This window comes from Prunus avium, chromosome 5 (assembly GCF_965620075.1).
Source record: "Prunus avium chromosome 5, drPruAviu1.hap1.1, whole genome shotgun sequence".
In the NCBI taxonomy this organism is placed as follows: domain Eukaryota; kingdom Viridiplantae; phylum Streptophyta; class Magnoliopsida; order Rosales; family Rosaceae; genus Prunus; species Prunus avium.
The window spans coordinates 15,939,076-16,010,625 of NC_142288.1; the positions used below are offsets into that span (position 1 = coordinate 15,939,076).

A 71,550-nucleotide genomic window follows, 5' to 3' on the forward strand; every position below is an offset into this window, starting at 1 on the left:
ATTGTGTCCACAATGGTGGTTAATCTAAAATGCATAAAAACATATACAATCCTAAAGGTTGACCAAACCACAAAGCTATCTGAAAGATACCTAACAAACCATAAGCCACATGCATGTTTATCAATTATTAATTCCAACAACGCCATGTATGTATAGTTAAAACTTGTCGTTAATCAAAATAGCTATATTGTTGATCGATCAACACTGAATTCAATAAAAAGAGCAAGCAACACTTATTATCCCCTAGGCTAGGAAGGGCTCCAACATGGGCTTGGATGGGCACTCAACTTGAAGAGTTTAGGAGAAATAATAATTTATTAATGTCAATTAATAATTAATAATCAACCTAAAAGATATAATTTTTATACCTTCAGATGAGCTTGATAGTCCAAGCTATTGAGAAACCTCATGTTGCATTTAGTGCACTCATTGAAAAAGTTGTAGAGTGCCTTTTGATGAGATTGCAATCGATGTAGGGTGGGGTAAATCCTTGGACACATGAAGCACTTGATCACCTCAACAGTAAACATGAGTTGTTTTTTCACTTATGCTCTAGTAAGATTCTTCTTCTTCATGTCATCAACCTCAACCTTCTTCTCATGATCAGTTAATGGGTCTTGGTCTACTGGTTTCACTAGGGTTAAAAGAGAGATGTGAAGAAAATATATCAACAAATCAAATCAAATCTAAATGTGTACCATATTTCATGTTAGTTCTTACAAAACCAGTACCTACCAGCACTTGGAGGATTGGGATTGATGGGTCTCATCGTTGCAAGTTGAAGTGCAAGAGAAAGTACAAAATCCTCTTTCATCTACTCTATCTCCTCATAAGTGAGTTGTATGACTTTGAATTTTATGTTCTTAACAATTAAAATCTTTTGGCGTTCTACATTTGACTCTATTAGATTGATGCATGCAAAATAAATTTTATTCATAGCAAAAGAATACATTGATTATATGTTTGTTTCACATAGATACACATATATATATTTGGGTTCACAAATAACTCATTTTTTTCTTTTCTAATTATTATATACGCACATGTGTTAAAGTAGTATTACCATATTTTGGGCTAAATGTAAGAGGTTTATGTATGTACCTTCATGTACCTATATAAACTTGTATATATATTTACACTATTTCACTCTCCACCCTTTTATTGCAATATTTTCCTTAAAGAAATATTATGACAATTGTGAGTAGATATTCTTAGTAAATCAGAATAATGTTTGCCATAGGATTTATCTGATAGAGATCGAAAGATGACAGGTCATATTGTTAATTATAATATTTTGGTATATGGTAACCAATGTTTTTGGGATGGATCAAAGTTGGATGTTCATACCCAATAGATTGAATAAGGATTACATAGCTGGCGTTAATTCATTCATTGATGCTACCAAGAAACATTTGGATACCGACAATCAAGCACGTTGTCTAGGTCGTGATTGTCAAAATGAAAGTTTCCATAGACAGAAGTTATTTGGCATCATCTAGTGAGATATGGGATTGCACATCATTATCATATATGAATATTACATGGAGAAATTGTTGATAATGAGTCAAGTGTCGGAACAGAGGAGGATAATGATAGTGATAACGAGGATGACAATGAAATTGACATGTTTGGTATTTTAAATGATATACAAGGGCCTATAAATATGGATGCCAACATTGAGGGTATAAAAGGTGATGACCATAGTTCTCATTCTAACAAATATAATCAATGTTTGAGGAAGCTGATCGAGAATTATCCTGGTTGTACGACGTTTTCTCTCTTGACTTTTGTTATAAGATTGATGCGTATTAAGGTGCTTGGTCGTTTGAGTAATAAACATTTCAATATGTTGCTGGAAGTGCTAAAACTTTCTCATCCAAAAGAGGCAATTATCCCGACATCACTTTATGATGCAAAGAAGATGTTACGAGAAGTAGGTTTGGGCTAGGGATCAATTCACACTTGCATACATGATTGTGCCTTGTTTTGGAAACAAAATGATAAACTTGATAAATGTCCCGTTTGTGATGAGCCAAGATACAAGCCAATTGATAATAAGCGCAAGCTTATACAACAAAAGGTATTGCGTTATTTTCCATTAAAGTCAAGGTTGTAAAGGTTTTATGGGTCTAGACATATTGCAATTGACATGAAATAGCATAAAGACAAGTAGCTTAGTGAAGAAGGTATACTTAGGCATCTTGCAGATTCTGAGCAGTAGAAGGACTTTGATAGGAAATACCCATGGTTTGCACAAGACTCTCGAAATGTTAGGCTAGGACTTGCTACTGATGATTTTAATCCATTTGGTAATATGAGCAATAATTATAGTATGTGGCCAGTCAGACTTATGCCATACAATTTGCAACATTGGAAATGTATGAAGGAAATGTTTTCAATGATGGCTTTGCTAATTCCTGGACCAAAAGCACCTGGGAGGAATATTGATGTGTATCTTCGTCTATTAGTGGATGAGTTAAAAGACTTGTGGGAGCATCGTGTTCATACTTTTGATGTCTCCACCGAGGAAAGTTTCTGTATGCATGTATGTGTTTTGTGGACTATAAACGATTTTCCTGCTTATAAGAATTTATTGAATTATAGGACACAAGGATACTTGGCATGTCCTATTTGTGATAAAGATGTTACTTCAAATAAGTTTTGTTTTTTTTTTTGGTCAAAGGAATGAACATGTCATTACCATAGAGTTTTACATAAAGGCCCAATACAAAAGTGAGAAATATAAAACAAGGGCCCAACTAAACAAAATAAAAGCCCAATCCAATATACAAAAATCCCAAAACAACCAAAAAACCCCAAAATACAAAAACCCTAGAATCAAACCCTAGAAACACCAAGCAGCCGCCGCCTAATCTACCATCGCCGCCGCCGTCGCAGCCAGAAGAACAAGAAGGTTCAGGGGAACCAACAAAGGGGATCTCATATATGAGGTTGGTTTGTAGGGGAGAAACAACAGTAGCAGCAAACAAGTAGACGACCAAGAAAATTCTAGGGAGAGAGGAGGCTTTTAGGGTTTGAGTTTTCCTAGGAAGGGGAGAGAAATGGACCGATGGGGGGTGAGTGTATGAAAGGGAAAAAGGGTGTGAGAGGTGAAATGGCTGAAGAGTAGTGAGGGAGGAGATGTGGAGGAGATCTGGGCCTACATTTGGAAAAACATGAGAGGAAGGGCAAACCAAAACAAAATGAAAAAAAAAAAAAGGGAAAGGAAAGCCACACCAAAGGATGGCAGAGAAGCCACACAAGAGGTGGCGGAGGAGCCGCCCCGAAGGGCGGTGGCACAGACACCAGCAGCTCAAAAGAGGGCAGTAGGAAAGGAGAGAAGTTCTAGAGAAAAGGGGGAGCCTCTCTCTCTAAAGCTCTCTCTTACTTCAAATAAGTTGATACACAAAATATGTTACATGGGTCATCGCCGATTTCTTCCTCATAATCATGCTTGGAGAAAGAGTATTGAATATAATAGGACGATTGATGGAACACATGTACCAGTTGTTGTGCCTAAAGAAAGGCAAGTACCTTATATTGGTAGAAAAGGCATCACTACCCAAAATATCATGGTTGTATGTGATTTTAATATGTGCTTTACATTTGCTTGGGTTGGATAGGAGGATGCTGCTCACGATGCACATGTATTCATGGAGGCCTTAAGAATACTAGCATTGAAATTTCCACATCCACCAACTGGTTAGTAATCAAAATGGCATCAAGTTCAATATTTTCCTTTACTATTTCATGTTGGATATGTTTCTTATATCAAATATGGCATACTAATATTGTTATTAATTCACATGTATATGTAAATATTATTTGGTTGATACTGGTTATCCATGAATGAAAGGATGTTGAGGCCCTTATAGGGGTGAGTGATATCACCTTCCTAATTTTCGACGAGGAAGCCAACCAAGAGGGAAAAAAAGAAATCTTCAATCATAGACATTCATCTCTAAGATACACGATTGAAAGAACTTTTGGTGTTTGGAAAAACCAATGGGTATGTCAAATTCATAACTTCCTTTGGAAAAACAAGTACAAGTCGTTGTCGCTTCAATGGCTGTTCATAACTGCATTAAAATTCATTCAATGATGATGAAGAGTTACTTCCTCAAGCAGATGAGGGAGGGACTAGTACGGAAGAGAGAGAATCGCAAATCTTCTTATGTCTAGTTAATATTTGTGTCGCTTAACAATACATTTTCTCATCCTAAAAAAATATTTTTTCATATTTTTTTTCAAGAAGTATGATTTGAAGCTATACATCTTCAATTTTCATTTAAGAATGCCCAATATTTAATATTATATGATTGATTATCAATTTTAAAATGTTTGATTATAAAAATACCAAAAATAAAAAAGAACTGTGAAAATAAAAACACATTTTTCTTTACGAAGCCAAATGAATAACCACAAAATCACTTTTTTATAGGATAAAAGCACTTCTATGTTGGTAACCAAAGGATAAACTGATTTTGTGCAAAAGCCTACTAATATAAAGTGATTATGCTAAAATCATGAATGAGTAAAATTGTTTCTACAGAATCACTCCAAATCAGTCCTAATTCAACTATTGAACAACAATTGTGTATCATCTTAAAGAAAAAAAAAACAATAAAAATTTGCTAATTAGCTAAAATAAAAAGCGCCAAGCTGCCTCCTCTTCCTACGAGCCAGCCACCATTCTCACAGTAATTTTCTCCCGAAATAACAACCGCCGATAAACGCCGAAAATCCGACGTCATTTTCAACCATTTCACCCGTCCGTTTCCAACAAAGTCGCCGACCGACCTTCAATCGCTCCAAAGTAGTTGGCACGTATGATATGTAAATATCGACTGATGTGTAGATTTTTCTTTTTTTCACTTGAAACGGTGAGTTCCGGTGATAATGTCCTTTGCTTGTTGAATAATTTAGTTGTTAGTTCAATTGCAACTACTAGCTTCTTTTTGTTTTGGCTGGAATTGAAACTACCACATTTGAAACTTTTTGTCACTGTTGTTTGTTGAATGTGCAGATCAAGAGATCCCACATACGCTCATCATCTTTTTGTGCTGGTATGGTGATTCTTATGAAGTTTAAGAGGAGCTGATGGTCACTACAAAGAGCAAAATCTTAAAATTGTGAGAGGAAATTTCTGTTCCATCCTCATTTCTTTTTTCATGCTTGTTCCTTTTCATTTGTAGTTTTCGATTTGGTTGCATTTGAGAAATGCACTTATAATCATGTCTGAACTTTATGGAGTCAATGAGGTTGAGCAAAAATGTTGTTTTAAATTCCCAATCTTATCCCCTTTCAGATTTCACGATGGGCGCTACCTCACCTCTTGCTTTTGCGTTCTCTAACTTCATATCCATCAACTGGATTTCTCTCTCCCTCTCACACCTCGATTTCTCTCTCTCTCTCTCTCTCTCTCTCTCTCTCTCTCTCTCTCTCTCTCTCTCTCTTCTATCGTGAAGGAGTGAGCGGGCATTAAAAATCATAGGCAGATTCTTAAAATTTTAACTTCTTGAAACCTAATTAAACTCATCCTCTCATTTCTCCTCTCTTCTTTTCACTCAGTTCATCCTCACTGTTCACGCATCTTCCGCAAATACATCAACCGAGAGAAGAGGGAAGGCACGCACGCACGCAAAAAAGAACGACAGAAGGAGAAGAGCACACCTTTCACCATCGGGAGCTCAGCTTGCGAGATTCCTATAGCAATCAGGTATGGGTATCGATGGCTATGGTTATTTTTTTTCTCTCTTTTCTTTTCTCCATTGGGTTGTGGTTTTCGATTTTGGGTTCTAAGTTTTGAATCTGGGTTTGAAGATTTCTAAGCAAGCGGTTGAGATTACATCTTATTTCTAGTGGGTTTGTTGATTTCGGGTATCATATATATATGCTTTCCTCTCTCTCTTTTTCTTCCGCCTAAACCCTAATCTTAAGGGGGTGTATTCAATTAAGATTTTAAAAGAGTTTAAAAGAGTTTAAAAGTTTGGGTGTATTCAATTCAAATTTTAAAAGAGTTTGTAAAAGTTTGGGTGTATTCAATTCAGATTTCAATTGATATTAAAAAAATACATCGAAATCTAGGTGTATTCAATTATGACTTTTTAAAAGTCAAATAAAATTTGGGTGTATTCAAAAAGTAATTTATTTTGAAGGAATTAATAAGTTGCCCAATTTCGTTAGAAAATAAAGTGGTAAGTATAAATACAAAAGGCTTTAACAAATCTTATGTGAACCCTAGAAACTTTGAACGTACTCTACGCTTTCTAGTCCTTGAACGCGTGTGCTTGTCAAGTGGAGGTAAAAAATCTCTTCTTTTTTCTATGCTTTCTAGTGCTTGAATAATTGATGTTGCTATATATCATCATATATCCAAGCAATTACTATTGCTTGTATTCGATGCACATCATGTATGAATAGTTGAATAGTTATTGTTGCCGTCATATATTAGGCTGCTGTTTCACGAGTTGCCTGCCTATACTTACACATCATATATATTAGGCTGTTGTTTCACCAAGCAATTGCTTGGATATATGAAACAGGGTTTGCACGTCTGCCTTATTACCAAGCAATTGCTGTTTCTACTTTTCCTTCTTTTTTTTTTTTTTTGCTGCTGTTTTTTTTTCTTGAATGGTTTTTTGGTTGCTGTTTTTTTTCTTGAATAGTTTTTTTCTTGTGTTACAATGTTATATGTGCACTTCAGATTTTTTTTGTTATTAATGGAGATGGAAGAAGTAGATGAAGTACTATGGAATGAAGAAATCGAGGAAGAAAAAGAAGAAGAGGAAATGGACGATGAAGAATTAGAGAAACATGATTCTGAAACCATTAAGATATTGTTGATGGCAACAGAAGCAATAGCTCAAGTGCTCAATGCTTTAATGGCCCTCATACATGATGGTCATATTGAACGTTCGTTAGCTCAACTCCCAATTTCTACAATTGGGTACAATTATATAAATAAGGTACTGAATAAGGATCCTCAACACTTTCGACAGCTATATAGGATGTACCCTGATGTGTTTCTGAAGCTATGTGGTATCATTAGAGAGAAAACACATTTGCATGATATAAGATTTATTTGTATTGAAGAAATGCTTGCAACATTTTTACTCACTGTTGGTCAAAATTCTCGATATTGTCAAACTCGTGACACATTTGAGTGATCACATTTCACAACAAGCAAAAATTTCAACAAAGTTTTGAAGGCCTTAAACACAATAGCCCCAGAGATGATGGTTAAACCTGGATCCACAGTGCCAGCTAAAATAAGAGAAAGTACAAGGTTTTACCCTTATTTTAAGTTAAGTAATGACTACTTCATTCGTTATAGGATGAATTTCCTATTGAAGAAAACAACGAGCATTCAGCATCGTCATCATCACCAGAAAATGAGGGAAATAATTATGACCAAGTTTTTCAAACCCAAGAACGACAACGCGAGAATGCTAACCAATGGAGGGTTGAGATATCTTCATATATGTGGAGAGATGCTATGAATGACGGGAGTCAAAGATGAGCAATGAAGCAGATACTTATTCGTTTTTATGCATTTAGAATTATAGTTTACTTATTATTTTTTTGTCATGAAATTACTTTTATGTTTTTACTTTTGCGCATTTTTCATAAACATGTAGACATAAATCCTTATTTGGTTGCACATTTGAACAAATTAGATGCACTTTTTTCTAAATTTTCATTGGATGTATTGATTTGGAAGTTCAATAGCTCAAATGTTTTTGTAAAGGTACTTTTCTCTTTTGAAAATCTAGAAAAACGATAAACAACCCAAAAAAAAAGAAAATATATATATTTTAAAACTCTAATCAACCCTTTTAAAATCTACGATAAAACTCTAACAAACACCATCAAAATCAATCTAGGAATTCAATCAAACTCTATATGGAGTTGATAGAAATCAATTGAACTACATTGAACTCTACAAACTTTATAACTCCATTTAACTCTTTTAAAATCTTAATTGAATACACCCCTCTTAAACTCCTAGCCTTACAAGAAATTTCTTTCAACTCCTTCTTCCCCCTTTTCCATTACCAAAACACCATTATCTGCTCTCCTCTCAAGTAAAATTTCTTTTTCAGTTTTTAATTTCTTTTCATCTTGGTTGGTGATATACGAATATGGTCTGGTTATCTGGGTTTTTCCCAATTAATATTATTCCTTTTGATTTTGAGCATGGAATTTGTTGTTTATGGTTCAATTTATGACTGAGTCTCGAGTTTGGTTGGTGATTTGGCTTTGATATTGTGGGTGAAATTTGTTATATATGGTTTCTCTGATTTTGAACCCTTTTTTTAATCTCAGTTAAGTGCTGCAACAAGTTTCTATTCAAGAACAAAGAAAGGTATTCTGTATTTTATTATTATTTTTTATAAATTTCTTGTTTGAAACTAACTGCCCTCCCTGGAATCTGTTTTGCTTTGTTTTAAGGGATTATTTCCCTTTCTTAGTGTTGAACAAACTATTCTATAAGGTTGTTTGATAATTGCTTGAACAACAACAGAAGTGTTCTATAACTGCTTCCATTGGAACCTGCAGTTTTACATCTAGGTTACTTCACAAAAAATTCATTGAAAAATGTTACACGAGTAACCGATGTAAAACGAAATATTGATAATGGAATATATATTAAATATCAGGGTATTGAAATTTTGCTAAGTAGTTCAAATTGTTGTCTCGGTAAACGCTTGCAAAAGTATTTGGATAATCTAATATGTCACGCTTAGAGGATTACCATAGTTGGGTTTGTGGTTCAGTTTGTATCTTGGAAGTGCCTATACTTTATGTTTCCTAGTTCATTTGTATCTTTTCAACAGGTTCTATAAATTTGGGAGTCAAAGGAACAAAGCAGACTCTAGTGAAATTTTGACAAATTTTTTTTTTACGGAAAGAATAATTTGAGTTTGGAGGTTCAGCCCACCCCCATTTTGCAATCCTGGCTCTGTCTCTGATTATTACCGACAGCATAAGCTTCCATGGAGATTTCCTCAAACAACACAAACGTCTTCTGCAACTTCTGCACGCATGCTCAAGGGTTCGTTCCCTTAGAGCAACAAAGCAACTTCATGCTCTCAACATCACAATGGGTCTGTCTCCAACCCAACCCACTTTTGTCTACAACAGTATCATGTCTCAATATTCGTCACTTGGGGAATTGTCAGTTGCTCGTTACTTGTTTGACAAAATGCCTCATAGAAACGTTGTGTCATATAATATCATAATTAGTGCTTATAGTAGATGTGGGTATGTAGGGGAAGCTTGGAAAATATTTTCTGTGATGAGAGTTTGTGGGTTTGAGCCAACTCAGTATGCGGTTGGTGGGTTTTTGACATGTAGGTCATTGGATGTTTATCAAGGGGTTCAATTGCATTCTTTGGTAATAAAGAATGGACTGTTTGATGCAGATGCTTTTGTGGGGACTTGTTTGTTGGGATTTTACGGAAGGCATGGGTTGTTAGAGGAAGCAGTTTGGGCATTTGAGGATATGCCTTGTAAGAGCTTGGTAACATGGAATTCACTGATATATTTGCTTGGAAATCACGGTTTTGCTGAAAATTGTGTGTTTTTATTTCGGGAACTAGTGAGGATGCATTGTACTTTGTCTGAAGGTTCTTTTGTGGGTGTTTTTTCAGCATTGTCATGCCAGCAAGACTTTGAATTTGGGGAACAACTGCATGCTTTAGTCATAAAAAATGGGTTTAAGTGTGAAGTTCCAGTGGTGAACTCTCTTATAAGTATGTATATGAAGTGCACTGGCATATGCTTGGCTGAGAAAATTATTGAAGAGGTGACTTTTCTGGATGTTGTATCATGGAATACTATGATTGGTGCGGTAGCAAAAACTGATAGACCTCAAAAAGCATTAGAATTCTTTACTAAAATGTCCATGGATGGAGTTTTGCCTACTGAGACCACATTTGTTAGCCTTATAAACTGTTGTACGCATTTGGAGATTCCATTCTATGGAGAGTCCTTTCATGTTAAGATAATCCAGCATGGTTTGGAATCTAATGTTTTTGTAGGTAGTGCATTGGTTGATTTTTATGCTAAATGTGATAACTTGGAAAGTGCCCAACGCTGTTTTAATGAGATCTATGTGAAAAATGTGGTTTGCTGGAATGCTTTGATTTTGGGTTACTCTAATAATTATTCCCCTGCATCCATACTCTTACTGCAAGAAATGCTTCATTTAGGTTACCGACCTAACGAATTCTCATTTTCAGCTGCGCTTAAGTCATCATTGGCATTAGAGCTCCAGCAGCTGCATTGCTTAATTGTAAGAATGGGATTTCAGAAACACGAGTATGTGTTGAGCTCTCTTATAACCTCATATGCCAAAAATGGTCTCATATCTCATGTCCTGGTCTTTCTCACAGATTCTGATGGTCTTCTTGCTGCAGTTCCTTCTAATGTCATTGCTGGAATTTATAACAGAATTGGGAGATATAATGAAACTCTAAAATTGCTTTCTCTACATGAAAAACATGACATTGTATCCTGGAACATTGTGATTGCAGCTTGTGCCCGCAGCGGTTATTATGAAGAGGTATTTGAGCTTTACAAACAGATGCATTTGATTCAAGTCCTCCCCGACAATTATACGTTTGTCAGCCTTCTAAGTGTGTGCACAAAACTTTGCAATTTTTCTTTGGGCAGTTCTCTTCACGGTTATATCATTAAGATAGATTTCAGTTCTTGTGACACATTTGCATGCAACGTTTTAATTGACATGTATGGGAAATGTGGTAGCATGGACAGCTCAGTGAAAATCTTTGAAGAAATAAAAGAAAAAAATTTAATCACATGGACAGCTCTAATTTCTGCACTTGGACTTAATGGTTATGTTCATGAGTCATTAGAACGATTCAGAGAAATGATACTCTTGGGCTTTAAGCCTGATGGAGTAGCTTTTACCGCAGTTCTTACAGCTTGCAGGCATGGCGGCTTAGTGAGAGATGGGATGGAGTTATTTGGGAAAATGAAAATGGATTATGGTGTTGAACCAGAAATGGATCATTACCATTGCATGGTTGACTTGTTGGCTAAATGTGGACATGTTACGGAAGCAGAGACTGTGATTTCCAACATGCCCTTCCCACCAAATGTCATTATATGGCGTAGTTTCCTTGAAGGCTGCAAGACTCATGGAGCTGCAATGGACCAAGCAGCAGGACATCTTTAATAGTGAGTCAGACTAGAGGAATTCCTTGTAACGTCTAAGCATTGGTGGTGCTTCTTTGAGTACGTCTGTTACAAGTCCTACCTTCCAGTTTTGATGCTTCTTTGAACAGGTCCTGTACGAGTGTACCTTCTTGGGTGGATTTATAATTTGGGTAGGTAAGGCTACTCTGAGCTTTAAACAGAGGAAACTAAGAAGAGTTGAGGCAATGAAGCATTGCCTTTTCCTTTTTTTTTTGGCTTGATTTCAGGTGAAAATACTTCTCATGCGAATTGTGGACCCTATAATTCCATTACCATTTCAGCCCCTCCCCCTCCTTCCTACTTGATTGCAATGCTGTCCATTGCACAAATTTCAGGTCACCATTGTCCTATTGGATATGTATGTATTTTGAGGATGTCATGTCAGATGTGCTTGCATTTCAAAGACATCTGCACGAGTACAGAAACAAGATTCAAGTATTGTCAACTAAAGGGTAAGAACAAGAGTTTTTTTACATTTATAATAAAGCATTCTTGTTTAGAGCACGGTTAAACAAGTTTTTTTGGGTGATTTTTATTACAAACTTCTTAAATGGTGTTTTGAAAAAAAATCCAAGCACCATTCTGATATCTAATTCAGCGATCAAAAAATGGTCAGTTTCACTTCTCAGTGCTTCCCTACAGCCCCGCCGCTGCCGCCCGGCCCGCTCCCCTCTCTAGGAAGCCATTCCCCACTTCATCTCCTCTCTCGTCTACCACCAAGCACCCATCACCACAGACCTCTCACAACCATCGTCAATTGACTCTTCTCAAATTCATGGTCGCAGCACCCTTAATCTTCGATTCTTCGCCATTGATTTTTCCTTTCAAAATATCTGGGTTTTTTTTTCTAGTCTAACCAAATTACCCAAAATTGGTCAGAAGTGGGGAACCTTAACCCCAAATTACACACAACATTTATCGGATTTTTGTCTCTCTTACTTTACTCTTGATCTGATTCTTTGATTTATTTCAGTGAACAAAGGGCCTTTCCAATGCAATGTGTTGTTTAGCAGGGTATGATAAGTGTTTTAGTGGTTCCTTTCCAAGAGGTTGGCTGAACAGGGTACGGTTTCTATCAATATACCTATATGTATTATATACATATGCAATTGTTCTCCTGCCAATCAATCCTGCATGTCATGGTATCAGCTTGTCAGTTTGGACTTTTTAGTAGGTGGATTCTTGTTTGAATGTATAGTTCACACTCAAGATTGAGTCTGAAAACATAGCATGCTAATATTTGGCAAGAGAAAATTTGTATATAAATATGTCTTTGTGTTTGTTCTTATCTCTATTTGGGTTTTTCATCTGGGAGGAGTAGTCAACATTTGGGTAAATTTGTGAGATTAGTGGAAAACCTATTTTGGTTAGAATTTCCCTTTATCATTTAGGGAAAAAGAGTCAAACTCATATATATTGGAAAGTTAAATTTGATAGGTTTGTGGGATATGCACAACGTATGAGATGAGACTTTTATATGTAAATATTGACTAATGTGTAGATTTTCTTGAAAAGGGTTATGAATTATGAACTAAAGTTTGGATAACAGATTGTGTACTGAAAAGTTTAGAAAAAGAAAAAGGAAGCATGAGAGAGCTTTTATCTTTCCGAACTTCGGCGTTGGCCTAAGAAGCGTCCAAGGAAAGTTTAAAACAATCTGTTTTTTTTTCTTTACCAAGCACTTGGCATGGTAAATTGGTTTGGGGAAGGTCTTCCTGTTTAATTGATGTGTTTCCTGCACTATTGTGCTGAATGAATAGTACGATATACTAAATATCTGCCATAAACTACTCGGTTTTTTTGTTGCTGGCATTGAAACTGCTAGTTCTATAGTTGTAGAGAAATTTTCAAGGTAAAGCTAATGACAGTAATTTATTTTGTGGAAGGTGGGTATTGACATGCTTGTAGTGTGGATAGAGGTTGCTATAATCTCTTCTTCAACATTAGCATGTGGCATGCAATGTTTTTGTAATGATCATAGGATCTACTCATCAGGTTTGATGCAATTTTAATACTGATATCGGTTGTGTGTTCATGGTATGCCATTCCGAAACAAAAAGAATTCATGTTCTTGAGTTTTACATTTATTATTTATTATCTTTTTCTATATGAACCGAGTGATGTATTGTTTCGAGCAATCTCATTTTTAAGGCGCCTTTATTTTGTCTGTCTACTTGTTGAGTATAATTTCTCATCATAGTTAGTATTTTGAATTATCTAATGTTTTCATAGCAAGTTGAAAACCGTGTTGCATCATTCAATGTTGGAACCAGTTCCCTTCTTTAACTTGAAATCCAACTTTGGTTCCTTTAATAGGGATTGTTGTTTGTTAAATGTGCAGATCCGGAGAACCCACATAGGCGTGCCATTCTTTATGTACTGGTATGCTGATTCTTCTGAAGTTGTAAAGGAGATGGTGGTCACTACAAAAAGCAGAATCCTAAAACTGTGAGATGAAATTTCTCTCTTATCTCCTTCCTTGTTCCTTTAAAATTACTGTAGTTTTTTATTTGTATGAGTTTGAGAAATGGATTTATAGTCCTAGCTGTAGTTTTTATGGTGTCAGTGACGGGTCAACGAAAATGCTTGTTTAAATTCTCTATCCTAAGGATTAAATGAACTTGATAATATAGATTTTGTTTCTATAATGCCCATTGGTTAACTTTGTGTACTAATACTCTTTCATTGTCTTTCTTCTCTGTGTGTTTTCATTCTGGTTATCTCTTTTGTTCAATTTGCTCAACTTCTTTCCTGTTCAGTTTTTCAGAATAAATAAGTTGCTACATGTATTTTTCTTTCTACAGGTCCACATTTATGTGAAAGAAAATTTGGTTGGTATTCAATTTTCTCAACCGGGGGGTTTGTCTAATTTTGTAGATCAGAAGAGCTACAGGTCCACATGCATGTTGGTGTTATTAGTGGTTTCTTGAGTGATTTTTCTTAAAGATTAATCTGTTTGCTGGGTTTTACAGTGAATTAGTTTGACGGGCCTAGAGTTTAGAAACCCACAAACAACTTATCTTTGGGTTTTCACCTGAAAGGTATATATGCTCTTCCCTTTAAGACTTTCTGTTTATTTGTCTTTTAATTGGTTAGGTATGATTGTTGGGCTTATGTCCTCCATTTTGAAGGATTCTGAGAAGACATATTTAGGTTGCACCGTGTTTATCAAATTTACCCCGTATATTAACTGTTTGATCCAAAGGGAACCTTTCATTTGATTAGATTCAGACAAAAGAAAACCCTACCATGTTTGATAGGGAGGATTAGATTGGACTAGCTTGACTAGTAAAATGCTTAGATTTCATGTGCAATCAAGGAAGAATGTGGGTGTTGTCTTGTAACTTGGAGGATTAAGGTGAACAATTCATTTGAGATTGATTGATGTCTAAAACTTATCCCCACTAATCCCCTTGAAGTGGGATTAGTAGGGATAAGTTTAGGCATGAACCTCTCATGAATAGTCCATCATAATCCTCCAAGTTAGAAAACAACACCCATACTATTCCTTGATGGCACATGAAATCTAAGCATTTTGCTAGTCCAAGTTAGTCCAATCTAATCCTCCCTATCAAACATGGCCTAGTTATTAGAAAACAAAACGGCAAAACAGTGACAGAAGGATCTGGCTTCTCCTTTTCTCTGTCTTTTCTTCATTTCGTGGCTCCTTCAGATAGAAAACTCAAAACGTTCTGGTCTGAAACACAAACTAGGTGGTTTATTATTAGAAGTCACATCTCATCTCACAATAGCAACTCAGACCCTCTTACACTCAACATCCACTCCATATATCAATCTAATAACCATGCATCATCTGCTGTACTTAGGTGTTTATCTCCGATATTAGCGATATAGCACGTAAACCTAGATCCGGGTTCTTACAATGGAGCTATTAAGTTTGGTTTTGAGTATCCCTGTTCTGTTTTGTTTCTACTTTGAGTTTGGACCTTGCTGGTTTGCAAGGCATGTATTTCATTTGGCTCAAAGGTCTACGTGCATGCTTTTCTTAATGGTCTACATTTTTCTGTTGTCTCTGAATTGCAGCGTGTCATTAGAACCTTCCTTTCTATTTGGATTAAATACTCCTTTATTTATTGAAAGCTCAAAGGAAAAGCCTCATACTCGAAGAAATAGATGTGGTACGACAGAGTGGGCTAAACTTTTCAGCATTTGTGCAAGAGTGTAGAATAAGTTTAACTTTAGCAAACTGTTGGGAATTTTTATGTATGTACTTCTAACTAGGAAAATGTATTCTTTAATTGCAATTTTGTAGTTCGGACAACAATGTATTCCAAATGACTCATTGCATATAGTTATTTCAAGTGTATTACATCTAATTATTTCAAATATATTCAATCTATTAGTGTCTTTTTTATATATATATAACAAATTTTGCTTTATTGTCAAATCCAAATTCAATAACCCCGAGTCTATTTGGATGGAGTGATTTCAAATCTAGGATTTATAGTTAAACGGTTTATTGAGACTACTATAATACATGTATGCAAAGATTTAAATAAGATGGGGAATGAAGAAAACATTTAGTCTTTTTAAATTCATCCCAAATGTACTACATCTTGTAATTTCAAATAAATAAAATTAAATCTCTCCAAAAAAAAAAAAATCTAGTTATTTCAAATACATACATAAAATCAAATGTTTTCTAGTTTTCTTTAGTAAATTTAGCTTTGTTGTCCAATCCAAATACTTTCTTTCAAACACCTTCATCTATTCTCAATTGAATCAAAACACAATGACCTCCGAAAACTATAAAAAAAAAATATTCAAAATATTTAAAAAATTAAAAAAATCAATTAACTATTCCCTAACAAAGGACCATGGTATTCAGAAGGGGAAAAAAAAAGCAGCATGGTATTGGTGGGGAGTTGAGAGATTTACCAAAAAGCAACTAGGGCATTGGTGTGCTTCGGAAAAGTTTTTTTCTTTCTAAGTTATGCAAGTTGTTGTAGACTTGAAAGAGACATAATAATAATATAATTAAAAAGAGATATTTAGTTAAATACCCATTCTTAGCACCAATAATATAAATAAACCCTATACTATTTAATTTCTATAAACAAACCCAAAAAATGACAGCTTTAATTTTGATTATTAAATTACTTCGATGTCCTATTGAGTGTTTTGGGCTTTTTTATGAGATTTTGGGGTTGAGTTTGTTTTAAGGAATCAATGGCAATTTTGTAATTTAAAAGAAGTTAAAAGCTTTTTTATTATGTTGTAAATGGATTTTGGGTGTGTTTCTAAAATCCATTTCATATAGGTTTTTTTTTTATAATTAGGGCTCCTATATTGGTTATAATAGTGAATCTCCCAATTAAAAATTGTAAAGATGTGAATCTCTCATTAACTATAAAGTATTGCCAATGCAGAAAAACTTGGACAGAGACTTTTCTATGTCACGTGACAGAGTGATAACATGTGTTACAGAATCAGAATCAAATGAAAATTTTGTAACACATATTATGTTTTTAAAATATCAGTATTTGCGGTCAACGGAGTCTAACCGAGTGGGAAATTGCCTTTACTTGCAGACCAAAGGTCTTAGATTCGAATTCCCACGACATCATAGTTGTGTGTGTATCGTTTATACTCCCAAAAAAATATCAGTATTTGCGACTCGTCAAATACTTGCTACATGACAAAGAGTCCCCACTCAAAGTATTACTCTGAAAATTAGGTGCTATGAAATGAAGCTTTCAGACTATTATTAAATCAATATGCAGGAATGTGACCCCTCCAAGTTGTGCTCCATGAGCGACAGTTTCTTTCAGACTGGAATGTGACCCCATAAAACAAGGGGTGTGTGGGGTTGAAGATGGTTTGCATCACACATTTTAACTGCTTTGACATATCCAAGAGTCACTTAACGTCATGCTGTAGCAGCAAAGCAACTCGCTAGCAGAGTTCTTATCCTCTTTGTTCTTCCTCTGTTTGTTGATTTTAATGGGCCCACCCCATTCCACCCACACCTGCTGCTTGGCCCATGGATTAATTCAGTTCAAACTCCAACTTTCCATTTTTATAGTATTTTCTTTTTCCTTTTTCTTTTCCTTTCTAGATGGGGGAGAAATTTAAACAAGAAGATATAGATTGTAGATATTCAGTTGCTTGGAGCATTATTTTGTATTATATGCTCTCTTTGGGATTGGAATATCAGATGCCAAAATGGAGCATCCTTATCCTTTCACTTTTACACGGCATATTTTGGACTATTTCCCTATCTTCATCCTAGCTACTAAGGTTTAATAGAATGTTATTGTGATCACAAATTAGAGTGATTATAATGTGGTGTTGAGTACGTCTACGTGTTATGACTTGTCTATGTGTTATAATATGAGTAGATATATACATTTTTTTATATTACTCCCTAAATGTGGGAAATAGCAACTGTATCGTTCATTTATGTAATAACACATGAATAGGTTATACCATGTGAATCAATTATGTCACGTAAATAGGTTATTCTAACAATTTAGGAAGAAAACTTGATCGTAGACCCTTGTTTCTTCGTTTGCATCCTTTCTAAAAACACACTTGCACACCCAAAACAAGAATTGATGAACATGCCATAAATAATTTCTTGCACAGATTTGTTTAGACAAACTCTGCTCTTGAACCTCTCTTGCAATTAAACGGTTTGAAGTGGTGGCCAAGACATTAAAGATATGGTGGAAAATCTCTTGATGAAAATGATTTCTAGAAGAAGTAACCATTCAATCCGAAAAGATCAGGTAATGCTGGTGACCTGACACAACATTAGCCAATCCAAGCTAAGCATTTGAGCTGCTAATGGCCCACAATTAAGGAAAAAATTAATCAGAAATTAGATCATCAGCACGGTTTTGGTGTGATTCAGGCTCATTTGCTTTATCTATCATCAGATAAGATCTGGTAAACCACTTGCATCATGGCTTAGGCAACTTGATTAGAGTGGGGCCCATATTTGCATATAGGTCAAAAAAAAAACATTAGGGTTTGTGGTGATCATCAAGATCCAAAACGCATGGCTTTATTGCATGGTAGAGAATCACATTGATTTCATGTATAATGTGTTCTCATGTATGATATAATCATGGATTTGTATATAATATAAAGTTGGGATTGGGAACCTTTTGATTATTTTGGGGAAAAAAGAAGAGGGTGTGATGAGCTTGGCATCAAAAGGAAGAAGCAAAATCAACTCATGAAGAGAAAAGTAGAGATAGTGGAGAGAGATTCATATCCATCCACCCAACTCTTTTTAGTCTTTAGTCTTTTCTTGTGTGCTCCTCCTACATGGCCACCACCAACATGAAAAAAAATTATGCTGCGTTTTAAATTCATTTCCTCCTTACCTTTTAGCCAATTTTATGTTGATGAGATCGAAATGTGATCCACCAATTAATCACCATTTCTAGTTTTTGATGAGATCAAAATGTCATTCAACGCCAATGGGTTCCCACCACAGTGGTGGTGGATTCCCCCTTCCCCCCATGGCACCCAGGATCGAACCCCAGTGGGGTTTCTTTCCTCCAATGTAACCAAAAAAAAAAATGTCATTCAACACTAAATCCAGAAAATTTTTATTAAAAAATGAGATTCACCAAGGGCCATTCCTAGTTATGTTTGTCGGTCACATTTACGGGTTGTTTAGGCCAAAATCAGTCGTTTACTAGGTCAAAACATAGTTTTAATAATGTGGTGAGCATTATATACTTTCTTGTGTTAGAACGAACGTGACCATCTAACTCAAAAATAATTGGTGGAGAGGCTCAAGATCTTTTATGCTATTTATGTTAGACTTCCATCTCCAATGTTAGATATTCTCAACACTCCCCCTCATGTGTAGAGTATTTTTACGCATAATATAAATGTAGGAGCACATGGGAGAATATAAACATTCTACCTAAAAACTAATTGACCATAAATGAAGAGATTCTCTCAGCATTATGAAGAAATGCCATTAATAATACTATACTAAAATGTTTTTTTTTTTTTGTTAATAAATATTTGCACTCCAGATGAGAATAGATTCCGAAAAGAAATTCTAGTAGCACAGAGAACATGTGAATTATAATTATTTTGGGTCATAAAATAGCAGGGATGATGGATTATGCGAGAAATAAATATGCTAAAAAAAAATTTATTAAGTAAATAGGGCTCGTGTTTTATGTGAAGAAAAGCAACGCACGTGTGGGTTTAGTGTGTTTAGTCGGCACGTGGCCTTTCGTGAGCTGCCAAGTTGTAGCAAAAACAATGCAAGTCCACTAATTGCTTGTGTTTGTGGAAAAAATTAAATAAAAAAACAAAAACAGAGACCCTTTTTTATTGTACAAACTAACAAAAGAACCTTAAACTATGGGGTCATGTTTAAATTCACACAGTGACATACTCAAATTCCCGAAAAACTTACAATTGCCTCACTATTAGCCGAACCGTTAACAAATCTTTTAAACGTTGATGTCGAAGATGTGGACCTCACTTTTTTAGTTTGGGGGATCTTTTGTAGTTCGTCTTTTTATTTTTTTTTGGCTAGAAAATAAAATAAAACTTTGAAGTGGATGCACAAAAGCAAGTTTGCTTCATCCACACCTTTATAATTTTTCCCGTGCTACTATACTTTGTCAAGCTTTGATTTTTCAGATTAACTTGGTCATTGGGATTTATTAGTCTCATTATTATATCTAGAATGTTTTAGCAGTCAAACAAATACTTTAGTTTATTGTTGTTGGCTGTTGGGTTTGTTGAATTATATGTGGTGCCATTACAAAACCCAGAAAAGATTCTCATCAAAATTGGTAGGAGGTCACGTGCAATGCTGTCTACAGTCGTTGGTTACTAGAGCATCACTTGAGGTCGGAATAGAAAATGATGCTGAAATAAAAGGTAGGGATTACCGACATCCACTGTTTCCCCTCAGCATCATTGAAAATGTCGTTGTTATTATCATGAATTACCCTGATTATATCAACACTTGAATTAACTTGTGACTTTGGAAACACATGGAATCTCCGAAGTGGGTTCGATTTAATCCATGAACTATGCAACCGAGCCACTCTCCTAAAGTAGCGTTGTCATCATAATTCCAATCTTTAGGGTTTCGATTCCCTATTATCCCCTTTTAATATGGCTCTAATTGAGTGATTTGAGTAAAGATGGGCTCCACTCTACAAACTTGAATATATATATATATTTTTAATCAAAAAAATAAAATCAGAGATTTGGGGTGGATTTGGAAAGTAGCCCCTTAATGGGTACAGGAAAAAGGATGGAGATTCCCCGAAAATTCTTATACAGTATGGTGGCAGGGATTGGAGTGAGAACGGGGACGGTATTGGCATACCCGGCCGGTCCCAAAACCAGCCTGCCATCCCTATATTCAAGTCAGGACCCCCCCCTAGTTGCCTAGCAAATGGTAGGCAACAACAGTAGAAAGTTGAGACCGATCTGGGACCCACCACACTACCATCAAAGCTTTTTCTTTCCCAGTTTAGGCTTTTGAAGTCTACATGAATGTTCCTTCCCGCGGCTCTCGTCTTGACAGACTATTAAGAAAGAAATAGAAAGTTGCTGGAACTTTCACTGCCACGTGGCAGCGTACATTTCACCCAATGTGAGAGAGGATGATACGGGCACATGAGTCACATTCCACCTTGCAGCAACAAAAAAAAAATGCAACGTGTCAATCTCTGCTGCACTTCGACAAATGAAAAATATCATATACCGAAAAAGTCGGTTTGACAGCCACGTGTCACCTCTTGCGTTGTCCGCTGCTTCTTCCAGCCTTCTACTTTTTTTTTTCTTTTTTTTTTTCCTTTTTTTTTCAAAGATGTTTACTGAAAAATCGAAAGTTGTTCTTTTTGGACAGAAGAATTGAAAACACAAAAAAGTTAGGCTTGAAAAAATCTGGTTAACAAATTATGTAAGCTCCAATATGAAAGGTGTACCAATGCCACGCGTACACATCATCAATCACACATTAAATTATGTTTTTCTTTTCTTATTAGAATGGTTTCCTGCTTCTTCACTTGGACATGTTCGACTTGGATTGAGTGACAGTATGAGTTACAAGTTTGTTTTTATTTACAATCCAAAATCGATAGTATATGTTATGTTTTAACTTGACAGTTTTTATCAGTTTTTGTTTTAATCTTTGTCAATTCAGCGAAAACTATTGAAATTAGTAGAAGAGTTTGGCACAAATTGAGTCTACATTGATCGTTTCAACTTTGTGAAGTTCAACCTGAATAACAACTCAACCCGTCCACACCTGAATTGTATGAAATTGTGCATTAGAAAGACAAAATTATACATTTAGAAAAGAAAAAAGAAAAACTAAAAAAACATAGGAGAGGACAAAAGAGATTTAAGAAGACCAACGATTGATCCAAAAAAAAAAGGGCAGTATGCAGAATAAGGTTAGGGTACTCAGGCTATGGTACACGTGGTGCACATAGTTTTTTCCTTTCTATCCATGAGCAGAGAGAGACACCTTTTATGGTCATTGATTATCAAATACCTGTACATCTACTATGTATATAGACTGGTGCAATAGTACCTTAACTTATGCCCGAGTTGTATTTTGGTCCTTAGAGTCTTAAACTCGATAATTGGCTCGTGTAGAACTTCGATTTTACGTCGTTGCGTATCATTGGTCTTGTTATGATATTTGTTACATTTTTTGTCTAATTTAAAGGCAAAATGATCATTTCATTTTGTTTCATGGATTTTTGTATGGTTTAGGCGGCCTTTTATTTTATTCAAACAATAATGACCAACAGGGTAAAATTTTACTTCGTTTATTTTTAATTCGTTAAACTTAAACCTAACCAAAACAATATGGGGAAGGTATCTAAACAGATATGCTTTCTGGTTAAATGACCAGTAGGTCCTTCTTGTCCCCCAAAAAAAATAAAAAATAAAAACCAATAGGTCTCCAAGCAGGTGAAATATTTACTTTTTTATTCTAGTCTAGGATGTAATAATTTTTAGGTCTGAGAAACACGTGAGAAATATCCAAAGCGAGTCAGAGAAAATTTAGAGCAACTTTATTGATTGTATGCATATGGGGATGCATACTAAATTTAGATCCAAATTTATCGGAAAATGCTTCAATGGGTAGATGTAAAAGATGCATAATCACCGGAAGTTACAAAAAAAATATATATATATATATAAAAAAATAATTGCACAATTGCATCTGATTTTACATTCCAACTTGTGGACCCCACCTAGTGATGCAAAAGTAAAAAGGGCGGAGCAGTTAATAAAAGATGGGCAATTGCAACCCTTCGGAATGATTATCTCCTCCCATTCGAGGAAAAACCACATTTACATTCCCGGATATGTAAAAGGGTTATAAATGTGACTTTACATTTCCAAATTTACATACAACATCCAAGATGTTTCTCGATTTATATAAATCTTTCTTGAATCATCATAATTACACGATCAAATCAATGTCGCTTGCGTAAATTTCAAATATCTAAAATCACCAAGCATGCCAAAATGAGAGAGAGATGGGCAAAGTTGGCATTCGTCCTCGAACATCAAACCACAAAGGTGGTGTAGTTTTTGATCAATTATATACAATGTTCATGTTTTATGGTATAAACACATTGACAACCATCCACAATAATTCACTCCAACTATAAGCTAAAAAGATATTCACAAAAGCATTTCCTGTCTTTGTTACGGGCCCCACCATGATTGCCCATAAGTGACCCATCAAGCCAACATCACCGTGCACGCTCGATCCTACGGCCACATTTCACTGCACGGATGGGCCCACAAGTTCCGTAAACCAATTTGCTAAAGGAACCGCCTTTCTGAACTTTCTGACCAAAATATTTTATATATATATATACATGATAAAAACGGAGGGCGGCTGAGGACTCTTTATGATTCCGAGGATCAAGACCACCATTGCTTTCCCACCCCCAATCCGCGTCGTACACGTGTTCAGTCTGTGACAGAAAGCCCCGTCATCATAACCCAACCCACACGAGGCGGCCGGCTTGGGACCCACTTCTCTTTGGTATTTTCTTTTTACAAGCGCTGGTCAAAAACTTCTAAAAGCGGAAATAATAATAAAAACACTGCAAAAAAATTACAAATTATAAAATCTATTATTTCACTTTCCATATACAGACATCCCCATACCATCAAAGGAGTACATTGACTTTTCCTACCTCCCTAAACCCTCTATAAATAAAAACCCACTATTTACATCTTCATCCAAAACTTATGTATAATCACAAACCCTAGCAACCATCCTATATTTTCCAAAGACTTGTAAAATAGTAATAAAAAAAAAAAAGACTTATTTTTTCCCTTCTTTTTGCATCTTCGTCCTCCTCTGACTGTCCACCGTCCAGTTTCCCAGTCCTTCACCTTTGCTTTTGTCTTATTGTCCAACTTTCCCAGCATTTGCACTTCTTTTTCCTATATTGGCTCGGCTTCTATGTACAATACTAGAAAGCTAAGTGGGGCGGTTTTTTTTTTTTTTTTGGGCTCCAAACAAGGCCTTTTGGTGAAAAAGCTCTGGTAATTGGAGGGGCATTGTGAAAACTACTTTGTATAAGTGGGGCCTTAGGGTAATAAACTACAAATACAGGGCTTAATCTTAATATTCTATAATTAGTCCTCCCATGGGTGCTCTGTGGGGAATGCCCTTCCTCCTCTTGGCCGTTCTGTAATTAACAGAAGTTGGGGGTGGTGTTGAGGGTGTGAAGCTCTGGATCTTGTTGCTGCTTTTGGACCTTCCATGGCTGCTGCTGCTGTACGAGTCCTCTGAATCAGAAGACCCCATTGCCTTTGAATGCTTCATCTTCTGGGGATTGTTCGATGTCCCCACAATCTGAGATTGATCATTGCAAAGAATTATTAGTACTTGTTGTAGCAAATTACACCTAACAGAAGGAATTAAAAACCAAATTGGATTTCCATGGCTGATTTTAAAAATGTAGGGCTGACCCAATGACCCAGATTCCCAATTCAGCTTGTTCACACTTACGGATTGTTTGGTTGGTAAGAAAATGGAAGGAAAAGTAAATAAAACGGTAAGGATTTCAAAGTGTGACATCAACTCTCTATGATTGTAGTCTATGGACTACAAGGGCAATGGAAAAGTCAAACTCAGACTAACCAACCAAATGAATGACATTTACTAAGAGCTGATTGGGTTTGATTGCTTGGAGACAAAAACAAGGGGCAAGAGGGCTCTTTCCCTCTGAAATTTTCTCTGGTTTTCAGAGCAACCAAACAGTGCAAAGGGAAAACAAAATCGGGGATTGGGACATTGTATTATTTACCTTGCAACCAAGAGAGCAGAATCTGAAGGAATCTAGGAGGCTGCGTTCACAGACTTCACAGGTATTTGTGACTCCTTTGCCAGGCCTAGGCTGAGGCCTCTCATTCAGAAAAACAACTTTTGCACTGTTGATAATGTAGGTTTGGACTCCATTGATGTCCAGATGCTTCTGAATCTCATTGACCCTAATCACATCATGGTATGAGGACCTCCTTATCTGTCATTCAAATCAACAAATTGAGCAAAACCCATTAGAAATCTATGATTTATAGCTGTAATGAAGCAAAAACTGAGCAAGCCCATGTGAAATTCATGACCCAAAATTGGGATTCAGACAATATGCGTGACAAAATTTGTACCCAAAACAAACAGTTCATCATCAAAACAAAATTTTCCCTTTGGCTTAATTTCTGGTCCCAAAACAAAACTTGGGAAAGTGAGATTTTTATCAGAAAAAGGCAAAAAAGGAAGAACTTTAATGGGAATGATTGAGAGAACAAGAACCCCAATGTGACCCAGATGCCCAATTTGGTAAGCACAAGATTCTAAGAATTGGTGGACTCTGTTTAGCTGTTGAAAATTACCTGAATAGCACGGTGGTCTTTGTGGTAGGAGAGGCACAGAGAGCAGAGAGGACCGTTCATGCAATCCAAACAGTACATGTTGCATTCACTCTTGTGAGAATCGGCATGTTGCTTGCATTGAACAAAGAAGCTCTCTTTCAGCAGAGGCTTCAGCCATGGCGGCCACCTGTTGTCCTCCTCATCAGGACCGCCTGCACCCTATTCAAAAGTCAATCAAGTATCAGTGTTAGAAGAATGAAAATGAAGAAACCCAGAAAGATAACCAAGAGAATCTAAGAGAAAACACAGTGAAAATCCAGAGAGTTGAAAATTTGAACCAAACAAAACAGAGCATTGAACCCAAAATTTGAATGCAAAGAGAAACAAGAGCCAGAAAAGCAAATAACAATGAGAACAAACAAGACTGGTTTTTACCATGATTCTCCTGCTCTTGGGCTTGATCTCCCTAACAGTCGTGTCTTGATTTTCGATCGCCAGCTTGAATGAACAAGAGAAAACACTCTTCTGATCAATGTTGAGAAACGAGAACAGAGAGAAACAGAGAGAGAAGTAGAGAGAGAAGGAGAGCTGTAATGAGAAAAGAGGGAGCTTTTAGAGAGAGAAAGAGAAGGGCTTTTTAGGTTAATAGAAGCAAGAGTGGAGGCGGTGAGGGAAGGGAATGGGTTCTTGTATAGAGTGGTAGATGGCGTTAGAGAGAGAGAGTAGAGAGAGAGGGACGGGTCGTTCTTATCCTCACGAAGTCTTCACCGCACCTGAGTCCGAACCCGAACCTAAACCCGAGCCTGAGAGAGATGCGTTGGGTGCAAGGAACCCACCTCCTTCTTTCCTTTTTATTTCCCTTTCATTTTCTTGCCCTCTTCGGTCTTATCATTTCTCATATTCTAATATTTCTTCTGTTTTTTTTTTCTTTTTTGAATTTTCTTCTTCCATTCTATTATTTAAAGCTTTTATTGTCGTTTCATTATTTGTGATTTGGTTTTGGGGGCATACTTATTCTTTTTTTTTTGCTTTAATTATTTTTATTTATTTATGCGACACGAACATGACATGTATTGTTTTTCTCTTTTTAATTCACGTATTTTGAGGTGTCTCTGTACTCTCTTGTCCTAATCAAACTTTTGTCCTAATTCCTAATCTCACTAATTCTGTTTTCCATTTTTCTATGTGTTTAATTGGTTAATCAAAATATCCCCACCCCACTATGACACAATTCAATTTGAGAGGCCTTTACAATGCTTTTACATCAACTAATTAACATTCAAAATAACCACCCATTTATCGTCAATTTCTCATAATTAGTGGTCCCTTGCTAATAGCATAATCACATTTTTTTTTATAGCACAAGCGATAGTCTAAACTATAGGAGAGAGGGGCTTTTCACACACACACACTCATTATTGAGGTGTCATGGGGTTTCGAACTTGAGACTACTAGTCTGTAAGTCAATACCTTTTTTTATTGAATTAGAACTTAGACCCCGTTGACCATAACTACATCTACATTGTAAAAGATTACAATTTATGCATTCTTAATAATTTCTCTTTTATCACCGATGGAAAAGAACATTGACTTAAAGATCAGTGGTCTTAGGTTTGAACCCCATAACACCTTAACAATGTATGTGAAAACCGTTTTGTGCCTAACTTTGGCAAAATAGATTCTCTTTTATCAACTTCTATGTCTCAAGTACGAATTGAGGTGGACGTGAGATATTCTTATGCTTAGCAAAATATTTTGTGCGATTTTCTTAGTATGGAATAAGTGAATCGTCCACTTTGATAATGTAAGTGAAAATAATTATTATTATATTTGTCAATTTTGACCGTTTGTAAGATTAGGAACTTAAAGATATATTTTATGAGTTTTCTTTTACCCAACAAAACCTAAATTAAACTGCGAGTCTTTTGAACAAAATTTAGGTGAATAATATGTTCCCATAACACCTTAACAATGTAGTCCATTTCATCAAATAGACGTTAAAAACAAGAGTAATTGTCAAATTAGTCCCTATAATTTATCCCTTCGGCCAATTTAATCTCTCTACTTTTCAAATTGACCAATTTAGTCCTTGTTTTTACTTTGTTACCCATTTTGGTTATTTCCGTCTACTAACTACCCAAAAATAAATAATAAAAAACCATTTAAAAACAAAATATGAACATTTTCATAAATAAAAAATTATATAGTTTAGTTTCCAATCAAATTATTGTAGTTAGGTTTCTTTATAATCAAAGAAAAACTGAAAAATCAGTCAATTTGTTAAAGAAAAATTCTCAAGTGCGACGCACATGGAGCTGTCATTTTTGAAACTAAAAATACAACAGGATCATTTACCCTTATAAATTGACAAATTTTTTTATACCAAAATGGTCCTCCAACTTATACCTAAGTTCTATTTTGGTCTTCCAAGTAATTTTTTTCACTCTACTAGTCCTCCAACTCTTTCACATGTGTCAAATTGGTCCCACGATCAAATTTTTTATTAAATTGAGAAGTAAAACTATCAATTTGGGCACTAATTACCTCTTAAAACTTACGAAAACTATCCAATTTAACACAAAAGAGACAGTCTAGAGTGAAAAAATTAATTAGAAGACCAATATGAAAAACGAGCATAATTTCAAAGACTATTTCGATAAAAAATCCTTTTGTTTTTTTTTTAATTTGTCAATGATAATGAAATCGACATATAAGAACCTGATTGAAAACATCAACAGGACTTGATTAAAAACACTCGAACTGTATAGATCAAATTCGTCATTTTCACAAAAGTATCTTAGCAAGAAAAATTTCTACCTAATGTCCTATGCTTTATATAGATTAGGGGTGAGACAAGTTTATGTCAAGGCTGACCTAATCATGTTGGTTTGGTTTTGGTTGGCCATCTCCAAATGAAAGCCATATCTTCTTTATAAATAATATCAGAAAATATCATCAAGCATTAGTTATCCTCTGTTCACAGAAAACGAAAGGATGCGAAAATAGATTTGCCACTATTTTAATTTCTTTTTTAACATTCAAGTTATATATCAAAATTTGTTTTCATAAAAATGCAATTAGTTTTCGACTAATAATAGAGTTATTTATACTAACACCCCCTGAGGTTTTAAATTGTTTTCACAAACAATCAATAAAAAGGGGTTTAGTGAAAACAAACTGAAACCTGAGGGGTGTTCGTATAATTTTTGAGACATGAATGAGTTTTATGAAAAACGCAAGAAATCTCCAAGAGTATTAGTGTAAATAACTCCTAATAATATCTACTTATGAATGCACAAACGTTGGACGATATAAGGTGTCCGGTCTAAATAAATATCATTTTCCATCACTAGGTCAATAATTTAAGCCCCACCAATGAGAAAATATTGTTTCTCAAATTTTTTTATTCAAATTAAACAGAAGTCTTAGTATATCACCAACCAAAAATATGAAAACAAAAAACAAAAAAGTCACCAATCAAAGTTTGACCAAGCCTCTTTTATTTGTTTTGTTTTTATTTGAATTTAAATTATTGGATCCATTAATAACTTGTGCATATACTCTACTTATAATTGTTAATCATAATTAGTTATATTCATTATCCAATAAAAAAGAGTTTTAGATTTCTTATCTACCTAAATTATTGAAATAACAAAGTTTTTTTTTTATAGTAATACTGAAATGATCAAAAGGTTCTTTGATGAAGAAGAAGAATATCTCCATTTAAATCATGCTTACTGAGAAAACTATTGATAGAACCATCCATTTGACACATGGCACGATGATTTCCCATCATCAACCATTACTTTCTAACAGCACAAAACAATTTTCTCAAGGAGATTATTGATTAGATTGAAGAGCACACGTACTCTTCTGTGCTCCTCTGATATGGTAATAAATTGGAAAATAATTTATTCCTTGGTGTACTTATGTTTTTAATCATGAATTATAAAGTAATGGAGCCAATCGGGTCTGGCTCAGTGGTAGAACTTTTGGCATGCGAATTTATTAATAATTTGCGGTTTGATCCTCCATGACACCGTGTGGGTGTGTGATAAAACCCCCCTCTCTCTTTGCTAACTGTGGAAAAAAAAAAAAAAAAGAGTCTATAAAGTAATGGCATAGCCACCACCACACTTAACCGATCATGCATGCTCGCAAAACCATCCATTTTATTATTGATTTCTGTTCTTAGTGGGTCTTTTAACATTAATTTCCTGGTTAAATAAGAAATTACAGTCCAAATATGGAAAAACCTTGCCCGCCTTACCTACCAACATCACCCTTCTTTCATTTTCTTAAAAGCTTGACTTGACCAATGCTAGAAGAAAATGCTTCTACTTTAGCTCAAGTATGCTCAACTAGCTTTTGCAGCCTTCCCTCTTAATTCTTGCTCAATGTGGGATTTGATGCAGACTTGTGAACTTAATTTAGTACAAAAAGTAGGGGCTTTTGCTAATTGGGTTACTTAGCTAGTAGGTTTTTCCTTTTAGGTTTGGTTTTTAAAATGATGTTTGTAAATGTTTTTGGCAATTTTTATTATTGAGAGAGGGAGAAATTAAACTTAGGATCTTGAGTATATGAGTAAATGCTCGTAACCACTTGAGCTACAAGTCCCTTATATGTTTTTGGCTGTATTAAAAGCACTTCCAAATGATCAATCCAAGATTATTATTATTATTGTTTTTGGCTTTTGACTCAAGGTTCGAATGTTCTTATTTTTCAGTAATCGAGGAATCAGCCGTAATTTGTACTTGAGAAAAGAAAGCTAGTTTTGTCACTTTTTGAAAAAGAGAAGAAAAAGTTTTTGCGTATGATTTTTACTTACCCCTTGCAAAACCCTACTAACAAAAGTGCTTCATGCATTAACATTTCAAACAAGTTACTTGGTTAATTGACTAACGCCTCCAACGGGGACTTTAGTGTGTTGTGGGTTAAGAGTCTAAGACATTGTAATCCTGTGAGATATTTATTCATAAATGGGGAATAATCTGGTGCTTCAGGCTTTGAAGCAATCAATTCTAAAACCTCTGACAAGGCTCATGAGCAGAACACGTGGTTGGTCCAGAGTAACAACACCCTGCCCAGATGCCTCATGTATCCAAATAACAAAACATATAGATGTACAACTTCAACCAAGGTATTTAAAAAAAATAATACTATAAATAAACAAAGAGATTAAATCTGACTTCAAACATAATTAGCATAAACTACGGGATAATTAAACTACTAAAAGTATTTAATTAAAAGCTTAAGAAGCTTAAGAGAGGATGGATTAGGAGAGAAACCGGATGACCTACTAAAAATATCAAATGTCCTCATTCAATTGCATATTTTATTAGAATGATATCTTGTAATTGGATTCATATGAAAGGTAAGATTCCTTCCTTGAGTTTGCATTTCTTGTATAGAATCATATGTATACATATCTTCCCTGTATTTCCTTTTTGCACATAAGTCAAACCTCTACTTATTACAAAACTCTATGTTCCCATATGACACCAACACCATGTTATTTTGTAACGCTGTACTATAACCGTGACGTATTCATTAAGGGCTCGTTTATCAATACTTATGTCATAAGCAATTATGTCTGTAAGTATTTTTGTGCACCCAAAATCTTTTTATATTTAAAAATTAAAATCTAAGTGCTTCGTGAAAAAAAAAAACATTACCCTAGTTCAGAAGGACTCTTGAATATATATTTATAAAGAACGGTGATTTCCCCACTCCATTTTATCTACTTACACTCCATTTTATAACTAAAAAAGGAGTGTAAGTGAATAAAATTGGAGTAGGGAAATCATTACCCTTTATAAAAATGTTATTTGAAATTTTTTTAGCCCTTCCAAAATCAGTGACAAATCAATACCATCTCTGGCTGGGTAAGAAGGAACTAATTATGTAGATATGCATATACATTATTTAATTGGAAAGTTTTAAAGTGGTGAAGAGTATAATAAGCACCTTAAAAGTGTCCTAAAAAACAAGCCCCACTAGCTAATGTGGTGTTCTATGGGGATTTAATGTCTTAATTAATCACTTTGTGATGTGTGATTCACCATCACCAATAGCTCTAGTCAACATCATTCCCTGCTGGTCCTTTATCACGGTGATTGTTTATTTGTATTATATTCTACAATCATCTAGAGAATTCTAGGAATATTATTTAGACCACGTACAACTAAAGTTCATCACGCTACTTGTCCAAAGAAGAAAGAAATATATGTTTATGCTCAAATAATTAGATGTGATTCTGTTTTGTAGTTGTGGGTTAGGTCAGCGTGATCAGGATATTGTGTTTGTCTCTTTGTATTTGAGTTCGAATTACTCCTTTTAAAGATCTCGATGCAATTAGAAGTGGACCAGCTATATTTAAATTGTAGATTATTGTTGTATTTTCCGATGTGGGACTTACAAATCATAACTTGTATCGAGCCATCTACATTAACAAATTATATAAAAGCTCTTTTACAGCAATTACCAACTTTTTTTGTAATTTAATTGAGAATTTGGCTCAACTCCTACTCTTGAATTGGGGCTAGCCAAGCCGAGTTATCTAAGGTCACATTTAATTGTCTTTAAGTTTATGCATGATGATCTGTTACCTAATCCTCTAATTCACCATTAAAATTATTAAATGCTGCTTGATTTATTTGTTAATTTTTTGTTTCTAGGCATGTCGCATGCTTTCGCTGCTGCCTAAGGGCGTGAGTTGACTAAGTACCCCAATATAGATTAAGCAACGCGATTATGAAAGGAACCAAAACCAATATTTTTCTCAATCAGGTGGAATTAATCAAATGGTTTGCCTCTTGTTTATTAAAATAAATAGATGGAAGTAACTAATAATTATATATTTTCTTCGTTTTGTGACAACAAAAAGCGCTACTGCACCAATATAAGAAGCAAAATACATTTCGGCTTGTGACATAGCATAATCCTAATCCATTCTTACATACCATCACCACTTGTTCATGCTCCAAAATAGATGTAACAAGCCAACTTGTTATTGACAACGTACGTAAGATCTTTTAATATCTAAAACAACAATAAAATCTAAGACATTTTGAATTTGACAAGTTATAGAAATGTAACACAAGTAAATTTGGATCCTTATTCCAATCTCATAGTCACAACGTGTCTTAGATTTCGACTTATAAGAACCTCCAAAAGCTTTTATGTAGATAAGAACCTCCACCACTCTCTCCATTGCATGTTTCATGCACTAGAAAGTTCATTTGAAAACTCTTTCCCCAAAACACATTGAATACTCATTTGAATCACATATCTTTTGAATTCAAGTTTAATCTAGCTTGTGTGCAATTGTAAATGTTTGACCTATTCAATATGATTGTAATTTGATATACAAAATTTGTTTCATGCATCATTCAAATCCTTAAGCCTAGTTCTGAGTGAGCAAGAAGGCGATCATTAATTTTACATTAATAGCCAAGATTTGTATCGTAGACTTGGTTTTAGCGTCATTTTTCACACTAGTAAGGATCAAAATATGTTGTAAGCCATGGTTAAACGGAACAAAATCATACTAATTGATATGTTTGTTCCTAATTTTCTTTTTCTAGAGCAGTACATTAAATTGCATTCATAATTCAGGCCTAAAAACCATAAGCCACAATGGCCACATAGGGTTGATATAAATATGAAAGTACAGTAACCACAGAGGAGCCTATTGGCAATAGCAACACAAGGTGTACCTAGTTACACATGCCAAAAAAATTCTAGCATAAAAGCCACAAGCTTGGAAAAACCAAGCAAAGGCCTTAACGCACAAAACTACAACCTTTAAACTCTCACAAGTAAAACATACAAGTAGAGACAAAAGAGTTGATGCACTTATTACAACTAAAAAAACCGCAACACACAACAAGAAAATAAAAGTTGATTTGCCACTATGTCGTCCCAAGAAAGCAAAGCTGACAACAAACTCAACTAAAACGACCAAACACCAAAATCTAGCCTAAAGTTTATAAAACCCACAAGGATGGGAGGGGCAAGGAAGAGGGGAGGCGATGAGCGAGGGGTAGAGGAGGGGAAGATCAGGGAGGGGAGGAGTAGAGGGATGAAGGCCATCGACTGAAACTTTTCTCACATTAGGGTTTTCTTTTTCGGTGTTTCTTCTCAAAATCATTTTCTTTAAATGGCTTTGTTTACACACAAAAAAAAAAAGTTTACTTTGGGCTGAATTGGAGCAACAACCCCTTTACTTGTAGATGATTTACACTTTTGTCATCCTACTCAATTTTTCGTTCATTTAGTCTTTAAACTTGACTCTAAAATAAAAATATATAAATTTATAAATCTAATGATAGTACCATACGCGGAACACTATACAAATTTCGTTATTTATTTGAGAGCAAAATGGTCATTTCAGGTCGTTTTTGCTTCCCATTGTTCTGACCTATTCTTCTCTCCAATTGGTTGCTAATCCTACCAAATTCAAGCATTACTCAAATTAACCCATGTTCAAGCCCTAAAAAGTCAATGCATACACAACCGAACTCAAATTAGTCAATTGCCTCACACTTCTCACTTTTTTTTTTCTCTCCAAATATTTGAAACCCTAATCGGTTTGTACAGATTTTGTAAACACTAATCTAGTTAAACCTTTACGTTATCTTAAAATCACTGGTCTCAAATATTGTTGTAATGGAAGATCCACAAATATTCCACTTCGAAAATGAATTCGATTTCATATTTAATTTAGTCAATCTCACAAGGCCGAATTCCTCAATCACAATCATTTTCCCACTTGTTTGTCTTGGTACACTCTGAAAAAAATGATTATCTTGGTGCGAAATTTAGGCCATAACGTCTTTTTTGTTTCTAGAATAAATTTGTGAAGGAAAATATTTGAGACAAATACAAAAAGTGATCTTGGGATAAAAGAAAAAACAAGAAGAAAAAAAAGGATAGAAATGATGGTGGGTTAGAATTTGACTTGATAACGATGGCGTACTATGAGTCAATGGAGAGCTTCTTGAACCCACGGTCACGGCACACCACGCATGACCCACTTGCGTGCCTGCGTGTGCGTTTCACACATGCTTCTTGACTCCAGAAACTACGGCGTTTCGGTCTTATTGCAATGTGGGTCCCCGGGGTAATAATAGCTTACCTGTGGCCACATCATCAGTGGGTCCCCTCCTAACTGCTTTCACCGGCCTGCCCAGGAGCCTAGATAACCTGCTTCTCGGTTCTTTTTCATTGTTTAGAACCCCCCCCCCAATAATCCTCCGTCACGTCATGTTGTGTCTTTGTTGACTATCTGGCTTAGTCAAAATAACTGCAGTTGTTCAGTTTGTGCGGAGAAAGAAAAACGAACCAAGAGAGTTGTTTCTTGGCCCGAAAGAAAACGAAGAAAGTTGTTGGACAAAAACGTTAAGAAGAAATACGTTAGGGGTATATAAGAAAATTGATGTTTTGTTCTGAAAGCTTTGGGGTTTGCACTGAAAACTAATTCCACGAAAACAACATTTTCATTGCGAGCTTTCCATAATCTCCATCACAAACCAAAAAGCACCCTTGCTTCATAATATTTCACCAAAGAAAAGAATTCCCAACATGCTTGAAAATGATCAGCCACCACACTTCTTGTATCAAGTAGAAGCGGGCTAGCAAACCAAAAGGCACACGCAAATTCAGAAAAAAACGAACAACACTATAGAGGAAGCCGGCCGATGACGGAGGGGAATTTTCCGGCTGAGAAGAGGACGTTGGAACTTGGAAGGATTCAAGGGAAGGAAGTGAGGAACAAAACAGTAATGGGAGGAGGGTGGTGTGATAGTTTTCTTCTTTTGTTTGTTTGAGGGGTTAGATTTTGTAAGTTACATACCATTTTTCTTTTACTCTTTTAAACCATCAAAACACATGGAAAAAAAAGAATGTGAACATAAATCGAGTTTAAAGAGAAGAATATAACCAGGAGACTAGTGTAATGATGTAAAGGATGTGAACTCAAGTATTCTTTTTCAACTAGTGTAACTTTACAAATATTTGATTCTTTAATTTATGTTTAAGGGAATAATTGAACTATTTTTCATATTTCATAGGCGGAGTCGAGGCCAAAAAGTCCAAATAGCAGAGTATAGTTATGCCTATATACATTAGCATCCCTTAAAATTATTATGTGCAAGTCCATCATGTCTGTATTTTCTTTTGCCACACCATCATTCCTCATGTTAGTTTACCTACAATTCATCAAATGACAGTGGTTCTTATTTAATAAGAAATTCCCACTTGTGACCTTTATTCCATCTAAGTCTAAAATTTTTATGGTCAAAATTGTTGCCTTCCAAATCAAAATTGGATGACTACTAAAGACTAGCACGTTCTAAATTCCACTGTGACACAAGAATTAAAAAAAAAAAAGGAAAGAAGAAAAGAAGGGGCTTGATGCTGGTTGGTGGAGTTGTTAAAAAAAATTAGGAAATGATTGGAATTTATGAGATTACAAGGCTTTGCAAGTTGCTGAGAAGTGGTATATGACTTTACGGCCATAGGGGCCAAACAAGTTGTTCCAACTTTATTTTGTCCTCATTAACACTTTGATGATATAATTACTTCATATAGTGGCTAAAAATTGACTAATTCTTGCACACTTGGGTACATGCCAATTATGAAAATATTAAGTTCATTTTCCAACTAATTTACCCTGCAAACCATTCCTATTGCTTGATTTTGCAGAAAACAAATCATGTTTCAATGATCCATACTAATGTTTTGAAAGGCGAGGTGTGGATACAAGGCGTTTTTGGTCTCGCAAGACGAGGAGTAAGACTTATAGCATTGAGGCGTAAGCCTTTTGAGACATGAATTACTTTTATAAAGAACATTGATAAATAATACAATATAATTAAATTGAACCATTAATTTCCATTGAAGCTTACTAATCAATCAAATATAATTAAATATAAGTAATAATTATAATAGTCAATCTTAAAACTCAATTGGTCAATCAATTGAGAGGGAGGCTGGTTCCTAATTTGAGAGGAAGGTTACAACTAAATAGATATGCGGCTGAGAAGAATGAATTTGGGGTTTAGGTCTGTTTGATTGTATTGGGTAGGAGTGAGAAATTGATTTGTTAAGCCAAATAATAACTTTGGGAAAAAACAAAAAAGTTTAAAACAACACCCAAAATGCATAGCTTCATGGCAACAACAAAGGTAACCTCAACAACCCAAACGACGTCATCTGAAGAAATAGAATGAGGGCTCTGTGCGTCATCTTCTTCCTCGCAGCTTGTTATCTTCTTCCTCGTGTAGCTCATGCCTCATATGTTGGCATGACTTGTGAACCATTGACTTACTTTTTTTACACACCAATGATTCCTATTATATTTGTAATTGATTTACTTTAATTCATGATTTCCTACTATAAATAGAATTAGAAATTTATTATTTACTTGGTCACTAAGGATCCGTTGTATTATAAATATGACCTCCTACAAGGAGAGGAATATACATAAAATTCTCACAAACAAATATTCTCTCATAGTTCTCATATTTTAGCATGGTATCAAAGCGGCAATCTTGGGATTGCTGATTGTAGTTTCTAAACCCTAGCCGCCATCATGGGGGAGGATGACTCTCCTAATCCTTGTGGCAGTAGCACCACTACTTCATCCTCTCCTTTTCAACCAACTATAGCCACGTTGAGTGCCCAGGTGGCTCAACTCCTAAAGATGCAGCCTCAGACCTCGAACCCGATCCTAAATCAGGATCCTACCTAAATGACCCCGAAATCGACTCAGACAACGACCTCGAACCAGGCTCAGATGATGATCCCGGCGACAATTACATGTGAAGCATTCGTTGCACAAATCAGCATTAAATTGGATGGCACCAACTATGCCCTATGGTCCCAAGTTGTCGAGATGTATATCTTCGGCAAAGACAAATTGGGCTATATTAATGGTGATCTTCCACAACCTCCTCCGATCGCTCCAATGTTTCCCCGCTGGCGCACCGAGAACTCCATCGTGAAGGGATGGCTCATCAATTTTCTGGAGCAGAGCCTGATTGGTAATTTCATTCGCTTTCCAATAGCAAAAGCAATGTGGGATGCAATTGCCATGACCTACTATGATGGCACGGACACCTCTCAGGTGTATGATCTGAAACAATGAGGCTCCCATTTGCAGCAAGCTGGTGGCTCCATTGAAACCTATTACAATACTCTCCAAAGTTTGTGGAGAGAGATTGATTTATGTCATCCAAATATGATGGAGTATGAAAGTGATATCCAGCACTATAATGATATTCAATTGGAAGATCCAGTTTACATATTTTTGGATGGCCTTGATGATCGTCTTGATAAGGCTCGAAGTGATATTCTTCACATGACTATGTTCCCCACCGTGGCCCAAGCTTATGCCTATGTCTGCCGTGAAGATGTTCGACAAGCTATGATGATAGGTTCATCTGCACCCATTGGCGTTGGCTTAGCGGCCAAGAGTGTGCCTTGATTAGGGCCATCTAGTCGCGTAGGACAGCCCCATAATTCCTCTCTTACGGCTTACCTTCAGATCCAGTCATATGCTATTGCTGCTGGTGCGCCACCTCCTAAAACCATCCCACATTCCTGTCCCAAGGCTCCGGCTTTATCCAGTGCAGAAGCCGAGTTCATAGGCATGACTAAAAGGATTTGTGAGCTCATTTGGTTAAGGAAGTTGCTTACTCAACTTGGGTATAAACCTACATCCACAATGAATCTCTTTTGTGACAACAAGGTTGCTATATCTATTGCATAGAATCCGGTTCAACATGATGACACGAAACATGTTGAGGTGGATTGACACTTCATCAAACAGAAGATTGAGGCTAAAGTGATTTAGTTTCCTTTAGTGAAATTCAAGGATCAATTGGCGGATATTTTGACAAAGGTGATTTCCAGTAGAGTGTTCCACAATTCACTGGATCAGTTGGGCATTGGTGACGTCTATGCACCAACGTGAGGATGAGTGTTTGCGTGACTTGTGGACCATTGACTTACTTTCCTTACACACCAAGGATTCCTATTATAATTGTAATTGATTTACTTTAATTCCTGATTTCCTACTATAAATAGAAATAAGAGTTTATTATTTACTTGGCCACTAAGGCTCTGTTGTATTATAAATATGACCTCCTACAAGGAGATGAATATATAGAAAATTTCCACAAAAAAATATTCTCTCATAGTTCTTATATTTTAGCATCACACATCAGAACACGCGCCTTCCTACGCCTCGCCGTCGACGCACACGCTAAGCGTGCAAACAACTAAACAAGGGAAAACACTGATTGTCATAAAGATGATGAAACTTGGAAGCCCATAATTTTGGAGTCTACTAGCCAAATTTGTAAAGGATACTACTTGCCTCATTACCGGTAAGGAGATACTCCTCCTTCATGTCAATCACAGTTTGACACATATGCAAAAATAATTCATCAAAAACATAAAAAGAAAAACTTCTGCACACATATCACACTGCTATTTGGAGGAATGTAGGAGTTCCTACTTACCTGATAAGGAGAGAAATATTTTCCATTTATAAGAGACGGATTGAATTGTATTTAGAAGTAAATAAGTAACATAATTGTAAGGCCTCTCTCTCTACGGAGGATATCTTTGTTGTTCTTTCACCTTATTTGGCACTATCTTTTGTATAGTTTTAAACATAGGTCAACCAAATTAAGGGCGATGAAGCCTTATCAACCCCAACTAAACTGAAAAGCAGTTCGACCCAAAAAAAAAACCTGAAAAGCAGTTGACTAAGAACAATATGCAAACCTCTTCCTCTTCTTGTTTGTGTTTATAGTGGAAATGGAACTTAGATGTGGAGAAAAGGAGATCTGCTTTGAAACTAGCCACCGTAACCGTGGTTAATAGCTGGGCGGGTGTTCCGACATTTAAAATTGGCGACGTTCTCTGCGTTTGTCAGATATAATACAGGGATACTATTTGTGGCAATATATGAACAATATTTACTGACACAAACTTACTTGGCCGTACATACGTACTGTGTCTAATTAGTTACTAACCACTGGTTGGCCGTGACTAGTAACAGATGTACAAATCCTCTTCTAGGTTTGGTCTGCAAAAGAATAAATGCCTTGGAGAAATCCAATTTGCATAGCTTCCACTCAACCACAAAAGTACTGCAAAGTTCATTTTCATTCAAAAGAAAGTGAGAGGAAATTTAAGCCCAAGACGCAATGCAAGAAATAAATAAAAACATATAAGTTGTCTTCCAACGTGTGAAAGAAAGAAAATATCCATGGAAAAATGCATAGTGCCAATCATTGCAAGAAGAACCAATGAACAATGACCAATGAATGATGATCATGATTTGCTTCTTTTACTTTCTGTGAGGTTTTGTGGTAAAGCCTCCCCCCATGTCACAATCACTTGTGCTTTTAACTTCAAAATTAGGTGGCCAAAACTTACACGGATATGCTTTGATAATGACTGTAAAGTGAGTCATCAAAAATTGTTGATGTATTATTGTTTCTTTCTCATCAATGCTAGGTCACATAGAGCCACGGTAACTTTGTTATTTACTCATTTACTTTGTACTTGGATAGATTGCAAAACCGGCCTTTTCTTTTGCGGATAGTAACGTTGAAAGGAAAAATGGAATCTAAGACCCCGGATGCAGACATGAGTAAATAAGTGCCTTGCGTAAGACTGGCCCTTAAAGTATATTCATAACATGATTAACCAGGAAATGCCATGATATCATCAAAAGTTCTAAAAAGGATGAGAGTTGATAACCCTTTTAACCTTAATAGTGCTTGAGGCCTTTTGATATAGTCCAATTTCTATCTGACGATGCGGCCTTGTAAACAGTCGCATGATCGTTAAAATGATTTACTGTCATTACAGAAAACCAAAAAACTAAAAAAAAAATCCCTCAGCTTGTCTCTTTTCTTCATGCACATGTATATTACTAGTTCAGTGTGACTTATTAACTTGCATGTCATATACATTTTCTCACAAGATTAAAGATGATGAGTTATGAACAATAAAATTGTGTGAATGATATGAAACACCAATTTCTTTTTTCTTTGAAAAAAAATGTTTTTAGTAAATGAAATCATTTATTAAACTGAAACCTTCATGTCCATCCGGTGATACCCAAATCTTGATTTAATTGTAGTACATTCATAAGAAGGAATTGAGAGAGATGTTGTTGAAACATACGGTCCGTTTAATAACTATTTCAATTTTAGTTTTTAGTTTTTATTTTTTATTTTTTGTGCCAAAGTATAGAGAAAAATGAGAGTGAGAATGACAGTTTGAATGAGAGGGGACGATGGAAGGGAGGAGTAACAAAAGTGAAAACAAAAACTTGAAAGTGAAAACAATTTCAAATACTTTCAGTTTTTATTTTTTGTTTTCACTTTTATTGCTCCTCCCTCCCATCCTACCCTCTCAGCTTCCCTCTCAATCCTATCCACTCTCATTCTCACTTTCATTCTCCCTCTTTTTCCTCTAATGAAAACTAAAAACTAAAAATGAAATGGTTATCAAACGAGCCTGACATAATTTAGTTTCCTAAATAGAACTTTATCAACAAACTAACTCTTAGTCTAGTGATACTTCTTTACCCAATATTGGAAAATGTACGAAGTTTAAATTTCCCGATAGTTAAAAAAGGAGGACTTTATCAAATCATTCACATTCGGCTCTTGTTGAGGAAATAGCCGATTCTCCCTAACCGTCATAATGTTTTCTACTCTTACCACATTTGTATACCACATTCCCATACCACCTTATGTGGCAGATGAGGTGGATAACCACATCAATTAAAATTAATTTAACATTTTTTTTCTTTTATGATTTATTGACACTTTTTAATTGATGTGACTGTCCACTTTATCTACCACATAAGGTAGTATGAGAATGTGGTATACAAATATAGTAAGAGTAGCATTACTCTTTAAAGCGTAGTCGTGGATTGTTTATCCTGTTACACATAATTTCATAATGCAATCAAACACAGAGATTTGGACTATTTCTTCAGTCCAACCTGCATATCAAACATGGCCTAAACAACTAGAATTGGACTTAGTGTAAGCTGTACATTCCTCTATTCGTAGTCATGGGACATTTTTCTGGGGGGACTAGGCCCAAATTAACCAAAGAAATAACAATTAACATAGCAAACTGGCGGCCCAACAAGCCAATAATATCCCAAGTCCTTCTCATGCCGCAAGTGGGCTAAGTAATGAGCTTCCAAGTTGCACTCACAGCTCCTCACATATGGAAGGCTAGATTAACAACCAATCGGGAGTTAGATTCAACCTAGAAGATAATTATCTCCCACACACATCTTCGAGACTGAGGCCTCGCCTACTGGCTGGAATCTGGACCCCATGGCTTATGGTCTGCGTGAAAGCAGATTGTCCTTTGGTTTAATCTGTTTTTTGGTTTCTTTGGTCTATGTATGGTTTGTCTCTGATTTTGGTATGTGTGGTACTATTTTCTACTCCAAAGTTTTGTCTCATTGAATTTTCTTCGGGACGGTTTTAATGAGGCCACTATATAACATACCGTGTTGATGTACTCTTGATTGTTTTGGTCATAATTAAATTTGATCTTCATCTCAAAAAAAGAAAAAGAAAAAGAAAAGTCTTAGCAGCTACCCATCTTCCAGGACATCTAAAATTACTAGCAAAACACTAGCAAAAACACAGTAAAATTCCCTCAACATTTGCCATCTTCACATCAAACATCAGCCCATATCAAATCCGAGAAATAGTTAAGCAGTCCTTGTACTTGGACCACAAATTCTCTAGTGAGGACTATTATATGCGGTTCAATCAAAGCTGTTTAGTTTGATATGAACAGCTAAACAGGTAAAGCAAGCTTACACTATAAATTATCGAAGAATTTGGACACGGAAACTGCTAGGACATGATAATTTAAAAAATAATAAATTTTATAATAATGCTTATAAGTTATATATATTTAATAACTAAAATATTCATGTTCATACTTCAATTTATAATACCATATGTTGACGCCAAAAAGTGGTTCTTTGACTTAGAGGGTCAACTTAGTAATTTTATGCCTTCGGTATCTTTGATGCCTCGGTAGCCTGCGCAATATGCAATATGAGCAAACGCACGGTAAGACCTGGGGCACCGGTATGGTACCGGCCGAAGGCTCTCCGATGCTTAAGTAAGTTCGGGAATAGAAAGTTCAACTGACAGATCAATAGGCTTGTATGCCGTAAGTTCTGATTACCTCTATTTTGGGATTGTTGGCCTCCTTTTATAGGTCTTGGGAGGTGTGCATTTTGTTGATTATTTCGATGTGGGACTGTGGGCGTCGCTTGGGAGCGTGCCACGTGTCCCAGGAGAGAGCGTTGCCTTAATGGAGAGATCGGTAGGTAGAGTGCCGAGGGCGCCTCTGACCAAGCCCAGTTTTCTCCACGTGTCTTGCCCTTATTGGCTGTTTATTTCGGGTGTAAACAGGAGTCCCCCAAGTTCTCGAGCGAGATTTCTCGGTCGGGGACTTGTATGTCCTTCGGTAGCCGCTCGGTTAATCTACCGTTCGGTAGTCTGTCAGGGAGGCTCGCTGGGGCCTTGTCCTGGTGCCGATTGACTTCAAAAACTTGCCCGGAAACTCAAGAGTCGCCACTTCGAGGGTTACCGTTCGGCAAGTTTTAGTATGTTAAGGGGTTCCGAGATATGCTTGCCGATGCTCTGTTAACTTGGGCGAGTTTGATCTTTTCTCATGCGACCTCGTGCACAGTGAGGGGTAGTGATGGGACAGAACGACGCTTCGTCTTCTGCACCCAGCGTGTTGTCAGAGATTCCACTCAGCGCTCGACACGTGGCGTGTCTTATCACGCGGAGCGGCGCCATTAATGCGCCGTTTGGTATTTCGAGACGTACCGTTGCAACTTTCGCCCTATAAATAGAGGGAGTCTCTGAGGCAAAACTCACTTTGCATTTGTGAGTGAGGCGAGAGCTCTGTCCAGGCGATTTCTGACGAGAGCGAACGGTAACATAGGCGATTTCCGGCGAGAGAAAACGGCAACACAGGCGATTTCCGGTGACAGCAAACGGTACTAGAAGCGATTTGAGCCCTTTCACTTCCAATACACACAAGGTACCGTTCGGTAACTTTGCTATTTTTATTTCTTCTTTCATTGTGCATACGTCCTTCCATGGTTTGAACTAGACTAGAACTTTATGCAAGTGGGATGTGGTTCGGTAGTCTAGTTGCCATAGGTAGAGACGTAGGCATCGGTAGGATAGTTCCATGCATGGCCCTTAGATTTCTTCCGTTGCTTTTGTAGATGTTTGATAGCGAGTCGGGATTCGAGAGTGAGCCCAACGCTTTTGAGGAGGAGTCTCCAGATAGGGGAAAGACTACCGATAGTGAAGAGTCAGCCCAGGATACCGATAGCGATAGTGGTTCTGAGGTGGAAATTGTTGGCGAGAGGTTCAGACCTGCGCCTACTCATGGGATCGGTAAGGGGCTTATGACTAGTCAGCCCCTACCGTTGGCGGTCGTGTATAGCGGCGGTCGTCAAGCTGGGCTGGGCCCGCATCCCGAACCTCCGGTTGAAGATGCTCGGATGTCGGAGGCATCTTCTAGTCAACGTGAGGAGGCTTCCACTTCCGGCCGTGAAGAGACTTCCGAGCCATCTACCCTACCGAGGGTAACAATAGTGAACAGTGGGAATCAGAGGGTACCGATGGGGGTACCGAGGGAGCAGCTCTTTGAAGTAGATTATCTTCCGCCCAATAAGCTGACCTACCGAGAGCTGGCGAAGATTAGGGCGGAGTATATGATCCCTGATTCGGTAGGGATGAGGATCCCGAGCCCTACCGAATCCCTGAGCAACCCCCAGGACGGCGAGGTTGCGTTCTTCACCGATGTCCTTCAGCAGGGCGTCAGGCTGCCGTTGCAGCCTCCAGTTCAGCGAATCTTGGCCCAGATTGGATATGCCCCTGGGCAGTTCAATCCGAACTTCTGGGCCGTTCTGATGGGGGTAGTTACGGCATTCGGGCTTGCCGATGAGGAAGGGCCTTCCTACGAACAGTTCTCCCATCTGTACAGCATCACCAAATCGAAGAGTACCGATCATGGTGGCTGGGTCCAGGCGAACTGTCTCAGGGCTTCCGAAAGGGGCCATTTTCTTACGGCAGTGCCAACCTCCCAGAAGTCCTGGAGGAATCGGCGGGTTCTCCTCTCTGGCGATTGGGAATCGCCCTCAGGAGTTCCCGTTCGCTTCCATATCCCAAATACTTTTCAGATTGCCGGTAGGTTGCTACCATGCCGATCGGTAGATCAGTTTTTTTTTTTTGCCCAATGGATTAACCTCTTTTCGTTATTTTTGTAGGCAAACTGAAGCAACCAACGGCAACCCAATCAGAGCTTCGGCAGATTGATACGGTGAGGCTAAGAGTTCCTGCCGGTGACAGGGAATACCCACAGTTCCTCTTCACCGAGAACCTCGTCAGAGCCAGTCTTGCGAACCCTGCCGAGAGTAAGTTCACTTCACCCTTTTTTTTTTTTCTTCGGCTAACTCCACCGTTCCTGCAGTGTCAGAGGCCAAGAAGACTGCCGAGGCTAAGAAGATGTCGGAGACCTCGAAGCGGCGCCTCCAAGTGCTTGCGAAGGGGAAAAAACAGAAACGGCATCCTGAGGCTTCGGCAAAGAGGGTCGCCCAGGTTGATGTCGAGGAGCAGCCTCTTTCCGAACGGCATAGGCAGCGCCATGCCGAGCCTGTGAGCAGAAGGGTGCCGCTCAGCGAGCCGGTCCTCCACCCGGGCCAAGGTGCCGATGCCGCTTCTTCCAAGGCTTCCGGGAAGCAGCCACTGACGGTAGACTTGGATGCTGCCTCCACCCCCAAAAGGGTGCAGCTAGCTGACCCGCCGAGGGCCGTCTTTGCGGCCGAGGACGAGGAGGGCCCTACCGAGGCAGTCACCCTGGCCTGTCCCTCGAAGACGGTCCAGTTTGTGAACCACATGATCGTGGGCTCGCAGATGGATCTGTCTGAGGTCGATGAGCTGCCGAAGAGGGCTCTTCGGGAAGAGGCGGGGCGCGCCTTCTGTCTCCAGGCCACGGTAAACTTCTGACTCCCATTGTGTTTTTTTGTTGTTGTTACCTTTCGTTCGGTACTAACTTGTGGCTTCGTTTTTCAGGCGTCGATGGACATGTGGCTGTGCCTGAAGAGGGCCATCACAGCTGCCGAGCGCGCGAAACGGATCTACGAGGACGGCCGCTCCAAGGTCGCCGACGCCACAAAGGCACTCCAGGACCACGCCAACCTGGTGCAGGACATGCATGCTGCTGAACGGCAGATTCAAGCGCACGAGGCAAAGCTTGCCGAGATGCGTGAGGCTCTGGACGGCGCTGAGCAGGCGGCCAGGGATGCCGAAGGAGCGAAGGCGGCGGCGCAGACGACACTAGAGGCGTCCGAGCGGTCGAAGGCAGCGGAGATAGAGGCTGCCGTTAACGAAGCCATCAGGGGATACCGTTCCTCCTCTGAGTTCACCTCTCTGGTGGATAATGAAGTGGCTTCGGAGATGGCGGACCTCATCTACCGTTTCAAGCGGTTTAACTCGGGCCAGAAGCTGAACCTGAACTTCGCTGCCGATCCCCCTCCCCTACCGGAAAGCCTTACAGAAGAGATGATCGAGGAGTATGAGGGGGAGGATGCTCCTGAAGATGCCGAGGGTGCCCCTGATGCCACCGCCGATGCTGTGGTGGAGACTACCGAAGACCAGGGAGATCGTGCTGCCGAGGCCTGAGCTATTTTTTTTGTATTTTAATTGCCGTTGGCAAAATGTCTGAACATATTGATGCCGATGGTATCTTTTTAATTCAAGTTACCTTTTGTTTATTTTACTTGAATTTTATCCATGTTTGTTACTGCCGTAGGCTAATAACTGTGTTTAGGATAATTACCGATTGGGCCGTTGGCCGCTTAGGAATTTGTTTGCTTTGGGTTTAGCCTAAGTGTCTCCACTATCGGTAGACAAAACCAAAGGAACAAGGCCCCATTAGCCTTTCATCCATAGAGATGCTGTGGGCAAGTCTAGGGTACCGTATAGGTTTGTAGTCTATGAGCGATGAGAATACCGTAGGTAATTCTGGGGTATTGTACTGCCGCAGGCTCGTACCTACGGTATTAACTTGGAATAAAAATTGACAAGCTAAGTTGGAATCGGCAGTAAGCATGTAGCGGTGTAGCTTTTAATTGCCGTAGGCAATGTTACAGTGGCTCATTTTGGTGAGACCTACCGAAACAATTTTTTGAACGAATACCGCTAGGATATGTCGTTCTGAATACGTGGAACTAGATAATCTCGTTTTATTTATATATGCCGTAGGCAAAAATACAAATTCCTCCCTGCCGTTGGCTAGGGGGCTTTATTTAAAATAACTCTTGAGATGGTCCACATTCCATGGGTGACTGAGGGTCTTCCCATCTGTGCCTCGGAGCCTGTAAGTACCGGAACGAAGGATGCCGATGACTTCGTAGGGTCCTTCCCAGGAAGGTCCGAGGATTCCTTCCGTTGGGTTTTTGGTTGCAAGCGAAACCTTGCGCATAACCCAGTCCCCGATTCTGAAAGAACGCGGTTTGACCCTTGAGTCGTAGTACCGAGAGACGCGCTATTTGTAAGCTTCGTTCCGAAGGTTGGCTACCGTTCGTCGTTCCTCGATTAAATCCAGGCTCAACGCGAGTGCTGCCTCGTTAGCCTTCGGCTGGAAGCTTTCCGTTCGGTAAGAAGACTCACCGATCTCAACGGGGACAACGGCTTCTGAGCCGAATGTAAGGCTGAAGGGAGTTTCCCCTGTGGAGGTTCGGTAGGATGTTCGTATGGCCCACAGAGCTTCGGGAAGCTTCTCCGGCCAAGCACCCTTGGCACTGTTGAGTTGCCGTTTCAAGAGTTTCTTGATGATTTTATTTACGGCCTCTACCTGGCCGTTCGATTGTGGGTGAGCTGGCGAGGCGAAGAACAGGTTGATTTTGAGGCGAGTGCAGAACTGCCTGAAGAGCTCCGAATCGAACTGTCTACCGTTATCAGTGATGATGGCGTAGGGGATGTCGAAGCGGCAACATATATTGGTCCAGACAAACTCTTCGACCCTCGCTGCCGTTATGGTGGCTAGGGCTTCAGCCTCAACCCATTTCGTGAAGTAGTACACGGCAACAATTGCATACTTAACCTGTCCCTTGCCCTGTGGCATTGGACCGATCAGGTCGAGCCCCCATTGGGCGAACGGCCATGGACTTACGATCGGTGTGAGGGGTTCGGCAGGCAGGTGGGGAATATTGCCGAACCGTTGGCATTTATCGCATTTTTTCACCATTGCTATTGCATCCCGATGCATTGACGGCCAATAGTATCCCTGTCGGAAGGCCTTGTGAGCCAAGGATTTAGAGCCGGAATGATTGCCGCAGACACCACTGTGGATCTCCCGAAGGACATATTCGCCCTGCTCTTCGGTGATACATTTCATGTAGGGGGTCGAGTAGGCACGTTTGTATAGAATGTCGTTGATGACAATGTACCTTGTCGATCGGTAACGCAGCTGTCTGGCCTTGGCCTTGTCTGCAGGGAGTGTACCGTTTGTTAGGTAAGCATGAATATGCAACATCCATGTGTTGTTGTAATCTATAGCGCAGATCTCGGCAATGGGGCAGTATCTCGACGGGGATCTTTCGACCCACTTTGTCCTTGATTGCCGAAGCCAGTCTAGCGAGGGCGTCGGCATGACTGTTCTCGTTTCTTGGTATCTGCCGAATTTCATACGCCTGGAATTTGTTTAGCAGCTGGTGTGCTACCGTAAGGTATGCCATCATTGACGCGTCCTTTGTTGCGAAATCGGCAGTCACCTGGTTCACTATTAGCTGCGAGTCGCTGTAGATGCTGATCTGAATTGCCCCCATGCTTCTGGCGAGCCGTAGGCCGGCCAAAAGCGCCTCGTATTCGGCTTCGTTGTTAGACGTTCGGAAGCCAAACCTGATGGCATATTCAATTTTGGCTCCATCGGGAGCGGTGAGTACCAGACCTGCTCCGCATCCTTGTTGGTTTGCCGAACCGTCAACGTGCAGGATCCAGAAAGGAGTTGACTAGTCGAGACGACTGCCGTTCGGTAGGCCTTCCTGTGGAGGGGTTTTTTCAGGTTCTGAAGCCTCCGAAATTGTCAGTTCAGCGATGAAGTCTGCTACGGTTTGTCCCTTTTCGGCAGGCCTGGGTTTGAATTGTATGTCGAATTCTCCTAGCTCGATCGCCCACTTCACCAGCCTTCCGGATGTTTCAGGTTTTTGAAAAACTTGCCGAAGGGGCTGGTTGGTCAGAACGATGATGGTGTGGGCCTGAAAATAGGGCCTCAACCGCCGGGCAGAAACGACCAGAGCTAAAGCCAGCTGCTTGAGTGGGGGGTACCGAGACTCTGCCCCCTGTAGGGCCTTACTGACGTAGAAGATCGGCAGCTCTGCCTTCTCTGGGATCCGTATCAGTACTGAGCTGATGGCAGTGCTGGATACCGATAGATATAGAGAGAGTGTTTCTCCAGGGAGGGGTTTTGACAGTAGCGGTGCTCGGCCCATATAGTCCTTCAAGTCTTGAAACGCCTTATCGCATTCGGCAGTCCACTCTATATGGTGTTTGCCCCCTTTCAAGGCTTTGAAGAACGGTGCACACTTGTCTGTGGCTTTGGAGATGAAGCTAGTGAGGGCTGCCACTCGTCCAGTAAGGCTCTGGATGTCCTTCTGTGTCTTCGGCACCTCCATGTCGATTATGGCCTTGATTTTATCGGGGTTTGCCTCAATACCTCTCTGGCTGATCATGAAACCGAGGAATCTCCCGGAAGATACGCCGAAGGCGCACTTCGTCGGGTTGAGTCTCATTCGGTAATCCTTCAAGATGCCGAACATGAGCGATAGGTTTTTCAGGTGCTCGCCTGCCGTTCGGCTCTTTACTAGCATGTCATCCACGTAGACCTCCATGGTGCTGCCGATCTGCTCAGCGAAGATTCGGTTGACCAGTCTCTGATAGGTTGCCCCCGCATTCTTCAAGCCGAACGGCATGACGTTATAGCAATACAGGCCTTTGTCGGTTATGAACGCCGTGTGTTCGCTGTCGGCAGGGTGCATGAAGATCTGGTTATATCCAGAGTATGCGTCCATGAAGCTGAGCAGCTCGTGACCGGCAGTGGCGTCAACCAGCTGATCGATGCGTGGCAACGGGAAGCTATCCTTCGGACAGGCCTTATTGAGGTCGGTATAGTCCTGGCACATTCGCCATCCGCCCTTTGCCTTCCGAACCATGACTGAGTTCGCCAGCCATTCTGGGTATATGGCTTCCCGTATGAAGCCAATGGTCATGAGTTTGTCCACTTCGTTCTTCATGGCCTCATACCGTTCGGCATCATAGGATCGGCGCTTTTGCCTGATAGGTTTGAATGCTGGCGAGATGCTCAGTTTGTGGCTGATGATGTCAGGGGATATGCCCGGCATGTCGTTGTAGGACCAAGCAAAGACTTCTGAGTTCTGCCGAAGGAACTGGATGAATTCGGCACGGAGGGTGGCGTTCAGCATGGTATCGATTCTTACACATCGGTCCGGTTGGCGCTCGTCCAGCGCCACCGTTTCGAGATCTTCGGCAGGTTGTGCCACCGGAGTGGGCGTTTCCTCCCTTGGATCGTCCACTGGTTCATTGCCGTTCGGCAAGTCTGCGACCGTGAAGGTTTCCTTTTGCTTGTGCGGAGCTGCCGATTTCAACGCTGTGGCGTAGCAGTTCCGAGCGCTCAATTGATCGCCCCTGATTGCCCCCGTGCCGTAGTAGGTTGGGAACTTCATGAGTAGCATGTGGGGGGACAAGTGGGCCTTTATTGCCGTGAGCGCCGTTCGGCCGACAATAACGTTGTATGCCGTAGGACAGTCTACCACAAGGAACTGGTCGTAGACCATGGTCCTTCATGGGGCTGTGCCGAAGGCGATTGGCAAGCTGACACTGCCGATTGGCTGGACCAGGTCTCCTGAAAAGCTAAGGAGAGGCGAGAGTTGCCGATTGACCTGGTTGTCATCTATTCCGAGCTCTTTGAATGCATTGGCGAAGATGACGTTTACCGAACTCCCATTGTCAATCAGGATTCGTCCGACATCGAACTCGGCAATGTCGGCTCGGATGATCATAGGGTCGTTATGTGGGTAGATGATTCCTTCCTCTTCTTCCTCGGAGAAGGTGATGGGTTCCCACCTGACCTTCGGCATCTTTGTGTGGCGGCTACTTTCAATGCCGAGGACTTGGGGGTACTGTGCCGCCCTGACGTACTGCTTTATCGACCGGTTAGATGCTCCGGCAAGGGTTAGGCCTCCGCTGATCGTGCTGATCATGTTGATCTGCCGATTAGCGTTCGGGACTGGCGCCTGCTGGGGCCTGGCTATGTATTGATCCAGTTTGCCTTCCCGAATTAACCGTTCAACGATTTTTCGCAAACTTATGCAGTCCTCGGTATTGTGGCTATTCTGCTGATGGTATCGGCAGAATTTCCCTGTATCCTTGCCGTCCTGCCGATTAGGCTTTCTGAACGATGGCTTCGGGATTATCTCGTTTTCGTTCAGCAGCACCGCCTCATAGGAGGTGTTGAGCAGGGTGAACACCTCTGTCCCCTGGTTATGTGCCGTTACTGGGGCTCGGTAGTTGTCCCTGCCGTACCTGCTCTTGTTTTTCTTGGAATGCCCCCTTTGGGAGCTTCCGGCGTCTTTGCGCTTGTGGCTTTCGAGGTGTCCGGCAGTTTGTGCTGCCGGAGCGAACGGCGATGCCTGAGCCGCGGAGGAACGCTGTACGGGTTTGCTCTGCCGAGCCGTGGGCTCGGCCCTCGAGTTGAAGTATTCAGCTTTGGCGTGGATTGCCGCTTGCTTCATGAGTTCATCATACGTACGCCAATTGCTGCTGTGTACCAGATACCGAAAGTGTGAGGACCGTAGGCCAGTCTTGAAGGCGCCGTAGGCTGCCCTGTCATCGGTATCCGGACATCTCGAGTATTCATGGCTGAATCGTGCGGCATACTCACGCAATGGTTCGTCATCTCTCTGCCGGATGGTATACAGGTCATCGGCAGAGTACAGTCTGTCTGTCTGAATCATGAAGTGGTTCAGGAAGATTTGCTTCAGCTCGTCGAAAGAATCGACCGTCCCTGGTTCCAAACGGTAGAACCAATTTAGAGCTGCTTCCGTAAGTGAGGATGGGAACAGAAGGCAAAGACCTTCGTCGCTTAGCCCTCGGCACCCCACTGCCGATTGGAAAGAATGAAGGTGCGTCAGTGGATCCTCCACCCCTGTGTAAGGGGTTATGCGTAGGGGCTGTACGTCCTTATCCTGCCGTGAGTGCCTTATGCGCTCGGTGAAGGGTCCTGGCCGGAGCCTTCCCCAGTCCGGCTCCTGAGAGCGAGTTCGATCGTCCTCCATCTTCTGTACCCTTTGAAGGAGGAGGCGGATGACAGGGTCCCTGTCCGGTATCTCCTCCACAGTTTGATGCACCGATCGCTGCTGGGACCTAACAGGATTGACCTCAGAGAACTTCGTCGGGGTTGCTGAACGGTAGGACGATGACCGGTTTGCGGAAGGGACGTACTCTTGGTCAGACTCTGCCGTGGATTCCAGGACCGGTATCCTCCGTATCGGAGACTTCCTCCCCATGTTTCTCAGTCGGGGATCGTCCAGGCGGGCGTTGATCCTGATCGGCGATTCCTGCCGTTCGGTGTGTCGTTCGGACTCCCGTTCCAACAACCTATGGCGGCAATCGGAATAAACCTTCTTCGGCACGTGGGGCCTATTTTTGGGTGCCGGGACCACCAATTGTTTAGATGGCGCAGGCGCTGGCGCAGGCGTTGCCTTTGCCGCCCTCTTGCCCTTCTTCTGCCGGCGGGGGGTCTGTAGGCATTCAGACGATTGATCTGTCGGCATGTTTTGCGTTTGCTGCTGGTTCAGCAGCAGTTGTGTTTCTTCCACTCTGGTCGAGAGGAGATTATTGTGTTCTTGCATCCTAGCCATGTCCTGCCGAAGGGACACGACTTGGGCTAAAAGCTCTGCGTTTTCGGCGGATTGGATTACAGGGGGATTAGTTGCCGGTGTGTAGGGGGCTGAGGCAGGGCTAACCCCGCTTGGCATGCCGAACGGCATCCCGTCTCGTGGTACGAACGTAGTTTTTTCAGTGGTCCCCATATGTTCGGGATAAAGGGTCGATTTTATCGATTTCCCACAGACGGCGCCAAACTGTTGACGCCAAAAAGTGGTTCTTTGACTTAGAGGGTCAACTTAGTAATTTTATGCCTTCGGTATCTTTGATGCCTCGGTAGCCTGCGCAATCTGCAATATGAGCAAACGCACGGTAAGACCTGGGGCACCGGTGTGGTACCGGCCGAAGGCTCTCCGATGCTTAAGTAAGTTCGGGAATAGAAAATTCAACTGACAGATCAATAGGCTTGTATGCCGTAAGTTCTGATTGCCTCTATTTTGGGATTGTTGGCCTCCTTTTATAGGTCTTGGGAGGTGTGCATTTTGTTGATTATTTCGATGTGGGACTGTGGGCGTCGCTTGGGAGCGTGCCACGTGTCCCAGGAGAGGGCGTTGCCCTAATGGAGAGATCGGTAGGTAGAGTGCCGAGGGCGCCTCTGACCAAGCCCAGTTTTCTCCATGTGTCTTGCCCTTATTGGCTGTTTATTTCGGGTGTAAACACCATAAAAAAAGTAAAGTACTCACGTACTCCTTATGATTCATTCACATAATCTCAAATACCAAGAAGAAAAGGAAATATAATGAAAACTAAGAAAAAAAAGAGAAGAAAAAGGTGACGGAAGTTGCTAGAGAAAGAAAAGGGGTTGATAAGGCAATTGGTATTAGTATAAAAGAGTTTCAATAAAATTTTAACTTCAGTTTTTTTGTTTTTTTTTTTAATATAAACCTTTTCAAATTTGTCCCACAAAAATTTCAAAAATAATGGTGTTTTGATGTCAAAATCACCCATGCCATGTCTTGACCATGGGTTTATCGTGTCGGGGAGTGTCTTGACCGTGTCTAGGGCGTGTCCGAGTGTCTGACACTCCAACACTTCAGCTAATAGAAGTGTTCGTGCAACATATAGGTTTTAGAAACCCTAGGGAAATCGAGACCTCTGGTAAGTTTGACCTGAACAACTGAACATGTAAAGTGAGCTCACAGTATAGACATTTCATACTTCTCTATCTTCTCCGCCAGTTTCTCTCTCCCATTAAATTTTTTAAAATTTCACTCCCAAACTTCACCCTCTTGTCAGATAGTTATAACCCAAAAGCCCCCAATTTCTCCTTACCGTTATAACCCAAATACTCCCAAAGAATCTTATGTTCATCGCCACTGCTCTCAAAGAATCATTTGCTACTTTCCTATGCTCTCAAAGAATCATATTTTCGTTGACTCGGCTATCAAAGAAACATCTGGAAAGTGAAATGCCCTTGCGTTTTGGCATCGTTGTTGAACTAACTATCAAGTAAGTATTTCCTTGATAACATTCCAGCAATTTCTTCTTTTATTGCCTTGTTTCTAAACATGTTCTTCCTTGAAAGCTATAGAAAGTTAATCACGAGCCTTAAATATTCAAAATCAGTAATCTATATGGAATTTAAGATTGATATTAGAATTTAAATAAAACCTAAACTAGAGGAATCTACACAATGCTTGGAACCTAAACGTGGCGCCTCATGATTGGTTGTCAAAATATTTGCTCCCACAAATGCCCCCTAATTTTTTCATGGCACATGCGTGGCATGGAGGAGGTGAGAAATATTTACCGGGCTTTCCAACTGCTTCTAGGCTTCCTTTTGTGAGCTGGGCTCCTGACTGGAGGAGGCTTTCTATTTCTTTTTAGAAGTTGGGTTCCCAATTGGAATGAGCTTGTTATTCCTTCTAGGTCAAGAATACCCAACCACTATAAATACAAGGCTTCTCTTCACTCCTCTTCATATCGCAAACTTTTTTCCTATACTTTCTAGCTTGTGAGAGAGATCTTAGAGGATTGTATTGCTTGTCGAGGAGAGAAGTTGTTGTGTACACCAAGGTAAGTCACGCTTTATTTTTATTTTTCTTCAAATTTTCTTCACGGCGAGGACTGGCTGGCTAGCCCTGTCAGTTGTTGCCGTGACGCGACGACGGTGGTGGACACCGGTGGCTGTTGCGAAAAATAAATTTTTTCTGTTGTTCGCGGTGAGGACCAGTTGGCAGTTGTTGGCTGGTTGTCGTCGAGATGTTGCAGTAGCGCCAGGAGCGACCGGTGGAGGTGATGGTGTCGTCCCTTTTTTTTTTTCTTTTCTTCTCGGTGCGAGTTGGCATGCTTGCATGATGGCCAATTGCGGGACCATACCTCAGATGGTTGCACCGAGGTCGTGGGAGGAGGCCGGGGCCGTGGTGGTCGCTGGTGGTGGCCGTGACTGCCGTGGTGGCCGTGACTGGTGGTGGCCGTGACTGTTGATTACCCGGTTCACAAGTGCCCTTGTATTTGTGGGCAGCTCCAAAGTGTACAAGAAGAGGTTCGTGGCAAACTTGTACCGTGTCATGACCGAGGCTCAATTTTAGAAATGGCATGACCCCTTTGCCTCTGCCATACCAAAGGATGTACATGTCAAGTTGGCGGAGCCTTCAACTGATGATGTACCTCGCACGGACTTGAAATGCTAGGATCATCATCTTCCGACTTTTCTACTTTTCCTTGGGCTTTACGTTTCTCATGTCGAAGTTTTTCAGGAGGGTGTTTTGCGTAATGGAATGTGCTCCAAGCCAGTGTACTCCCAACATCTATCGGGGGATCATTTGTTTTGACAATATGAATTGCTTCTTTAAGTTGGGCTTGATGGTGCGAGAGTTCTTTTACTTCTTCGAGGTGGGATGTTGCGAGAAGTATGCTAAGCTATATGTGTGTAATGCCAAGCTGTTTGACAGTCTCAGCCAAGTAGACCACGTGTGGAATGCTGATGTTTTGGAGGTCCGTGGCAAGTGGGAAGATGATGTAGATGACGGTCCAATCGTTCCCATCACCTACTGCAATGGTATGTCACAATCTACTAATCTACTTCAATTTTACTTGATTTTTTTTATTTTATGTGTGGCTGACTGACTTTTGTCTTCTTCTTGCAGTTAAGGATATCACCAAAAAGCTTGATCTTGGACCGGGCAAGGCTAAGGTCCGTCGAGCCTTAAACATCCCTGTGAGATTTTGCGAATGGCGCTAGCGGCTAAGCGAGCATCGAAGGAAGGCTAGTGGCCTGCCCCTTGCCAGGGACGTTGAAAGGTGAAAGCAGTATGGCCTCGACTCGAATGATCAACCTGACGAATAGGAGGATTCCTCGACTAAACTTTCTGGAAAGAGGAAGGTAGCTCCTAAGCTTTCCAAAGATGAAGTTGCATCCTCCTGAGTCAGGGAGGCTTCCCCTATGAAGAAGAAGCCTCGTCTTCCTTCCGTTGTGGTAAAGCCTTTTCTACGAAGGAGGTCTCGTCTGCTCAGAAGTCTCAAGTGAAAGTTGCTCTTTCGTCGTCTACTATAGTTAACCATATTGTGGGCGTTGATAGCAAGAAGGCGTATGACATGCGAGATATTAGGGATCCCATGCCTAAGTCTTCAGTTGAAAAGTCAAAGACTGTGATATACTCTGTAAGGATGCTGGTGCCAAGCTTGATTCTCTTGCCGAGCAGCGGAGAGCAACTAATCTTCCTCATAAAGTTTGAATTGTCTACACCAATCTAAAGAGGAGGACAGAACTGAGAAAGTTGCTTCTTCGCTTGGTAAGCGCATGCCATTTTCTGAAATACGAGAGACCAAGGGTGGAGCTGGTCTAGCCTTGTTGACTCCTTTTGAAGCGAGGATGGCGACAGTGCATGCGGCAAAATAGTCATCTGCTCGAGCTAAAGGTTGCGATAATCTACCCAGGAAGACCAAATCTAGCCATGCTGGGGATATGTGTCTACCTGATCTACTTAAGAGTAACCTTCTGAAAGGTTCGTCTACTTGTGCTGATGATCTCGGCGCATTTTCAAGTCTTTCTCCAGAAGAGCGGAAGAGTGACGCTCTTGCTCTACTTAAAAAATGAGTGACTTACGCCATTAAGGTCATCCGGAGCTCATCTACCGTTACTCATTCTTCGGAACTTGAAAAGCTGGAGAAGAAGAATGTCGCCTTGACTGACCTGCTCTCGATCGAGCGAAAGTACTTTGAGACTAAAATTTCGAACTTGAAGAGAAACTTGTTCCTGCTGGAGAATTCCTTCACACTAAAGGATGGGGAATTTACCTGTACTGCTGTTGCCCTTCATGATAAAAATGAGGCTTATGATTGTCTTGATCATGAGTTTACTAACATGATCCATAGCTATGACTAGTTGCTAGACAAGTTCAAGTCCCACCAAGAAGCTACTAAAGTGCCCAAGTCTGAAGCCATTGTTGATGCTTAGATTGCAAGAGAGAAGTTGCTTCATATAACCCCCATTGAAGATGGAGATATGGAGTTGTTCTACCCAGAAGTGCCCCTTGCTCAAGGTGAACAAGTGACTGCAATTGATGATGAGCAGGCAGCTAAGGTGGATCAAGTTGAGGAGGGTGCAACTGATGAGGTGGTTGAGGCAATTGAGCTTGCGGCTGAGGTTGATGAGCTAGTAGTTGCAGCCGGTGAGCAAGTGGTTACAACTGATGAGCAGGTGGTCGAGCAGGATGGAGTCGCGGAGGCTGTAGCTGATTACACCAAAGCTAAGGAGGTAGCGGATCCTGAATCACTTTGCAATAATTGGTCTTGGTTGACCTTTTTTTTTTGTTGGACTCAACCAATTGGTCACTTTGCTATGAAAATTTCAATCATTTCTTTCATTTCAATTTGCACTAAATCTTGTGAATTGCTTGAATAGCTTGTTGGCGTCTTGGTTGGGCAACTAAGTGAGTTTTTTCTTTGAATGCTTGAATGTTTACCCACCGCCGACTTGGGAGGTGCTCTTCTGCTTCTCCCTTAGGAAGCTTTGGATGTTATCCTACGTCTCTCTTATGACGTTTTGGACAGTGCCCTGCGTCTCCCTCAAGATGCTTTGGACAGTGCCCTACGTCTTCCTTACGACACTTTGGGTGGTGTCCTAATTCTCCGTTAGGACGTTTGGACAGGGTACTACGTCTCCTTTAGACTTTTTAGACTGTATCCTATATGAGCTTAGGACGTTTTGGATGAGGTCCTATGTCTCCCTTAGGACATTTTGGACAACATCCTACATCTCCCCTAGGACGTTTTGGTTGGGGTCCTACCTCTCCCTTAGGACGTTTTGGATGGTATCCTATGTCTCCCTTAGGATGTTTAGGATGAGTCGTCTCCCTTAGGACCTTTTGGACTAGCTTTCTCTCGAACACTTCATTGAATGAAAAATTGGACTTGCATTGATGTTTGTGTGATGACTTCACTTTATTGAATGGAAACTACTTTCAAAACATCAAAAGTAACTTTTCTTCATCTGAAACGGAGAAGGCTCAATCGCCTGCTTGGAATTGAGCTGATAGGCGGAAGCTTCATGGGTAGTACCTTCGGAGGTGATAAGCATTCCATTGTCTTGGAACTGCTTTTCCCTCTGGGCTATCAAGTGTATAGCTTCTTCTGCTCCTGGATCGGCTGATCATGTAAGCGCTTTCCCAATTAGGTTTCATCTTCTTTGATCCTTGTCTTTGCACGGTGATGAAGGCCTTTTTAAGCACAAGGTCGCCAGGTTGGAATTGTCTAACCTTGGCTATCTTGTTATAGTAAGACTTCAATTGGTGTTTATAAGCTGCAACTCGAACAATGTCATTTTCGCGCTGTTCTTCGAGTAGGTCAAGGTTGACCTTCATTTGCTCAGAATGTTAGAAATATGCCCTTAGAGCCAACTAATTATGTAATAGTTAGAGTTAATGATATCTTTGATAAAAGACATATTATGTTATCAATGGGCAAGAAATGTTGTTTTATACATTAAATCATCATATATTATTTTTCAATATGTAGAACAACCATAGTCTAAGGAATACACAAGTGGATATGAGAGCTATGTAATGAGATTGCATACATGGAGACTTTTTATCATCCTTAAATCCTGAATATGTTCCTGGTCATAGGAATATTGATTGGGCGTCAATATTCCGCAAAGACCAGTACACACAGTATCATCTCTATATGTAGGTAATGGCAAGGTCTCAAGTCATTAAGTGTGGAGACACATCCATATGTGTGTAGGTGCTTGTAGAAGAACAAGTACACTGAATGTGATCCAACACATGAGTTACAGCATGAAAGTCTTTACTCACGTGTCAAGTTGGAAGTCATAAATGGCAATGGTGCAAACTAATCCTTAGACATGAGGCATCAAAGATGTTTTGTGGCTATGTTGTTAATCTTTGAGGGCATTATACGGTCATGCTGAAGTAGGCATAACTTAGGTTCTCATCAGGATTCTCAATAGAGTCATGGAAGCAGATGAATGTACAATAAGAAATCTTTACTCTCAGTAAAGGAGAGAGAATACTCCAAGATATGATTGGTCAAATCTCTGCGCAGAATAGCGGATAAGACTTGAAAGAAAAAGTTTTCAAATCTTACCAGGATAATCATATAAAATGAATGATTCACATTAGAATATTGACAATTGGATTCCATGATCTAATAATGTGAATAGGGAGTATTGACATAAGAGAATGATTCAATTGCACGGTTATTCCAATTTGAATAGGTTCTTTCACAACGTCTCATTTAGCTCGGATAACCGTGACTTGCTGTTAGACGACAACCATGGTTTGTGGATGTCCTCAAAGGTTTCAATTAACCTTTATTAATAGGAAGAATTAAATTGTGGAATTAAATTCGTATATCATCTCTGAGGAGTTGAGTCAACCCACTACCTTTCTAAAGGGAACCTACGGATCTGCACACCCAAAGAATGTGATTAGAGGTATAAATGAAGGGAAATGAAATGAGGACACACAAGTCAATGGTTGATAATCAAATGTCAAAGTCAACGGTCAAAAGTCAACATGTTGACCGGAGCAATTGACCAAAGTCAAATAGTTCGACCGGGTCAATTAAGTAAGACTATAATTATAATTTAATAGTTAAATTATAATTAAAAGATTAATTATAGAATTAATATTGACATATAGAAATATTGGATTGGGCCTTTAAATATGATTTAAAAGGAAAGGGACAAAATAGCCCAAAAGGCTATTGGGCCCAAGGGATAAGTGGCATAAGATGACATGACCCATGGACCAAATGGAGCCCTAAATACCCACCCAAATTTTGGCAACTAAGGGGAAGCTCTCCCCTTGCCTTTTTGTGTTGTCATATATAAGCTAAACTCTGGAGAAAACCTAGCTAGGGTTTTTGGTTTCCTACTTTGGTTGATGAGTGATCATCTTTGTATCTCATCTTCCATAAACCAAAAATTGGTCCAATCAAGAAGTAGACTAGCATCCATACTTCTTGATTGCCTTCTCTTCATCTCTAGGAGCATTTGGTGTGGTGAGGTAGATGACTCCAATCTTGGAGCCTTAAGGTGAAGGAGTCAAAATCAAGATAAACAAAAGGCCTTTCCAACAAAGGTGTTCATTCTTGAGAAATCAAGAAAAGGTCATCAAGGGCAAATTACTATTCCCTTTTCCTTTTTTCTATTTGTGTTCAAAGAGACTAGGCTAAGATACTTGGTTTAAAATGAAAAAGGTTTAGCTCAACTAGTATAAACAAAATGAATCTGCCATTTAGAATGTTTTTGTTGTATAGGTTGTGGCTAAAGTTCATTTCCTAAGCATTACATGCATGCTTCCTGCACGAAATTCTGGCCAATGTTGCCCATATCAATACTTATGGAGGGGACAATGATTTGAAGTGGAATGATTGCCTTTGTTCCACATGCCAAGGAAAATGGGGTTTCGTCGGTTGATCTCATTTTGGTAGTCCAATAGGCCCATAGAACTCCAGGGAGCTCATCTACTCATTTCCCTTCGGCGCCTTCTAATCTTTTCTTTAGGTAGTCTAGCACAATTTTATTGGATGCTTTTGCCTGGTCATTGCCTTGTGGATATCTTGGAGTAGACAAGTGTTGCTTGATGCCATACTTTGCAAAGAATCCTGTGGTCTGCTTGCCTATGAACTGCAACTCATTGTCAGTGACCAGCAACTGTGGGCAACCGAATCGGCAGACAATGTTCTTCTAGAAATCGTTCCACGTCGAATTCTTTAGTAGGGAATAGAGCTTCGGCCTTAATCCATTTAGTAAAGTAGTTGGTGGCGACGATCATCATGTCTTTCTTGGCAGGTGTCAATGGCATAGGGCCCCCTAAGTCAATTGCCCATTGCATGAATGGCCATGGGTAGTTCTGCGGATGATACATTTCGACAGGTAGGCTAGGAACTGGCTTGTACCATTGGCATCGATTACACCTTTTGACACACTTCGTAGAGTCGTGGCATATGGTAGGCCAGAAGTTGCATATGCTTAAAGCTTTCTGGGTGAGTGACTTGGCCCCAGAGTGGTTGCCACACTCGCCATTGTGGATTTTACAGAGCACCTCAAGTGTTTGAGAGTACCTTATACATGTGAGATGATGACCAGAGTATGATATGTAAATGAGCTTATTGCCTTGCATGTAGTATCTCACGGCTTTTTGCTGGACCTTTCTAGGTTCGGACTTGTACCTTGGGAAATTTTCATTCACAAAGTAATCGATGATGAGGTCTTGTTAGCTGGGGTTCTCATCAATTTGCATTGAATATGTTTGTTTTGCCTCATCAATGCTTTGCTGATCAAGGTGCTCGACCGGGATGAAGCGTCTGACCTGGGTGTCCAGCGTTGATCCTAGATTTGCCAACGCATCTGCATGAGTGTTCTCTACTCGACGAACTTGTTGGATGTTGAAGGTAGGAAATGCCTTCAAAAGATCTTAGACTTTGTTGAGGTACTAGATCATTCTCAGGTGTTTTTCCATGTACTTGCCTGAGGCTTGATTAGTGATTAGCTAGGAGTCTGAACAGATGGCCAGTCTCTTGATTGACAATTCTTTTGTTGCGCGCAGTCCAGTGAGCAATGCCTCGTATTCTGTTTCATTATTGGAAGCTGGAAAGCCGAGTGTGATAGCTTACTCCAACATAGTTTCGTCCGGGGTGATTATGATGATGCCTGCTCTAGCTGCCATGTGATTTGACGCTTCATCTACGCTCAACTGGCACATGTTTTTGGGTAGGTCAAAATTGACGGAGGAGGTCTTGCTTACTTTTAGACCTTCCTTGTTTTTGTTGACCCGTTTTTCTTCTTCGGCTGATAAAGTGAACTATGAAACGAAATCTGCTAAAGCCTGGGCTTTTATACCAGCTGAAGGCTGGTAGAGAAAGTCGTACTAACTGAATTCTATAGCCTATTTTATAAGTCACTGAGAAGCGTCAGAGCTGTGTAGAATTGATCTGAAAGGAAAGTCGGTCATGACAATGATTTGGTGAGCTTGGTAGTAGGGTCTTAACTTTCATGCGAAAACTACAAGTGCCAAAATGAGCTTCTCCATTTTCAAATAGCGAGTCTTTGCATCGAGAAGAGCTTTTGACGTGTAGAATATCAGATGTTGGGACCATAGCTCTTCTCGGGTGGGAGCTGAGCTAACGGCTGAGTTGGACATTGCCAAGTAGGCAAACAGGTTTTCTCCTGACAGAGTCTTCGAAAGTAGGGGAGGTGAAGTAAGGTATGCCTTCAAGTTTTGAAAGGCTACTTCACACTTCTTGTCCCATTTGTCCTGCTGTCCTTTCCTCAAGGCCCTGGAAAATGGGCTGCACTTGTCAGTAGATCTCGAAAGGAATCAGCTAAGAGCGGCTGCTCGACCGGTCAGACTTTGGATCTCCTTCATGGTGGCATGTGACTTCATGTTGAGGATGGCCTTGATTTGATTTGGATGAGCCTCGATGCCTCTTTGGGTGACCAAGTATCCCAAAAATCTGCCAGACGAGACTCCAAATGTGCACTTGTTCAGATTCAACTTCATACGGTACTTTCGGAGTAAGTTGAAGGCTTCGACAAGGTTCTTGATGTGATTTGCTCGCTCGGGAGCTTTAACCAACATGTCATCGACATAGAATTCCATGGTTTTGCCGATCTGCTCCTTGAATATTTTGTTCACAAGCTTCTGGTAGGTTGCTTTAGTGTTCTTTTGCCCAAATGGCATAACTTGGTACCTTTTCGACAATGAAGGAGGCCTTTGCTTTGTCGTTTTCGTGCATCATGATTTGATTGTAAATGGAGTAGGCATCCATGAAGCTGAGCAGTTGATTACCGGAATTTGAATCCACGAGTTGATCAATTCTGGGCATTGGAAATTTGTCCTTTGGGCATGCCTTGTTGCGGTCAGTGTAGTCCACGCAAACTCTCCACTTGCCTTGGTTTTCTTTGCCACCAGAACAATGTTGGCCAACCAATCTATGTTGGAGACTTCTTCAATGAAGTCGGCGGCTAGGAGGTTGTCAATTTCGGCTTCAAGGATTGCAACTCACTCGGGAGCGAAGTTGCGTCTCTTCTACACTACTAGCTTGTTGGCTAGGTTGACATGCAGCCGGTGATAGATGATTTGCGGGTCGATTCTATGCATGTCAAACGATGATCATGCAAACACGTCTTTGTTGTTATGGAGGAAAGTGGTTAGCTCGACCTTCTCTTCTGGTTTAGGCGCCAGCCAATCCACGCTTCTCTCTTTGGCTTGATTGCTATTAGTCCTGAGTCTTTGATTGCTATTGGGAGATGGCTATTCCCTTTCCTTTTTGGTCTGCTTGATTGCCAAGAACGAGATTTACTTCCTCCCATGCTTGTTATGTCCGGCTTACCGGTATGAACTGTGCTTTCTTGCATTTCTTCAACCCTTGGGCTGAGCATTTTCTCGCAATTACTTGGTCGCTGTGTAACAGATTTTCTGGTGTGGCGGAAGTAATGGTGTCAATCTTGCCAATACATGGTATGCCCTAGATGCCATTATAGGGGAGATTTTGTCAATGATCATAAAAGTTTACGAGTTGATCATTGGTGGAAAGTAGAAGTCTAGGTCTTTTATGCCCACGTTAACTGAGGTCGTCCCATTGAAGCCGGGAAGAGGCTCACTTAAGTATTTGTGGAGCACATTAATCGGGGCCAAAGCTACATTTCCAAATAAAAAGGATGGGCTACTATTGGCCGATTATGGTCAAGGATTGCATGGATTATGTAAAGAAATGCCAGGCATGTCAATTCCATGCCAACTTTATACACTAGCCGCTGGAGCCACTGCATCCCACAATTACTTCTTGGCTATTTGATGCATGGGGTCTTGATGTGGTGGGATCGATAGCACCCAAATCTTATGACGGTCATTCTTACATCATTGCAGCCACATACTAGTTTTCAAAATGGGCAGAAGCTGTGCCTCTAAAGGAAGTGATGAAAGAAAACGTAGTGAGCTTTATCAAAGTAAACATTATTCATCGGTACGGTGTGCCGCGTTACATCATCACAGACAATGGAAAGCCATTCTCAAACCGTTTGATGGATAAACTATGTGAAGATTTTGGTTTCAAGCAACGCAACTCTTCAATGTACAATGCCCCGGCCAACGGTCTTGTAGAAGCGTTCAACAAAACTCTTTGCAACCTGTTGAAGAAAGTTGTCGGGAGAACCAAGAAAGACTAGCATGAAAAAATAAATGAAGCATTATGGGCTTACCGGAAGACATATCGGACCTCTACTCAGGCTACACCATACTCGCTTGTGTATGGCGTGGAAGTAGTCTTGCCTTTAGAAAGTCAAATTCCATCATTAAGGATGGCCATATAAGAGGGATTAACTGATGAAGAAAATGCGAAGCTGGGTCTACAAGAGCTAGAAGCATTAGAAGAAAGACGAAAAGAGACTTGAAGCGCAACAACGCTTAAAGTGTTATCAAGCTCGGCTTTCGAATGCTTTTAATAAGAAAGTCCGCCCTAGATCTTTTCAGGTAAGAGATCTCGTCCTTGCATTAAGTAGACCGATCATCACAACACACAAAATCGAAAGTAAATTTACTTCGAAATGGGATGGACCCTGTGCAGTACACGAAGTATACACAAGTGGTGCTTGCAAGATCGTGGCCCAGGACGGCTTAAGAGTCGGCCCTATCAATGGAAAGTTCTTGAAACGACACTTTGCATGAAGTGAATACCAAGCTCCTGGCCCGCATGAGCCTAAACTGTGCACGGCACCAACATTTAAAAAAAAAAAAAGAACAAAAAAGGGCTCGTTGGATTGAAAACCCGAAAGGGCTATTCAAGCAAAAGTTAGAGCATATTAAGAGCATATTAATGTCCGTTGAGTTGAAAACCCAAAAGGGCGGCTCAAGGAAAAGATAGGGCACAAAAAGAAAATCCCTTTCAACTACGTGATGACTTGATCCCTTTTCATCAAGGGTATGTAGGCAGCTTGGACAAATAACTCCAAGTTTAGTCACATCAAAATAAACGAAGCAAAGAAAGTTTACAACAACAAAAAATTTGCTATTCCCAAGACAAGTCCCTAAAGCCGTTACGTAATGTCTCAAAAGAGACTCGTAATGCATCTAAAGCCTCAGCATCGGCAGTTGACAATATAGGAGTTCCTTCAACTACAATCTTATCCTCTCTCTAGTGAGTAACCTCACCATGATGATGTGAAAGTTGTGCATCACTCTTCGAAAGTGATTCATTTAGTTGAGCAGTCTTAACTCCAATTGTTCTTGTTCTCTCTTCAACTCCTCCATATGCGTGTTGATAGACTAAATAGACTCAAGTACGAAAAACTGATGAAACTCTACAACTTGTTGTAGGGCCAAAGCGATAGAAAGTGAAGAGTCAACAACAGTTAAACGATCACTTTGAACCTCTAGAGATAGCTTTTGGGAGTAAGTAGAGTGTGCAGAATAATAGTCAATTGCAGTCACCATAAGTGCATCGATTATAGCTAGTAGAGATGAGACACCCGCCCCTACATTGTCAAGGGTAGTCAACAACTTACCAAGCTCATCTTTGAATGAAGCCTTCAAGATTATGCTTTTTATTTGGTTTCCTAACACAGAAACTACTTTGCGAAGGGTTTTGTATGCAACACCTAATTTGGGTTCCCCACATGACATTTCAGAGGTAGATGCTTGATTAGCCGACTTTGATAAATGTTGTTGCTTAAGCGAGCCTACATTGATTGATGAATAATGGTTAAGCAAGTACACTCCAAGATTTCTAAACATGGATCGTGACAAAGATTTGAATATACCTCGGCTAACACCAAAACCACTTATTCGGTGCAAAGTATCATTTACCCTTTTAATAGGCAAAGGATTAAATGGTACAAGCTCGGACACAGTAGGAACATGATGCATGATTTCTCCCTATTAAAAAAAAGGATAAAAAATAAATTTTTTCAAAAAAAGGGATCAAAGTGAAATAAATTACATACCACGTCTATTAGAACTGGTTGGGAAACAGCAGGCACGTCACAAAAAAATGTGTCTTTGAGTGGGTATGTCGTGTCCAGGTCGCAATAGAGAGATCTGACACTTGTCTTCTTATGCCTGAAGTTGACTTCACCGTCTTCATTGCTACTTATATGTCCACGCTTTAAATTGCGAATTCGTTGATCGAGGGGAACAAAATCTTCATGTGAATCTGCTATACTTTATGTTTCTCCTAAATCATTAGGGACTCGAGTTAGAGGAACATCAACTGGAGGTGCGTATTGAACTTGAGGCGTAGGAGTAGTAGAACTACCTTCAACTTCTGGATGAGCTATGTGCACTTTACCACGTATGGGTTTATTATGAACTAAAGTTCTGTTGTCTTGAGACTTAAAAGATTTCGGCTGAGATAATGACAATGACTTGCCTATAGTTGAAACTGTCTTTAACTTCGTTGATTCAAAGCGATGCACCTTTGACCACCAAACAACATAATCATAGGTGACTTCAGATTCCCGGATATTGTCCTTAGCAGGTAGTGTTATTATAAATGCAGTGCCAACATTTAATCATGACTTCCAATGTGATAATTCCATAAATTTACACATTTAAGTACTCTTTATACTTAGTTTTTGTAGGAGAATTTGATTTAAAAAGGACTTGTTACTTTATTTTTCTCAATTTTCAGCTTTCCAGAGCAAGTAATTGGTTTTCAACGGAAATATGACTTTTTGGTGGAGTTTTAGTACAAGACCAGTTGGAGATGAAAGCTAAGATATTGAAGATGATTGTGGAATTTTTCTAGAATTTTCGGAGCAGCGAATAAGAGCAGTCTTTAAAGTTAAGTAAGCATAAGGTGCAATCCAGTCAAAACTGTACTGCTGTGGAAGAATGATTATTCGAAGACTTTCCTGATTTTTCCTCAAGGCGTGGAATATATGGCTGGAAAGATAAGACAAAGACCTACAATTTACATATTTTTTTTCTGAATTTTCTTGGAGGAGGAACGACCCCAAACATGCGTGCAAAGTAACTGACGTGTTATCCCAGTCAAAGTAGGAACAAGAGTCAATTACTTACCCATTTTGAATTTATGTTTTAATTAGGTTTTTCTTTATTTTTGGGCTGCTGTAAAAGCCCAGCTAGGGTAGGAATATACGTGTGGTGTTTTATTTAACACGAGGAACAACTCCTTTGGAGTCATGCAAAGACTATGAGAAATTGGAGACGCCGGAAGAGCACCGCAATTGGCTAAGTTTTATTGGTTTTTCCTTATGTTTTTGCTTAGGGTAAACTGCCGAATACCCCCTGAACTATATCGACTGTCGAAATCTCCACCATGAATTATTTTTTCAGCCAATTTAGCCCTCAGATTATTTTAAATGGTCAATTTAGCCCATACCGTTAGTTTTCATGCAATTTCATCCAATTTTCTGTCTACATGTTAGGCACTTGATTCCCTGCAACCTAGATTACCTAGTTCTTCTCTGTGAACCCTCTCTCTCTCTTCTTCTCTCTCCCTATTTCTTCCTCCTATGCCTCAGCCCACCCTACCCCAACAATACCAAGCCAAGACAACCGCCGAAAAATCTATTCCAAAATCCCCAGCCCCCAATTTGGTTCAATTTGACTTATCCCAAGGTGCTCTGTTGTTAAAGTTATGTTGTTGAACGGTCTCATAAATGAGAACTTGAGTCTGGGTTCTCTGTTGAAACCTGCAGAGAAGCAGTTCCTGGAGATATTTGTGAACAGATATCTTGGCGAAGTACCTCAATTCTTAAGTGTGTATCAAGGGAAGGTAGATATCAAGGCTCTCTGATCTGGAATGTTGAAACAGGATGAGGATGTAATTATTTTTAGCCACCAGATGCCGCCTTACTCAGATGTATTAGTTTACTTTTGGCAATCTTCTACCCTAGAAATTTTGTCTTTAAAGTAAGGTTTAATTTGTATCCAACGTCTTAATAAAATTTTGCAGGAAGTAAATTCAATTTTTCGTTCTTCTACTCCGCAACCTACTTAAGTATATCTGTGCCCAGAACCAACACAATTGAAACCCAGATTACCCTGCCCCTCCAAAACCCATATTACCCAGCCCCCAATTTGGATTTTCCGGTGATTGATTTTAACCTCTTCTATCTTCAATTGATTTCTCTCATTTGAGCTCTTTGGCGGAGCAGAGAAAAAAAAAATTGTTGGTCTCCAATAGCTTGTTGGAATTGTGTTCAAAGCCAAAAATCCATCTGGGTTCAAGACCAGCAGAGAGAGACAGAATAAGAGAGAGGTTAAAAAATCAATTTTTAATTCAACAATGAATCATGTGCCTGACATGTGACTTTTTTAACAGAGATTTGGATGGAAATTGTCAAAAATTAATGGTGGGGGGTAAATTGGCGATAAAATTTAGTACAATGGCTAAATTGGCTAAAAAATTAATTCAGGGTGTAGATTTCAAAAAGCGTGATAGTTTAAGGGGGTATTCGGCACTTTACCTTTTGCTTATGTCGAATTCTATGATTATGTGTAACTAATTTTCTTTTGCTAGGGCATGATGTAGCCCTCGTATGATAATCTAGTTTTCTTATTTTACCTATCTATTGATTGCCGTTTGATGTTGGATTCTTAATCACTGTGCTTAATAACTTGGTTGATTATCTTGATGCTTGATCACCATCTAGACTTTTAATTGAGTTAATCGGATGCAAATTAGAGTAAATACCATACTTCATTTGAGGCTTGCTTCTTGTGATTAGGATTTGTAATTCGTCTAGGGTAAATACCATACTCCTAGGGTTTACATGCTTCTTGGAGGTTTTCACTGATCTTAATGAGTTTCTATGTGTTGATATTTGACTTAAATACCATAGGCGAATTGCATGTAGGAATATACAAGTTAGACTAAATACCATAGGTAATTCATGAAAAAGGAAAACTAAGCGGCGACATCAAATGGTTAGTTAATAGATAGGTTAATAAGAGGCCAGATCGGATTACTAGTGGTGAATTCATTGTCCTAATGCTTTTATCAATTTGAATTTCTCATCCTTGTGTTTTGTGACTTTCTACTTGTTTTGTCTTTTAATTTCGTTGTTAATTAAATCATTCTTTCAAAAATCCCTTTTGTGTTTACGTGAGTATGCTACGTGTTTAATTTCTTGTTTATATAAATAGAGTAGTTAAAGTATTTTGTGAAGTAAATTAGGTTAGACTAATTGGAAGTTGAACTCAATCCTCGTGGGAATGACCTCGTATTTTCCATACTATATTACGATTGACCTTGTGCACTTGCGAATATAATTTGTGTTTAGAATAATCTTTACAATCTCCATTTTTCAGGTTGTCTAAAATTCACAACACAATGTGAATACACTGATAGCACAGTCTCATTCTGGATGTCATCTTTAAGTTTTCCCAGCATATATTGCACATAGTAGAACTGTATACTGAACCGGTGCGGGCTATAAGGTTGGATGACTCAGTAGTTTTCCAGTTGTAGACAAACATATCCTGAATGAACGCACATCAAATACGCAAAGTCTTCTTTGGGAATATGGTCTTCATCAACCAGTCATTTGTATTCTGAAAACACTCTTGCTAGGCGGCTCATCTCCACTTTATCACATGTCCAGAACAAAGCTCGAGTTGTTGAATCTTCAAAATATTTCTCTGAAAGTCTTCTTGAGAACCTTGTCATGATAGGAGTAGACTTCTCATAAGATGAAGATGAAAAGTGTGTGTCGCAGTATTCGCCTAACCACCCATATACATAATGGAAAGGAAGAACAGTTGCACAATTCCCTGGATCATCGACACTAGAAATATCGTTAAGCCCCTTGTAAATGCTAGCCAATACTAGAATTGCTAGGCCAAATGGTACACCTTGCGCCATTTGACTGGCAGCTTTGAAAACCCTCGGTCTGATCAAAGTAACATCGTCCTTGGGAAATAAAAATTTGCATAACCAGCAAGTAAGGAAGGCAACCAAGTATGATCTTTCCATATCTTCATCAGTTATACCCAAATCTTCAAAAACCCTTTCCTCCCCCTCAGTGCGTTTCAGTGTCACCGCAATAATGCCAGATAGATCAGAGCCTCCTTTGGCTTTTGCGACTTGTTCCATATGTTTTTCCTCGAAGGCCTTTTGTATTTGAATGGCCCCCGATACCAGTATTTTATCCGAGCAATCATCCTTACTCCAGATTTTCTTTTAGCATCCCGTAAAATTTTGTGGTATGCTAAGAACAAATAGCGGCAAATGTGTGGGATATAAGGCAAGCCTCTCTGGTCTTTTTTGTTAAGACCCTCAGCACTAAGAGTAACCTTATCATAAAATCAGCATATAATAGGAAGATTGCCGATTTCATGAAGGTCCCAAAGGGAAATAGACATTTCCCCTTGCAATGTATGAAGAGTATTTGTCGCTGGACACCAATACTCACAAAAGACTCGGATGACTGGAGCATGCCGATCGTAGCTAAATAATGAGGCAAATATAGCATTATACAGACTGACACTCTTAAGAACCTGAGTATTTCTACTTAGCACATCTTCAAGCCATTCCCAGTAATACTCGGTAAATGTAGATTCACCGATTGTCGGGAGAACAGAACTCCAACTCATTGCTCCATTATGGACTCAGTCAATAAGAAGTTTGAATGCCCTTAACGAAGCGGTTTCTGCATGATGCACGGACTTTAATTGTAAAACTGTGGAGTGAAGGTCCCTATTCGTAGACTTGGATTTTTTGAAGCAGCTCAGTTGACAAAACACCTCTTGAGACCAAGACAGGATATGGAGAGAATTGTCCACCTCGGATACCTCTGAAGCTAGGATGGGCGCACCTACAAGCAATGTGGTACCTTCGTCCCGAGTATCATTTTCATCCACAAGAATAGTGACGATGCCTTTCTTGAAACATTTGAAGAAGGACACCATTATAAGGTGAACGACATGAAACAATATTCAGTATCAGGCTAATGAGTTCATACTTGGACAATAGAAAAGAAACTAGAACAGTCAAGGAGAAGTGCTTACTTGTACAAACTTAGGGATCCTGATAAAGATGGAATGCCACAAGAAGCAATCTTCACTCGTCCTCCACTATGTAAAGCCTAAGCGCTTGAGCGGGTTATCACCAAGTTGGAGAGATGGATCAAACCCAAGCGGTATAGGACGTCTGCGTTCTTTGCTCGTTCTCCACTACGTAAAGCCTAAGCGCTTGAACGGGTTATCACCAAATCGAAGAGATGGATCAAACCCAATTGATATAGGGCGTCTACATTCTTCGCTCGTTCTCCACTATGTAAAGCCTAAGCACTTGAGCGAGTTATCACCAAATCGAGAGATGGATCAAACCCTAGCGTTATAGTACATCTACGTTCTTCATTTACTTTCACATTGCCTTTAAAAATAAATAAAAAAATAAAAAAAAAAGAGACAAAAAAAGTCGATGTCATAAACTTAATATCATATATGACAAAGTCAAAGCTAGGTGATATCATCACACATACATAGCAACAACATAAACAAAAGTGGGTTCAATATGTATTTGGGGATATGTGGCTAGAGCGAAACATACGCAGGCCCAAAAAGAAAGAAAAAAAACAAAAAACAAAAAACAAAACAAAACAAAACAGGTGCACGCAACATGAGTATTCATGTCATATATATATATATATATATATATATATATATATATGTGTGTGTGTATATTAAGAAGTACAAACGTCTTTGATTGAAAGAAAAAGAAAGCCAAGTCTCACCACTTTGATTGCCAAATGAATTCAAATGGTGCAAGTAACTCAAATCTGTGGGACCTTCTTGTTGACAAGAGGAGAAGTCTTTGCTGTTCAATTTGGTTAATCTCAATATCCATAAGTGCAGCGCAATTTAAAGATGCCAAAGGCCATCGAAGCTTCTGGTGGTGCTAGGATTTCCTATTCCTTGCATGCCTCGAAGATTTCAGTTTAGGAAAG

General features: G+C 39.5%; 2 protein-coding genes across 10 annotated transcripts; one reads left to right on the forward strand and one right to left on the reverse strand.

The window, feature by feature from the left end:
- The first annotated feature begins 7,843 nt into the window (after window positions 1-7,843).
- On the forward strand, window positions 7,844-15,597 carry LOC110768580 (Pentatricopeptide repeat (PPR) superfamily protein). Of its 9 annotated transcripts, XM_088253283.1 has the most exons (9): window positions 7,844-8,368; window positions 8,841-9,110; window positions 9,429-9,515; window positions 9,657-11,678; window positions 12,200-12,289; window positions 13,113-13,221; window positions 13,568-13,674; window positions 14,031-14,267; window positions 15,271-15,596. In XM_088253283.1, exons 2-4 carry the CDS (start codon window positions 9,107-9,109, stop codon window positions 11,204-11,206), a joined length of 1,641 nt encoding a protein of 546 aa, XP_088109409.1. In that variant the 5' UTR covers window positions 7,844-8,368; window positions 8,841-9,106; the 3' UTR covers window positions 11,207-11,678; window positions 12,200-12,289; window positions 13,113-13,221; window positions 13,568-13,674; window positions 14,031-14,267; window positions 15,271-15,596. The 9 variants fall into 9 exon arrangements, with proteins under 9 accessions (XP_088109409.1, XP_088109407.1, XP_088109406.1 ...); XM_088253281.1 differs by having other exon boundaries at window positions 8,841-9,515; XM_088253280.1 differs by having other exon boundaries at window positions 7,845-8,368; window positions 8,841-11,678; window positions 14,031-14,119; window positions 14,199-14,267; window positions 15,271-15,597.
- Window positions 15,598-23,335: 7,738 nt separating this feature from the next.
- Window positions 23,336-25,805, reverse strand: LOC110768582 (protein RGF1 INDUCIBLE TRANSCRIPTION FACTOR 1). Its single transcript, XM_021972368.2, has 4 exons — window positions 25,537-25,805; window positions 25,123-25,320; window positions 24,540-24,755; window positions 23,336-24,085 (listed from the first exon to the last, which is right to left on the reverse strand). Exons 1-4 carry the CDS (start codon window positions 25,537-25,539, stop codon window positions 23,852-23,854), a joined length of 651 nt encoding a protein of 216 aa, XP_021828060.1. The 5' UTR covers window positions 25,540-25,805; the 3' UTR covers window positions 23,336-23,851.
- Window positions 25,806-71,550: the final 45,745 nt, after the last annotated feature.

What these genes read in the sequence shown, in the direction of transcription:
- LOC110768580 (XM_088253280.1), top strand. Translation starts at nt 9,107, where the DNA reads ATGGGTCTGTCTCCAACCCAACCCACTTTTGTCTACAACAGTATCATG.
- LOC110768582 (XM_021972368.2), bottom strand. An exon ending in AAGACCACCGTGCTATTCAG is followed by an intron (nt 24,756 to 25,122) that starts GTAATTTTCAAC and finishes TTTGAATGACAG; the next exon opens with ATAAGGAGGTCCTCATACCA. An exon ending in TCTGCTCTCTTGGTTGCAAG is followed by an intron (nt 24,086 to 24,539) that starts GTAAATAATACA and finishes GATCAATCTCAG; the next exon opens with ATTGTGGGGACATCGAACAA.